The sequence below is a fragment of the Ursus americanus genome, chromosome 32, assembly GCF_024610735.1.
Source record: "Ursus americanus isolate L20-20 chromosome 32, mUrsAme1.1.p, whole genome shotgun sequence".
In the NCBI taxonomy this organism is placed as follows: domain Eukaryota; kingdom Metazoa; phylum Chordata; class Mammalia; order Carnivora; family Ursidae; genus Ursus; species Ursus americanus.
In genome coordinates this window covers 1,409,116-1,481,204 of record NC_142158.1, presented here as the reverse complement: position 1 = coordinate 1,481,204, position 72,089 = coordinate 1,409,116, and the positions used below count along the sequence as shown (strand labels likewise).

The following is a 72,089-nucleotide window of genomic DNA, read 5'->3' as shown; positions in this document are numbered from 1 at the left end:
ACTGGGATTGGCACTGGGACATGCAGAATCCGATGTATGCAGTAAATGCAAAGGTTGGCTACACCAGCACTGGCTTATCCCTGAATTTTTCCTAAGCAAAAGGACGCTTTCTCACGATGACTTCACGTGTCTTCAGGTGGACAGAGATGTGCACGTTGCCTCTTGGACGTAGGAGATGAAGGCAATAGCGAACTCTCACTATGGTTTCCCGAATGAATGACCTGCCTGGTGACAGTGAGACCCTCATGAGCACAGGAGAGGGTGCTGTGACCCTCGGCTGTGGCTGAGCTGACACTGAGAACCACATGTGTTTCCCTGGCTGACGTCTCTGGGGAGCAGACGCCCCACACTGTTAATGAGGCCGTCTCGCTGAGCGGTCCAGAGATGACAGTCCTCAGGGAGAATGAAGATCGAGGACAAAGCCAGAGGAGACCTCATCTGTCTCCTATGTGATGTCACATATTTCACAGAGGACAAAACCCTCCCTAGACCTCCCCAACCAGCTTGGTCTCATCTGTGAATGACCTGCATGTTTTACAAGACACTGAAGACTTTCTCACCACAATTCCTCCAAATATTTGCATAAAAAAATATAGAAGTAAGAGTCCATTCAGTTAGTTAATTTGAAATGTAAATATGTGGGTCCCCAGTCCCTTAACCTTTAGACTTTTGGTTTGCACTCAGGTCATGATCTCTGAGTTTTGGGATGGAGCCCAGCTTAGGGATAGAGCACCCTGAGAGCAGGGAGGCGGCTTCCCCTCTTTGTCTCCCACTGCGCGTCTCCCCACTCATGTTCTCTCTCTCTCTACAGTAAACAAACAAATCTTTAACAAGAAATAAATATTGTCAATATGTGAATATTTTTTTCACTTATTCTCATTCATAACCAATGTGTAAGATTTCGCAGAGCTAATTCTAAGTGACACAAGTCAGGAGAGAAAAACCAAAGACTGTGTGATCTGACGTAACTGCGGGATCCAGAAAAGTGAACCTGCAGATACAGAGAGTAGAATGGTGGTGACCAGGGGCTGGGAGGGGAGAAGCAGGAGATGTGGGCAAAGGGTACCAGCTGCCAGGTGCAACACGAGCAGGTCCTGAGAAGCTACCGTACAGCATGGTAGTTACAGTTCCTGTGACTGTATCACAGACTGGAAGTCACTGAGGGTAGATCTTAAACTTCTCACCACAAAGAAGAAAGGCTCATCGTGTGATGAGACGCAGGTGTTAGCCAACACCATCGTGGTAACAATTTTGTTGCATACACATGTTCACATCTCCTAGTCCTAAGATTTGCTCCATGTTACATGTCGGTTCTATCACAGTATAACTGGGGAAAAATAAATACAAGAGACATCATTCAATTTTTTATCCCACTTCATCGTCCTCTCCTAAGGTCAGATTATTCCTGCTACTTAATACAAAATCTCTCTCCAGGGGCGCCTGGGTGGTGCAGCTGTTTGAGAGTCAGACTCCTGGTTTGCACTCAGGCTCCGCTCTCAGGGTTCTGCATCTGGACCCTCGTGGAGCCTCGCTCTCTCCGCGGAGACTGCTGGAGTTTCTCTCTCCCTCCTTCTCTGCCCCTCCTGCTCTAAAATAAATAAATACATCTTTTTTGTTAATCTCTCCACAGAGTTAATGAAAGGGAGTGTTCTAGAATTATCCTATGTACAAGCACAGCCCACCCTTTCTGATGCAAATTGAAATCCAGAGAGTGAAGGAATGGCAACTCTAAACCTTGTACTTAGGCGTGTCTGTTATGACAGCAAAAGGAGTGTAGCTTGTTCCATTCAGCTCTTAGTGGGTAAGATTCTCCCAAGAACCGATACCCCAACACCTCCTGGTAAGTAGTTTTCCTTTGCCATGTGACCTGAAGGAAACAACTGTTACCCCACACACTTGGGTATGTTTGTACACATCTCAGAACACATTGGAAATAATCAGTTATACACCTGTCACTTCAAAGTAGTGCGAGCTGACGGAAACACATTTTCTTCTACTCTCCATCCTCACAAAAGGCTTAAGAGACTGACCTAGGAGAGATTGCACGTGAAGTCCATGTTTGTGCATGCGCATATCTGGGTGTGTGTGTGTGTGTGTGTGTGTGACAATATACTAATTTGAATGTTATTTCATCTATATGTCTCTAGAAGTCACCTGCCAAGGAAAGGTTCACAGGGATCGGTAACCTGTTCCTCCCTCCTCAGTGAGCCTGGACAGAGCAGAACTCTGGCAAAGAGTAACCATGAAATGCGCAGACAACGAGATACGTGAGGGTCTTACAGGGGTGGCTGTACGCCGATCACTGCCCTACTAGTGATGGCAGCGTGATGCGTGGGGTCTGTTTAGAAGGTACACCCCACACACTGCAGACATGCTACCAAATGACAGTTCTAAAGCCAGAGCAGGGCTATGAAGGAAGGGACACAGAATCTGAGGCTCCCCCAGCCTTCCCTGTGCTGACTGGTGCCAGACAAGTTCTGCCCCACATCTGAGAAACAAACCACTTCCCATTGCGGTGCGGGGTCTCCGAAGCTGTGTCTGATGGGCCTGGCACCTCCTGGATACTCAGGGGCTCTCAGCATTTTGTATCCTTTGTTAATTGGTAGTAAATCTTCTGTGGGTTAAGAATTGAGTTTCATGTGAGTCCGACTGACATTTTGGGTGTCTGCAATCACACATCCCCTGAGCTGAGGGTGTGCACCCCGCGTTCCTCAGAAAGGACAAGCACTGGAAGAATCCATGGATTCCTCTAGAGCATAACAGTCGTCCTGAGCTTCAGGTGCTAAACACAGATGGAGTCAAATAACGTAGCCAAGCCTTGGGTACAATCCCACAGCCATGCCACAGTTACTGGTGAAAATACAAAAGGAGACAGTGCAAACAGTATTGGTGACAATTACGCAACCCTGGACTCTGTTGTAGACAAAGCATGGGGAGTGTGGTGAGCAGGTTCCTAACGTTAGAAAACTACTACAGAACAATCCCGAACTTGTGTTTGGTCTGTCAAGTAATTTCTTTTTTATTTCAGCATGGATCCCAGAGATCTTTATTATCTGTAATTTATTCCCATGAGTAATAAACTTGCAAATGCCATCAAAGGTTCACTTAAAGGAAGTGAATCTGTTTGACCCCAGGGCGCTGTGTGACCTCAAGAGCAGAGTAGTTGCTCCCCCAGAACAACAGGCTGTGTAACTTTGTGAGACCCTGAGGGGTTTTACACCAAAGAGAGATCATTTGAGGAATTTTAAAGTGACCATTGGGTGTAAATCACGATGTGGCCGAAACTCAACAGAGAGTAGAGCGGCGCATAGTGAGTTCAGTAGATCAGGGATTCAAGCCTTGATTTCAGCTCAGCTCCTGTCTCCACGTCAGAACATGGAGACGCTCTGGGGTCTGTGCTCAGCCCAGAGTCTGCCCGTCCCTGCCCAGGGTCTCTGTCTCTCTGTCTCTCTCAAATAAATAAATAAATAAATAAATAAATAAATAAATAAATAAGTACAATCTCTAAAACAAAACAGAAATATGATGGAGAATGGAACTTTGTCACCATCGGGGATAAACAGTATCACAAAACTGCTTTTCCACTGGCACACATGCAGCATCACTGTCCTGTCAAGAGAAACCCCAGGGGTAGATTCCAGTGGGAATATTGTGATGCTGTTAGCGATCCAGAGAGACCCTGACCGTGTGCATACTCTCCCCCGGCTGTCGTTTCCAGCCTCCAAGCGCTGTCTCTGGACAAGGTCACTTGTCATGAGCACGACCAGCTCAGGGGGTGCAAGGCCCTGGTGGAGCTGGTCACTGTCGGGTAGGGAACAGCACCCTGGTTACGCGGACGTGTCCAGTCCCAGACATAGATACACTTACCTACACGGGCTACGAGTTGGGAAAACCTACCAGAAATCAGAACCATGTCCACGAAGATGGCATCGCAGAGCTCCAGCCTCCGTGGGAAAGTGCACTGTGTGCGACAATACAGGACACGACACCAGATCCATGCCCCAAACAAGTTTCTGTGCAGGCTGAGCCCGCGGTAAGATCGAAGGGCTGCCCGGTCAGATTCAGTTGTTCTGGGATGTTTGCGTTCATCTCTCCTAATTCAGATTGTGTGACAGCGCTTCAAACTGAGATGGCTATTTGTGAAGGTCAGACGCACGGAGATGTTTAATATTATATACATTGTATTTATTCTTCACATTTCCTCCTAGTGAATCCGACAAACTACAGAGAACATGGGATTTCCTGCAAATAAGAGGTCATTTCCCATTTTTTATAAGATGTCCCTGCATTCCAATTGTATGGGGCCTTTGGCAGGTTTAAGATACAAAAGCATTGATCAGTTGGTGCCTGGATCAAAGAAATTATTAAATGGTGTGAAGAGAAGATTCAAATACACTGTATCAGGATCGATGATGGCAGGATTTTCCTTGGGCTAAAGATATCTTTTTTCACACTTGCCCAATTACGTCTGTGAAAAAGCTGCGATACAGTGAACCTATACACCTTATAATAGAGCCATGACCACAGTGCAAGAAGAGGTGACATGCCTCCAACAGGTTGCCAGAAAATGCTAAAATGTTAATATTTCTTAGTGTTTTAGTGGTTCATATTCTTAGTTTCCCTATGCCTTTATGGTATGTTCCTCAATGTCTTCTTCCAAGTAGAAATGAAACCATGCTCCCATAAGGGGGACAAATCAGAGAAACCTGTGGAGCTTTTTCCAATGACAACGTGACACAGATGTTCTAGGCCCTGGAGCAGCATCCCTGGCAGCGGCAGGAATCCCGGAATTAGATTTTGAGCACTCACTAGGTAAAAACATCAGGTAAGGGAATTCCCTTGAGAGCTGTCAGAGGAAATTTTAGACGACATGGGGAGGACAAAATCAACTTTTTTTTTCTTAAAGATTTCTTTATTTATTCGGAGAGAGAAAGAGATAGAGCTAGTACAATCAGGGGCAGAGGCAGAAGCAGGCTCCCCACTGAGCAAGTTGCCTGTTGTGGGATTGATCCCAGGACCCGGGATCATGACTTGAGCAGGAGGCAGATACCCACCAATTAAGCCACCCAGACCACAAGGTCACAACCATCTTAAATACCCTGGCATTCAATGTCTTCCATCATAGGGTCTTTCCCTTCCAGTCATCGAGAGTCATGGCCCCTGAAAATCATGTTCTTCATTGCTCCTGTCACATCCTTGTTCCGCAGTGTATATATTACGGGGTTGACCATGGGGGTGACGATGGTGTAGAACAGAGAAACGAACTTGCCCTGATCCTGGGAGTGGTTATTGTTGGGCTGGAGGTAAGCGTAGATGGCCGTGCCATAGAACAGGGAGACCACCGTGATGTGGGACCCACACGTCCCAAACGCTTTCCTCTGCCCTGCAGATGACTTTATTCTTAAGACTGCCCTGACAATCCGACCATAGGAGAAGGTGATTAAGGCCACAGGGATGAAGAGAATGATCACACTGACAAAGAAGAGCTCAGACTCATTCGCAGTCGTGTCAACACAGGCAAGCTTGAGCAGTGGGGGGACCTCACAAAAGAAATGGTCTATTTTATTTCTCCCACAAAGTGGTACAATGAAGATGAGCACAGTCTGCAATAAGGAGTTGGCAAAACCAATGAACCACGATGCAGAAGCCATGAGGGCACAGAGACGGGGGTGCATGACCACTGTGTAGTGCAGGGGCCTGCAGATGGCTGCATAGCGGTCAAATGCCATGACCCCTAAGAGAATGCATTCTGAGGATCCCAACCCTAGAGCGACAAACAGCTGAACCACACAGCCGCCAAAGGAGATAGACTTGTCTGTTCCCCTGAGATGAACCAAGAGCTGGGGGACAGTGCTGGTCGTGTAGCACAGGTCCAGAAAGCTCAGGTTGGAGAGGAAAAAGTACATGGGAGTCTGAAGATGGGGGTCCAGGTGGGACAAGGCAATGATGGTGGTGTTTCCCAGCAGAGTGAACAGATAGAAGATCAGAAGAACCACGAAGAGGACGAGCTCCAGCTGAGGCCGGTCCGAGAAACCCAGCAGGATAAACCCAGTGAAAGAACTGCCATTTTTCTGTTCCATCCTCTGTTAGCACATGTTTCCTGTCAGAACTGAGCGTTTAGCAACTTTTAAAAGAAATTGTCAAAAAAATAAACAGTTGCTTGGGAGTCGATCTTTCATGTTTAAGACAGGTCTCTGGGTTTTATCTGTAACTATTTGAATAAATGATGTATTCAGTAAAATTGACATAGTTCCTCCCAATACAGTCCATGTTATCACAAAAATATGTCATTAATATTTGGTATAAGGAAAATGAAATAATTGCCCTTGTGTTGGCGTCAGTCATAGGTACAAACAGTCTTTCAGTCTGAGCTTAATAAGACTTAAATGACTATAAGTATGTACATAGGGGGTGAGGGAAAAACGGGGAGAGCCATCAGAAAGATTTCAAAAGGAGATGCAGACAGAGGGAAGGACGTTACTGTAAATATGTATCTCATGATCGTACGCACACTTCACAGGCAATAGAATATAATACAATATAATCTTGAAATGCATTCAGAATCAGGAATTGAAGACCAAGATTGTACTTACAACAAAAATTCAATTACATTCAAAATATCACTACTAGTTCTGCACAGAAACATTATAGCAGAATTGACTAATGTATTTAGGAAAGCTGCACCATCTTTTTTTTTCTGTATCATAGCAAAAAAAAAAATATATACTCAATCACAGAAAACAAAAAACATCACCACCCAAATACAGTGCTTACCTTTTCCCTAAAGACGCTTAAAATTACTGTACCGATTTAACAGGAACTCCAAAATTCCATTGGCCTGCATATCCGTGGAAATCAGATCCCAAAAGTCCAGTGGCCAAGACTTTCCTCTTCCTTCCACAGATTTCTGTTTCACACATGAGCAACCAGAGCACATGAAATCCCTGAAAGTCAGATGTAGTCACAGTACCATTCTAATCAGAATAAACATTTTAAAAGTTATCCAGTTGCGTAATCTATGTACACAGTATAATGCTTTCCATCACTCCGTATGATAAAACAAGTAGATAAATACATGGAGATATGGACAGATACATTCTCAGAGCAGAGCAGGGAAAGCACTAGCATGGAAACCTTGAAGTACGAAGGGAAAGGATAACGAAAAGGATATTTTCATATTATACGAGATCTCAGACATCCGTTGACCTTAGGCTCAGTATCCCCTTTCTGGAGCCGGTCAGAGTCATTCACACTAGGTCAAGCACGTGGCCAGCTCGCAGGCGAGTCTATGACCATTGTCACCCAGCTGCTTAGTACTGAAGAAGCACAGTTCTGTCCCAACCAAACGCACATCAGAGAATAACTGTTTCAGTTCTATCACGTTCAAATATTTACACAGTACATTTTAATTCTTCTAAGACTTTTTTAAAAAAGGTTTTATTGATCTTAGAGAGAGAGAGAGCGCGTGAGACAGAGCTAGAGAGAACATGAGTAGGGGGAGGGGTGCACACTCCCCAGGGACAGGAGCCTCAGGCCGGCTCCATCCCAGGCCGCGGCATCACTAGCTGAGCGGAAGGCAGATCCTTAACGGATGAGCCACCAAGCGCCTCTGCTCTAAGACTTTTGAAATCTGAATCAGAGAAGACCCACTGACGTGTGAAAGAAATGGATACAAAACGGGCATAAAATAAACGGTCACAAAATCTGAGGGGGACAAAAGTAAAATGTTAACTCGTCCAAGGAAAGCACCGATACACTAATGGACCATTGGAATAAACGGTGATCTATTTTAACATTACCCATCCCTAAGGACTAAGAAGGCACGTGAGAAGATAAAACCCTGGTGAGATGAACTTGTACAAATGATTTGTTGCTTTACAGGATTATACGTGAGTGTATGTGTGTGTGTATGTAAAAGAATGCTGAATGATTATCTATCTAACAGGGATAATAGGGAATATGATTTCTAGGTTGAAAATAAAATACCACGTAAAGGAGATGCCCACCAAAGCAGAAAGAAGAATGCGATTGTCTCTCTGTGTTATGATTGCTTCCAGTGCCTTCCTGGAGAGCACCCTGGGAGGGAACTAGAATACTCATGTCGTAGTCTCTCAGCTTACTTTTACTTTTTTTCTCATTACATCCAGGAAAACTATTATCCTTTAGTGACACTGCGTATGGGAAAGACCAGGCTGTGCATTGGCTTCTCCCATCGAGCCTCAAGAGCATGTTCTGTGACCTGGGTCACGTTGTTCCTTCCTCCTCCCACCCCGGGCATCCGTCCCTCTCCAACCTGTGTGCTCCGCCTCAGAGTGCAACCTTGTGAGACAAAGAATGTTTGCACCGAGGTTAATGAGAAATTCCATTTCATTTCACCTTACCAAATTTAAAGAATTGTGTGATTAAACTAAAACCATCATCTATATGTAGGTAGGTATCAAATGACTGACTGCAGTGAAGAGACATCGATTCCTCTTAGACAAACTAGGTAAATAATTCTGGCTGGAAATACTAAACACATCTATCCTAGTTAAGGAGCACAGAATGGTGTCCCTAGTAACTATCATGATAGGATATGGTACAGGAAAATCTAGTTACAAATCCACACATAAATTATTACTTTGTATTCAGAAAATAAATACTTGAAAAGAGCACACCTTATATACAGAGAGAGAAAAAATGTAAAAAAACAGTAAATAGATTCTACAAAACAAGAAATGGCATTCTATCTAATAATTACCGCCAAAAAAGATTGTAGGGGAAATGGCATCTCACAAGAACACAATTCTGCAATAATGATTAAGAGAATGGGCATCAAATGAAAGAGCTTAAATGTTCAGTAGCGGCACACGGAAGCTGATAGAGCCATTAACAGAGGTGTTCAGTGCTGACATATGACCCTAAAAGTTTAAGTGGAGGACTTCATCCGTCCGTAAAACTACCTGCTCACTATGCAGACTGCACATTTTAACGACCAAAGATCTCAAATTAATGTCTGTATTGAAAATCTTTCAAAATAGAACAGTCAAGGATATAATTGACATACAAACCCTGCCCTATCCAGCTCCTGAATGATCCTGAAAGAGTGTTGGCAGTGGTAGGAATGAGTCGCTATTGCTTTAATAATGTGACCGTGTCCTAGGTCTGAGCTGACCCAGATCTACCAGAACAGGCCCCGAGGACAATGCAGGAGGAGCTGATGAGGGGAATGCAGCTGTCACAACACAGGAAATGACAGGACTAATGAACATGGACAGTGCTTTCCAGCAGGTTCCACGGGAGAAGAGGATCAAGTAGGATTTCCCCTGCATGTGGTTTGTTCAGGGAATGCTCTCAGGATAAAGGGGGTGAGGGAACAAAACAGAGCCGAGAACGTTGCTAAGCAAGGATGTGGGCTCAGGTGGACTATGGCCCGAGCCTGATCCCCTAAGAAGCGGGACAGGACTCTCCCACACAAGCAGCCATCTGTGCTGGTGGAAACCCGCGTCCTCGCTGTCTGATACCGGAGCCGCTATCCACATGCCACCACGTGTGCATTTAAAACGTCCTCGCTGAGAAACTGAATTTTGTATATTATTTAATGCTAATTAATTTAAATGTAAATGGCTTCCTGTAGCTACTTACCCCGTATTGGACAGCCCAGCTCTGGAACATGAATTGCAGCAGATTTCATCCTGCCTGGGCATTGGCAGCCTTTGTCTACCCCAGGAGCCTGTCACTGGCTGTGAGCTGCCCCCACCCTGTTCCTGAGACCCCCTGGCACAGTGGCTCCCCTTCAGCTGACGGCGAATGTCTGAGAAGGGAATGGCTGTGAACCCTGCAGCCCGTATTCGTAACACATCGGGCAAGGATCGGAACAGCAGCCAGGGAAAGAGGGTCTGAGCAGGACACCAAGAGCATCACGCAAGAGTCCATTCCCGATCCTGTGCGAGGAGACAAGGATGGAGCCCAGTGTCCAAACAGAGAAGCACTGACACAATAGCCACAAATCAACTCCCCTGTAGTAATCTCCGATACAGCATTTTTTAAACTCCAGACATGCTTTAGATATTTTAGAAAATCTAAAGGGGGAAAATGACCAATTAGAAACTATTAATACTAGCAAAGAGTTGCATAGAGAACAAATATTGTCTAATTTCACAGACAATAAGGACCAAAGGGAAAGCAGGGAAGCATATACTCCAGTAATTGTACACATGTGCATACTCTCTAATTATGTTACTTAAGGCCATACTTTGTTACCACTATAGATGCATATTTCAAGTATTTTCCACATGTGCATACACAGGTCTAAGGAATGGACTAACGTACAATGAAATGTCAGGGAACCACTTGGGAGACTCTATAACGAATAATTAAATCAAGTTCTTATATTTGGTAAATTTCCAATAACTGTTTCTTTAGACAACGACCGTACATGCAAACCAATGCAGCTCTTCTGCTCCAAGAGCGATTGCAACTGAAAATAAAGTAAGTTACCAACCAGTTCCTAAAGCAGCACAGAGACCGAGTTCCATTTCACTCACCTTTGTTCATCTTCTCCGTGGGTTCTAGCTAGTTCCCTACGTCCTTTCCAAGTCACTGCCTACACACAGTACTGGGATTGGCACTGGGACATGCAGAATCCGATGTATGCGGTAAATGCAAAGGTCGGCTACACCAGCACTGGCTTATCCATAGATTTTTCCTAAACAAAAGGATGCTTTCTCACGATGATTTCACGTGTCTTCAGGTGGACAGAGATCTGCACGTTGCCTCTAGGACGTAGGAGATGAAGGCAATAGCGAACTCTCACTATGGTTTCCCGAATGTAATGACCTGCCTGGAGACAGTGAGACCCTCATGAGCACAGGAGAGGGTGTTGTGACACTCGGCTGTGGCTGGGCTGACACTGAGAACCACATGTGTTTCCCTGGCTGACGTCTCTGGGGAGCAGATGCCCCACACTGTTAATGAGGCCGTCTCACTAGCGGTCCAGAGGTGACAGTCCTCAGGGAGAATGAAGATCAGGGAAAATGCTGGAGGAGACCTCGTCTGTCTGTTTTATTATTTTATATATACGGGACGATAAGTAATTCCCTTGGTCTCATCTGTGAATGACCCACATGTTTTACAAAACACTTAAGACTTTTCATCACAATTCCCCAAAATCTTTACATATATAAGTACGAGTCCAATCAGTTACTTAAGTTTAAATGTAAATGTGTTTGGCGCCAGCGTGATTCCGTCTCTTCGGCTTCAGACTCCTGGTTTCAGCTAAGGTCATGATCTCAGGGAGTTGAAATGGAGCCCAATTTGGGCTTAGAGCTCCTGCCCAGGGCGAAGTCCTCTTCCCCTCTGTGTCTCCCTCTGCCCCTCCCCCATCATGCATACTCTTATTTATGTTTATTTTATTTTTATTCTTTATTATGTCAGTTAACCAAAATATAGCACATCATTAGTTTTTGATGTAGTGTTCAACGGTTCATTAGTTGCGTGAAACAGCCGTACTCACCACCACACATGCCCTCCTTGATACCCATCACCCTGCTACCCCATCACCCCACCCCCTCACTTCTGTAACCCTCAGTTTGTATTCCGAAGACCAGAGTCTCTCATGGTTTGTTCCCATCTCTGATTTCCTCCCATTCAGTTTTCTCTCCCTTCCTCTATGGTCTTCAGTGTTATTCCTTATGTTCCACATATGAGTGAAACCATATGATAATTGTCTTTCTCTGCTTGACTTATTCCACTTAGCATAATCCCCTCCAGGTCCATCCATGATGATGCAAATGGTAGGTGTTCATCCTTTCTGGTGGCTGAGTAATATTCCATTGTATATATGCACAACATCTTCTTTATCCATTCATCTGTTAAAGGACATATTGGCTCCTTCCACTGTTTGGCTACTGTGGACATTGCTGCTATGAACATAGGGGTTCATGTGCCCCTGCTTTTCACTACATCTGTATCATAGGGAGTAAATGCCTAGTAGTCCAATTGCTGGGTCATAAGATAACTTTTTCTTTAATGTCTTGAGGAAACTCCATACTGTTTTCCAGAGTGGCTGTACCAGCTTGCATTCCCACCAACAGCAGAAGAGGGTTCCCCTTTCTCCACATCCTCTCCAACATTTGTTGTTTCCTGTCTTGTTAATTTTTGCCATTCTAACTGGTAAAGGTGGTATTTCATTGTGGTTTTGATTTGTATTTCCCTGACGGCTAGTGATGTGCAACATGTTTTCATGTGTCTGTCGGCCATTTGCATGTCTTCTGTGGAGAAGTGTCTGTTCATGTGTCTGCCCATTTCTTGACTGGATTATTTGTTTTTGGGGTGTTGAGTTTGAGAAGCTCTTTATAGATGTTGCATACCAGCCCTCTTTGTGTAATGTCATTTGCAAACATCTTCTCGCATTCCATGGGTTGCCTCTTAGTTTGTTGACTGTTTCCGTTGCTGTACAGAAGCATTTTATCTTGATGAAGTCCCAAAAGTTCATTTTTGGTTTTGTTTCCCTTGCCTTTAGAGACGTGTCTTGCAAGAAGTTGATGTGGCCGATGTCAAAGAGGTTACTGCCTATGTTCTCCTCTAGGATTTGGATGGATTCCTGTCTCACATTGAGGTCTTTCATCCAGTTTGAGTTTATCCTTGTGGATGGTGTAAGAGAATGGTCCAGTTTCATTCTTCTACATGTGGCTGTCCAATTTTCCCAGCACCATTTACTGAAGAGACTGTCTTTTTTCCATTGGATATTCTTTCCTGAATTGTCAACCCTAGGGTTGAGGGTCCGTTTTGGGGTTCTCTTTTCTGTTCCATTGATCTATGCATCTGTTTTTGTGCCAATACCACGCTGTCTTGATGGTCACAGCTTTGTAATACAGCTTGAAGCCAGGCTACGTGATGCCCTTAGTTTTGGTTTTCTTTTTCAACACGCCGCCTGGTGATTCAGGGTCTTTTCTGGTTCCATGCACATTTTAGGATTGTTTGTTCCAGCTCTGTGAAAAATGTCAATGGTATTTTGATAGGGGTTGGATTGGAAGTGTAGATTGCTCTGGGCAACATAGACATTTTCACAATATTTGTTCTTCCAATTCCTGAGCACACAATGTTTTTCCATTTCTTTGCGTCTTACTCCATTTCTTTCATAAGTGTTCTGTGGTTTCTAGAGTATAGATCCTGGTGAGGTTTATCCCTAGCTATCTTATGGCTTTTTGGTTCTATGGTAAATGGAATTGATTCCCTAATTTTCTTTTTTCAGTTAGTCTATACACTATTGTTATTGTTAGTCTGCAGTCTATAGTCTTTGTTAGTCTATAGAAATACAACTGATTTCTGTGCATTGCTTTTGTATCCTGACACGTTGCTGAATTGCTGTACGGGTTCTAGTAATTTGGAGGTGGAGTTTTTTGGGTTTTCCACAGAGAGTATCATTTCATCTGTGAAGAGAAAGAGTTTGACGTCTTCCTTGCCAATTTGGAAGCCTTTTATTTCTTTTTGTTGTCTGATAGCTGAGGCTAGGTCTTCTAGTACTATGTTGAACAATAGTGGTGAGAGTGGGCATCCCTGTCATGCTCCTGACCTTAAGGGGAGAGCTCTCATTTCTTCCCCGTTGAGAGTGATATTCTCTGTGGTCTTTTCCTAGTGGCTTTTATGAAATTGAGGTATGTTCCCTCTATCCCTATACTTTGAAGAGTTTTAATCAGGAAAGGATGCTGCATTTTGTCAAATGCTTTTTCTGCATCAATTGAGAGGATCATAGGTTCTTGTCTTTTCTTTTGTTAATGTGCTCTATCACGTGGATTGATTTGCAAATGTTGAACATCCCTGGCATCCCAGGAATAAATCCCACCTGGTCAAGGTGAAAAATCCTTTTAATGAGCTGTTAGGTCCTATTGGCTAGGATCTTGTTGAGTATTTTGGCATCCATGTTCACAGGGATATTGGTCTGTAATTCTCCTTTTTGATGGGGTCTTTGTTTGGTTTTGGGATCAGGGTAATGCTGGCCTCTTGGAAAGACTTTAGGAATTTTCCCTCCATGTCTATTTTTTGAAACAGCTTCAGTAATAGGTATTCTGTCTTCTTCCAATGTTTGGTAGAATTCTCCTGGCAAGCCATCTGGCTCTGGACTCTTGTTTTGGGGTAAGTTTTAGATTACTGTTTCAATGTCCTTGCTGGTTATTGGTCTGTTCAGATTGTCTATTTCTTCCTGTTTCAGTCCTGGTAGTTTATAGGTTTCCAGGAATGCATCCATTTCTTCCAGATTGCTTAATTTGGTGGCATATAGTTGCTGGTAATAATTTCTAATAATTGTTTCTGTTTCCTTGGTATTAGTCGTAATCTCTACCCTTTCACTCATGATTTTATTAATCTGGGTCCTTTCTGTTTTCTTTCGGATGAGTCTGGCCAGAGGTTTATCGATCTTATTAATTCTTTCAAGGCACTAGCTTCTAGTTTCGTTGATATGTTCTACTGTTTTTCTGGTTTCTGTTTCCTTGATTTCAGCTCTAATCTTGATTATTTCTCTTCTCCTGCTTGGCTTAGGCTTTATTTGTTCTTCTTTCTCCAGGTCCTTTAGGTGTAAGGTTACTTGTGCTACTGGGATGTTTCTAATATTTTGAGAGAGGCTCGGATGGTTATGTACTTCCCTCCAAGGACCGTCTTTGCAGTATCCCATAGGTTTTGAACCGATGTGTTTTCATTTTCCTTAGTCTCCCTGAATTGTTCAAGCTATTCTTTAATGTTCTGGTTGACCCAATCATTCTTTAGCAGGATGCTCTTGAACTTCTGTGTGTTTGAGTTCCTTCCAAATTTCTTCTATGTTTGAGTTCCAGTTTCAAAGCATTGTGGTCTGAAAATACTCAGGGAATAATCTCAGTCTTTTGGTATTGGTTGAGACCTGATTTGTGACCCAGCATGTGTTCTATTCTGGAGAAGGTTCCATGTGCACTTGAGAAGAATGAGTATTCTGTTGTTATAGGATGGAATGTTCTGTATATATATACATGAAGTCCATCTAGTCCAATGTGTCACTCAAAGCTCTTGTTTCTTTGTTGATCTTCTGCTTTGATGATCTGTCCATTGCTGTGAGTGGAGTGTTGATGTCTCCTCCTATTAATACATTATTATAAATATGTTTTTTTATTTTGGTGATTAATCAGCTTATATAATTGGCTGCTCCCATGTTTGGGGCATAGATAATTGACAAATCAGGAAAGAATATCCAATGGAAAAAAGACTGTCTCTTCAGTAAATGGTGCTGGGAAAATTGGACAGCCACATGTAGAAGAATGAAACTGGACCATTCTCTTACACCATCCACAAGGATAAACTCAAACTGGATGAAAGACCTCAATGTGAGACAGGAATCCATCCAAATCCTAGAGGAGAACATAGGCAGTAACCTCTTTGACATCGGCCACATCAACTTCTTGCAAGACACGTCTCTAAAGGCAAGGGAAACAAAACCAAAAATGAACTTTTGGGACTTCATCAAGATAAAATGCTTCTGTACAGCAATGGAAACAGTCAACAAAACTAAGAGGCAACCCATAGAATGCGAGAAGATATTTGCGAATGACATTACACAAAGAGGGCTGGTATGCAACATCTATAAAAAGCTTCTCAAACTCAACACCCCAAAAACAAATAATCCAGTCAAGAAATGGGCAGACACATGAACAGACACTTCTCCACAGAAGACATGCAAATGGCCAACAGACACATGAAAACATGTTGCACATCACTAGCCGTCAGGGAAACACAAATCAAAACCACAATGAAATACCACATTTACCAGTTAGAATGGCAAAAATTAACAAGACAGGAAACAACAAATGTTGGAGAGGATGTGGAGAAAGGGGAACCCTCTTCTGCTGTTGGTGGGAATGCAAGCTGGTACAGCCACTCTGGAAAACAGTATGGAGTTTCCTCAAGACATTAAAGAAAAAGTTACCTTATGACCCAGCAATTGGACTACTAGGCATTTACTCCCTATGATACAGATGTAGTGAAAAGCAGGGGCACATGAACCCCTATGTTCATAGCAGCAATGTCCACAGTAGCCAAACTGTGGAAGGAGCCAATATGTCCTTTAACAGATGAATGGATAAAAAAGATGTTGTGCATATATACAATGGAATATTACTCAGCCACCAGAAAGGATGAACACCTACCATTTGCATCATCATGGATGGACCTGGAGGGGATTATGCTAAGTGGAATAAGTCAAGCAGAGAAAGACAATTATCATATGGTTTCACTCATATGTGGAACATAAGGAATAACACTGAAGACCATAGAGGAAGGGAGAGAAAACTGAATGGGAGGAAATCAGAGATGGGAACAAACCATGAGAGACTCTGGTCTTCGGAATACAAACTGAGGGTTACAGAAGTGAGGGGGTGGGGTGATGGGGTAGCAGGGTTTTGGGTATTAAGGAGAACACGTGTGGTGATGAGTACTGGGCGTTATATGCAACTAATGCATCGTTGAATGCTACATCAAGAACTAATGATGTGCTATCTGTTGGCTAACTGAACATAATAAAAAATAAAATAGAAAAACAATGAGAGTGTGCATGAGCGGGGGTGGAGTGGGGAGAGGCAGAGGGAGACACAGAAGAGAAGAGGACTCACTCCTGAGCAGGAGCTCTAAGCCGAAATTGGGCTCCATTCCTACTCCCTGAGATCATGACCTTAGCTGAAACCAGGAGTCTGAAGCCGAAGAGACTGAATCACGCTGGCACCAAACACATTTACATTTAAACTTAAGTAACTGATTGGACTCATACTTATATATGTTAATATTTTGGGGAATTGTGATGAAAAGTCTTAAGTGTTTTGTAAAACATGTAGGTCATTCACACATGAAACCAAGGGAATTATTTGTCCTCTAATATACATGAAAAAATAAAAGAGACAAGTGAAGTCTCCTCTAGGATTTTCCTTGATCTTCATTCTCCCTGAGGACTGTCACCTCTGGACCGCTCACGAGACGGCCTCATTAACAGTGTGGGGCGTCTGCTCCCCAGAGACGTCAGCCAAGGAAACACATGTGCTTCTCAGTGTCAGCCCAGCCACAGCCGAGTGTCACAACACCCTCTCCTGTGCTCATGAGGGTCTCACTGTCTCCAGGCAGGTCATTACATTCGGGAAACCATCGTGAGAGTTCGCTATTGCCTTCATCTCCTACGTCCTAGAGGCAACATGCACATCTCTGTCCACCTGAAGACACGTGAAGTCATCATGGGAAATCGACTTTTCGTTTAGGAAAAATCTATGGATAAGCCAGTGCTGGTGTAGCCGACCTTTGCATTTACCGCATACGTCGGATTCTGCATGTCCCAGTGCCAGTCCCAGTACTGTGTGTAGGCAGTGACTTGGAAAGGACGTAGGGAACTAGCTAGAACACGTGGAGAAGGTGAACAAAGGTGAGTGAAATGAAACTCGGTCTCTGTGTTGCTTCAGCAATTGGCAAGTTAATTTTCAGTTGCAATTGTTCTTGAAACAGAAGAGCTGTATTGATTTAAATGTATGGACCGTTGTCTAAAGGAACAGACCACGGAAATTCACCAAATATAAGAACTTAATTTAATTGTTCATTATAGACTCCCCCAAGTGGTTCCCAGACATTTCATTGTACGTTAGTCCATTCCTTAGACCTGTGTATGCACATGTGGAAAATAGTTTAAATACACATCTATAGTGGTAATAAAGTGCGGCCTAGAGTAACATAATTAGAGAGTATGCGTATGTGTACAATTACTGGAGTATATGCTTCCCTGCTTTCCCTTTGGTCCTTATTGTCTGTGAAATTAGACAATATTTGTTCTCTATGCAACTCATTGCCAGTATTAATAGTTTCTAATTGGTCATTTTCCCCCTTTAGATTTTCTAAGATATCTAAAATACGTGTGGAGTTTAAAAACTGCTGTATCGGAGATTACTACAGGGGAGTTGATTTGTGACTATTGTGTCGGTGCTTCTCTGTTTGGACACTGGGCTCCATCCTTGTCTCCTCGCACAGGATCGGGAATGGACTCCTGCACGATGCTCTTGGTGTCCTGCTCAGACCCTCTTTCCCTGGCTGCTGCTCCGGTCCTTGCCTGATGTGTTAGGAATACGGGCTGCAGGGTTCACAGCCATTCCCTTCTCAGAGATTGGCCGTCAGCTGAAGGGGAGCCACTGTGCCAGGGGGTCTCAGGAACAGGGTGGGGGCAGCTCACAGCCAGTGACAGGCTCATGGGGTAGACAAAGGCTGCCAATGCCCAGGCAGGACGAAATCTGCTGCAATTCATGCTCCAGAGCTGGGCTGTCCAATACGGGGGTAAGCAGCCCCGGGAAGCCATTTACATTTAAATTAATTAGCATTAAATAATATACAAAATTCAGTTTTTCAGCGAGGACGTTTTAAATGCACACGTGGTGGCATGTGGATAGCGGCTCCGGTATCAGACAGCGAGGACGCGGGTTTCCACCAGCACAGATGGCTGCTTGTGTGGGAGAGTCCTGTCCCGCTTCTTAGGGGATCAGGCTCGGGCCATAGTCCACCTGAGCCCACATCCTTGCTTAGCAACGTTCTTTGCTCTGTTTTGTTCTCTCACCCCCTTTATCCTGAGAGCATTCCCTGAACAAACCACATGGAGGGGAAATCCTACTTGATCCTCTTCTCCCGTGGAACCTGCTGGAAAGCACTGTCCATGTTCATTAGACCTGTCATTTCCCAAGTTGTGACAGCTGCATTCCCCTCATCAGCTCCTCCTGCATTGTCCTCGGGGGCTGTTCTGGTAGATCTGGGGTCAGCTCAGACCTAGGACACGGTCACATTATTAAAGCAATAGCGACTCATTCCTACCACTGCCAACACTCTTTCAGGATCATTCAGAAACTGGATAGGGCACGGTTTGTATGTCAATTATATCCTTGACTGTTATATAGTTGAAATATCTTCAACACAGACATTTTCTTGAGATCTTTGGTCGTTAAAATGTGCAGTCTGCATAGTGAGCAGGTAGTTTTACGGACGGATGAAGTCCTCCACTTAAACTTTTAGGGTCATATGTCAGCACTGAACACCTCTGTTAATGGCTCTATCAGCTTCCGTGTGCCGCTACTGAACATTTAAGCTCTTTCATTTGATGCCCATTCTCTTAATCATTATTGCAGAATTGTGTTCTTGTGAGATGCCATTTCCCCTACAATCTTTTTTGGCGGTAATTATTAGATAGAATGCCATTTCTTGTTTTGTAGAATCTATTTACTGTTTTTTTACATTTTTTCTCTCTCTGTATATAAGGTGTGCTCTTTTCAAGTATTTATTTTCTGAATACAAAGTAATAATTTATGTGTGGATTTGTAACTAGATTTTCCTGTACCATATCCTATCATGATAGTTACTAGGGACACCATTCTGTGCTCCTTAACTAGGATAGATGTGTTTAGTATTTCCAGCCAGAATTATTTACCTAGTTTGTCTAAGAGGAATCGATGTCTCTTCACTGCAGTCAGTCATTTGATAACTACCTACGCATAGATGATGGTTTTAGTTTAATCACACAATTCTTTAAATTTGGTAAGGTGAAATGAAATGGAATTTCTCATTAACCTCAGTGCAAACATTCTTTGTCTCACAAGGTTGCACTCTGAGGCGGGGCACACAGGTTGGAGAGGGACGGATGCCCGGGGTGGGAGGAGGAAGGGAACAACGTGACCCAGGTCACAGAACATGCCCTTGAGGCTCGATGGGAGAAGCCAATGCACAGCCTGGTCTTTCCCATACGCAGTGTCACTAAAGGATAATAGTTTTCCTGGATGTAATGAGAAAAAAAGTAAGAGTAAGCTGAGAGACTACGACATGAGTATTCTAGTTCCCTCCCAGGGTGCTCTCCAGGAAGGCACTGGAAGCAATCATAACACAGAGAGACAATCGCGTTCTTCTTTCTGCTTTGGTGGGCATCTCCTTTACGTGTTATTTTATTTTCAACCTAGAAATCATATTCCCTATTATCCCTGTTAGATAGATAATCATTCAGCATTCTTTTACACACACACACACACATACACTCACGTATAATCCTGTAAAACAACGAATCATTTGTACAAGTTCATCTCACCAGGGTTTTATCTTCTCACGTGCCTTCTTAGTCCTTAGGGATGGGTAATGTTAAAATAGATCACCGTTTATTCCAATGGTCCATTAGTGTATCGGTGCTTTCCTTGGACGAGTTAACATTTTACTTTTGTCCCCCTCAGATTTTGTGACCGTTTATTTTATGCCCGTTTTGTATCCATTTCTTTCACACGTCAGTGGGTCTTCTCTGATTCAGATTTCAAAAGTCTTAGAGCAGAGGAGCTTGGTGGCTCATCCGTTAAGGATCTGCCTTCCGCTCAGCTAGTGATGCCGCGGCCTGGGATGGAGCCGGCCTGAGGCTCCTGTCCCTGGGGAGTGTGCACCCCTCCCCCTACTCATGTTCTCTCTAGCTCTGTCTCACGCGCTCTCCCTCTCTCTAAGATCAATAAAACCTTTTTTAAAAAAGTCTTAGAAGAATTAAAATGTACTGTGTAAATATTTGAACGTGATAGAACTGAAACAGTCATTCTCTGATGTGCGTTTGGTTGGGACAGAACTGTGCTTCTTCAGTACTAAGCAGCTGGGTGACAATGGTCATAGACTCGCCTGCGAGCTGGCCACGTGCTTGACCTAGTGTGAATGACTCTGACCGGCTCCAGAAAGGGGATACTGAGCCTAAGGTCAACAGATGTCTGAGATCTCGTATAATATGAAAATATCCTTTTCGTTATCCTTTCCCTTAGTACTTCAAGGTTTCCATCCTAGTGCTTTCCCTGCTCTGCTCTGAGAATGTATCTGTCCATATCTCCATGTATTTATCTACTTAATTGTTTTATCATACGGAGTGATGGAAAGCATTATACTGTGTACATAGATTACGCAACTGGATAACTTTTAAAATGTTTATTCTGATTAGAATGGTACTGTGACTACATCTGACTTTTTCAGGAATTTCACCTGCTCTGGTTGCTCATGTGTGAAACAGAAATCTGTGGAAGGAAGAGGAAAGTCTTGGCCACTGGACTTTTGGGATCTGATTTCCACGGATATGCAGGCCAATGGAATTTTGGAGTTCCTGTTAAATCGGTACAGTAATTTTAAGCGTCTTTAGGGAAAAGGTAAGCACTGTATTTGGGTGGTGATGTTTTTTGTTTTCTGTGATTGAGTATATATCTTTTTTTGCTAAAAAAAAAGAAAAAAAAAGATGGTGCAGCTTTCCTAAATACATTAGTCAATTCTGCTATAATGTTTCTGTGCAGAACTAGTAGTGATATTTTGAATGTAATTGAATTTTTGTTGTAAGTACAATCTTGGCCTTCAATTCCTGATTCTGAATGCATTTCAAGATTATATTTTATTATATTCCATTGCCTGTGAAGTGTGCGTACGATCATTAGACACGTATTTACAGTAACGTCCTTCCCTCTGTCTGCATCTCCTTTTGAATTTTTTCTGATGGCTCTCCCCGTTTTTCCCTCACCCCCCATGTACATACTTATAGTCATTTAAGTCTTATTAAGCTCAGACTGAAAGACTGTTTGTACCTATGACTGATGCCAACACAAGGGCAATTATTTCATTTTCCTTATACCAAATATTAACGACATATTTTTGTGATAACATGGACTGTATTAGGAGGAACTATGTCAATTTTACTGAATACATCATTTATTCAAATAGTTACAGATAAAACCCAGAGACCTGTCTTAAACATGAAAGATCGAATCCCAGCCAACTGTTTATTTCTTTGACGATTTCTTTTAAAAGTTTCTAAATGCTCGGTCCTGACAGGAAACATGTGCTAACAGACGATGGAACAGAAAAATGGCAGTTCTTTCACTGGGTTTATCCTGCTGGGTTTCTCGGACCGGCCTCAGCTGGAGCTCGTCCTCTTCGTGGTTCTTCTGATCTTCTATCTGTTCACTCTGCTGGGAAACACCACCATCATTGCCTTGTCCCACCTGGACCCCCATCTTCAGACTCCCATGTACTTTTTCCTCTCCAACCTGAGCTTTCTGGACCTGTGCTACACAACCAGCACTGTCCCGCAGCTCCTAGTTCATCTCAGGGGAGCAGACAAGTCTATCTCGTTTGGTGGCTGCATAGTTCAGCTATTTGTCGCTCTAGGATTGGGAGGCACTGAATGCATTCTTTTAGGGGTCATGGCATTTGACCGCTATGCTGCCATCTGCAGGCCCCTGCACTACACAGTGGTCATGCACCCCCGTCTCTGTGCCCTCATGGCTTCCGCATCGTGGGTCATTGGTTTTGCCAACTCCTCATTGCAGACAGTGCTCACCTTCCTTGTACCACTTTGTGGGAGAAATAAAATAGACCATTTCTTTTGTGAGGTCCCCCCACTGCTCAAGCTTGCCTGTGTTGACACCACTGTGAATGAGTCTGTGCTCTTCTTTGTCGGTGTGATCGTTCTCCTCGTGCCTGTGGCCTTAATCATGGTCTCGTATGGTCGGATTGTCAGGGCAGTCTTAAGAATAAAGTCATCTGCAGGACAGAGGAAAGCATTTGGGACGTGTGGGTCCCACATCACGGTGGTCTCCCTGTTCTATGGCACGGCCATCTACGCTTACCTCCAGCCCAGCAACAACTACTCCCAGGGTCAGGGCAAGTTCGTTTCTCTGTTTTACACCATCGTCACCCCCATGGTCAACCCCGTCATATATACACTGCGGAACAAGGATGTGACGGGAGCAATGAAGAAGGTGTTTTGCAGGGGCCATGACTCCAGATGACTGGGCGGGGAAGATCCTATGATGGAAGACATTGAATGCCAGGGTACTTAAGATGATTGTGCCCTAGTGGTCTGGGTGTCTGCCTCCTGCTCAGGTCATGATCCCGGTTCCTGGGATCTATCCCACTACAGGCAACTTGCTCAGTGGGGAGCCTGCTTTGCCTCTGCCCCTGATTGTGCCAGCTCTGTCTCTTTCTCTCTCTGAATAAATAAAGAAATCTTTAAGAAAAAAAAAGTTGATTTTGTCCTCCCCGTGTCTTCTAAAATTTCCTCTGACAGCTCTCAAGGGAATTCCCTTACCTAATGTTTTTACACACTGGGTGCTCAAAATCTAAGTCCAGGGATTCCTGCCGCTGCCAGGGATGCTACTCCGGGGCCTAGAGCATCTGCGTCACATTGTCATTGGAAAAAGCTCCACAGGTTTTTCTGATTTGTCCCCCATATGGGAATATGGTTTCAATTCTACTTGGAAGAAGGCATCGAGGAACGTACCATAAAGGCATAGGGAAACTAAGAATATGAACCACTAAAACACTAAGAAATATTAACATTTTAGCATTTTCTGGCAACCTTTTGGAAGCATGTCACCTCTTCTTGCACTGTGATCATGGCTCTATTATAAGGTACACCTCTTATTCGCAGGAAATGCCATGTTCTCTGGAGCTTGCCGGATTCACTAGGAGGAAATGTGAAGAATAAATACAATGTATATAATATTAAACATCTCCGTGTGTCTGACCTTCACAAATAGCCATCTCAGTCTGAAGCGCTGTCACACAATCTGAATTAGGAGAGATGAACGCAAACATCCCAGAACAACTGAGTCTGACCGGCAGCCCTTCGATCTTACTGCGGGCTCAGCTTGCACAGAAACGTGTTTGGGGCATGGATCTGGTGTCGTGTCCTGTATTGTCGCACACAGTGCACTTTCCCACGGAGGCTGGAGCTCTGCGATGCCATCTTCATGGACATGGTTCCGGTTTCTGGTAGGTTTTCCCAACTCGTAGCCCGTGCAGGTAAGTGTATCTGTGTCTGGGACTGGACACGTCCGCGTAACCAGGGTGCTGTTCCCTACCCGACAGTGCCAGCTCCTCCAGGGCCTTGCACCCCCTGAGCCGGTCGTACTCATGACAAGTGACCTTGTCCAGAGACAGCGCTTGGAGGCTGGAAACAACAGCCGGGGGAGAGTATGCACATGGTCAGGGTCTCTCTGGATCGCTAACAGCATCACAATATTCCCACTGGAATCTACCCCTGGGGTTTGTCTTGACAGCACAGTGATGCTGCATGTGTGCCAGCGGAAAAGCGGTTTTGTGATACTGTTTATCCCCGATGGTGACAGATTTCCATTCCCCATCATATTTCTGTTTCTGTTTTAGAAATTGTATTTATTTATTTATTTATTTATTTATGAGAGAGAGAGCCTGGGCAGGGGAGGGACACAGGGGCTCAGAGAGGGACAGCCCGACTCTGGGCGGAGCACGGAGCCCAATGTGGGGCTTGATCTAGAGACACTGAAGTCATGAGCTGAGTTGAAATAAGAGTCAGACGCTTAACCTGCTGAGCCCCTAGGCTCTCTCCATTGTTTCAACCACATCCTGACCGTTATATCCAAATGGTTACTTTAAAATCCCTGAAATGATCTCTCCTTGGAGCAAAACCCCTCAGGGTCTCATGAAGTTACACAGCCTGTTGTTCTGGGGGAGCAACTACTCTGCTCTTGAGGTCACACAGCACCCTGGGGCGAAACAGATTCACTTCCTTTGAGTGAATGTTTGAATAGCATTTCCATGTTCTCAACTCCTGGAAATAAATTCCAGAGAACAAAGACCTCTGGGACCCATGCCCGGAAAAAAAAAAAAATTCATTTGACAGACCAAACACAAGTTCAGGATTGTTCTGTAGCAGTTTTCTAACATTAGGAATCTGCTCCCCACACTCTCCATGCTTTGTCTACAACAGAGTCCAGGGTTGTGTACTTGTCACCAATACTGTTTGCACTGTCTCCTTTTGTATTTTCACCAGTAACTGTGACATGGCTGTGGAATTGTACCCAAGGCTTGGCTACGTTATTTGACTCCATCTGTGTTTAGCACCTGAAGCTCAGGACGACTGTTATGCTCTAGAGGAATCCATGGATTCTTCCAGCGCTTGTCCTTTCTGAGGAACGCGGGGTGCACACCCTCAGCTCAGGGGATGCGTGATTGCAGACACCCAAAATGTCAGTCGGACTCACATGAAACTCAATTCTTAACCCACGGAAGATTTACTACCGATTAACTAAGGATACAAAATGCTGAGAGCCCTTGAGTATCCAGGAGGCCCCAGGCTCATCAGACACAGCTTCGGAGACCCTGCACTGCAATGGGAAGTGGTTTGTTTCTCAGATGTGGGGCAGAACTTGTCTGGCACCAGTCAGCACAGGGAAGGCTGGGGGAGCCTCAGATTCTGTGTCCCTTCCGTCACAGCCCTGCTCTGGCGTTAGGACTGTCATTTGGTAGCATGTCTGCAGTGTGTGGGGTGTAGCTTCTAAACAGACCCCACGCATCAGGCTGCCATCACTAGTAGGGCAGTGATCGGCGAACAGCCATCCCTGTAAGACCCTCACGTATCTCGTCGTCTGCGCATTTCACGGTTACTCTTTGCCAGAGTTCTGCTCTGTCCAGGCTCACTGAGGAGGGAGGAACAGGTTACAGATCCCTGTGAACCTTTCCTTGGCCGGTGACTTCTAGAGACATTTAGATGAAATAACATTCAAATTAGTATATTGTCACACACACACACACACACACACACACCCAGATATGCACATGCACAAACATGGGCTTCACGTGCAATCTCTCCTAGGTCAGTCTCTTAAGCCTTTTGTGAGGATGGAGAGTAGAAGAAAATGTGTTTCCGTCAGCTCGCACTACTTTGAAGTGACAGGTGTATAACTGATTATTTCCAATGTGTTCTGAGATGTGTACAAACATACCCAATTGTGTGGGGTAACAGTTGATTCCTTCAGGTCACATGGCAAAGGAGAACTACTTACCAGGAGGTGTTGAGGCATCTGTTCTTGGGAGACTCTTACCCACTAAGAGCTGAATGGAACAAGCTACACTCCTTTTGCTGTCATAACAGACACGCCTAAGTACAAGGTTTAGAGTTGCCATTCCTTCACTCTCTGGATTTCAATTTGCATCAGAAAGGGTGGGCTGTGCTTGTACATAGGATAATTCTAGAACACTCCCTTTCATTAACTCTGTGGAGAGATTAACAAAAAAGATGTATTTATTTATTTTAGAGCAGGAGGGGCAGAGAAGGAGGGAGAGAGAAACTTCAGCAGACTCCGCGGAGAGAGCGAGACTCCACGAGGGTCCAGATGCAGAACCCTGAGAGCGGAGCCTGAGCGCAAACCAGGAGTCTGACTCTCAAACAGCTGCACCACCCAGGCGCCCCTGGAGAGAGATTTTGTATTAAGTAGCAGGAATAATCTGACCTTAGGAGAGGACGATGAAGTGGGAACAAAAATTGAATGATATCTCTTGTATTTATTTTTCCCCAGTTATACTGTGATAGAACCGACATGTAACATGGAGCAAATCTTAGGACTAGGAGATGTGAACATGTGTATGCAACAAAATTGTTACCACGATGGTGTTGGCTAACACCTGCATCTCATCACACGATGAGCCTTTCTTCTTTGTGGGGAGAAGTTTAAGATCTACCCTCAGCGACTTCCAGTCTGTGATACAGTCACAGGAACTGTAACTACCATGCTGTACGTTAGCTTCTCAGGACCTGTTCGTGTTGCACCTGGCAGCTGGTACCCTTTGCCCACATCTCCCGCTTCTCCCCCCCTCAGCCCCTGGTCACCACCATTCTACTCTCTGTATCTGCAGGTTCAGCTCTTCTGGACCCGCAGTTACGTCAGATCACACAGTCTTTGTTTTTCTCTGACTTGTGTCACTTAGAATTAGCTCTGCGATATCTTACACATTGGTTATGAATGAGAATAAGTGAAAAAAATATTCACGTATTTACAATATTTATTTCTTGTTAAAGATTTGTTTGTTTATTGTAGAGAGAGAGAGAACATGACTGGGGAGAGGGGCAGTGGGAGACAAAGAGGGGAAGCCACCTCCCCGCTCGCAGGGTGCTCTATCCCTAAGCTGGGCTCCATCCCAACACTCAGAGATCATGACCTGAGTGCAAATCAAAAGTCTGAAGGTTAAGGGACTGGGGACCCACATATTTACATTTCAAATTAACTAACTGAATGGACTCTTACTTCTATATTTCTATGCAAATATTTGGGGGAATTGTGGTGAAAAAGTCTTCAGTGTCTTGTAAAACATGCAGGTCATTCACAGATGAGAACAAGCTGTTTAGGGGGGTCTAGGGAGGGATTTGTCCTCTGTGAAATATGTGACATCACATAGGAGACAGATGAGGTCTCCTCTGGCGTTGTCCTCGATCTTCATTCTCCCTGAGGACTGTCACCTCTAGACCGCTCAGCGAGACGGCCTCATTAACAGTGTGGGGCGTCTGCTCCCCAGAGACGTCAGCCAGGGAAACACATGTGGTTCTCAGTGTCAGCCCAGCCACAGCCGAGGGTCACAGCACCCTCTCCTGTGCTCATGAGGGTCTCACTGTCACCAGGCAGGTCATTACATTCGGGAAACCACAGTGAGAGTTTGCTATTGCCTTCATCTACCACGTCCTAGAGGCAACGTGCAGATCTCTGTCCACCTGAAGACCCGTGAAATCATCGTGACAAAGCGTCCTTTTGCTTAGAAAATCTTCAGGGATAAGCCAGTGCTGGTGTAGCCAAACTTTGCATTTACTGCATACATCGGATTCTGCATGTCCCAGTGCCAATCCCAGTACTGTGTGTAGGCAGTGACTTGGAAAGGACGTAGGGAACTAGCTAGAACCCAGAGAGAAGGTGAACAAAGGTGAGTGAAATGGAATTTGGTCTGTGTGTTGCTTTAGGAATTGGTAAGTTAGTTAATTTTCAGTTGTAATTTTTTTAAAACAGAAGAGCTTTATTGGGTTGATTATATGGTCCACTGTCTAAAGGAAGACTGTGGAAAGTGTCCAAGTATAAGATTTAAATTTACTTGTTCATTATAGACTCTACCAAGTCGTTCCCAGACATTTCATTGTACTGTAGTCTATTCCTTATACCTGTGTATGCACACGTGGAGAATACTTTAAATACACATCTATAGTGGTAATAAAGTATGGCCTTCAGTAGCACAATTAGAGAGTATGCATATGTGTACAATTACTGGAGTATATGCTACCCTGCTTTCACTTTGGTCCTTATTGTCTGTGAAATTAGACAATATTTGTTCTCTATGCATAAAACTCATTGTCAGTATTAATAGTTTCTAAATGGTCATTTTCCCCTTTTAGAGTTTCTAAAATATCTAAAACATGTCTGGAGGTTAAAAAATGCTGTATTGGAGATTACTACAGGGGAGTTGATTTGTGACTATTGTGTCAGTGCTTCTCTGTTTGGACACTGGGCTCCATCCTTGTCTCCTCGCACAGGATCGGGAATGGACTCTTGCGTGATGCTCTTGGTGTCCTGCTCAGACGCTCTTTCCCTGGCTGCTGTTCCGATCCTTGCCCGATGTGTTAGGAATACGGGCTGCAGGGTTCACAGCCATTCCCTTCTCAGAGATTGGCCCTCAGCTGAAGGGGAGCCACTGTGCCAGGGGGTCTCAGGAACAGGGTGGGGGTAGCTCACATCCAGTGACAGGCTCGTGGGGTAGACAAAGGCTGCCAATGCCCAGGCAGGACGAAATCTGCTGCAATTCATGCTCCAGAGCTGGGCTGTCCAATACGGGAGTAAGTAGCCACGGGAAGCCATTTACATTTAAATTAATCAAAATTAAATAAAATACAAAATTCAGTTTCTCAGCGAGGACGTTTTAAATGCGCAGGTGGTGACATGTGGATAGCGGCTCCGGTATCAGACAGCGAGGACGCGGGTTTCCACCAGCACAGATGGCTGCTTGTGTGGGAGAGTCCTGTCCCGCTTCTTAGGGGATCAGGCTCAGGCCATATTCCACCTGAGCCCACATCCTTGTTTAGCAACGTTCTCTGCTCTGTTTTGTTCCCTCACCCCCTTTATCCTGAGAGCATTCCCTGAACAAACCACATGCAGGGGAAATCCTGCTTGATCCTCTTCTCCCGTGGAACCTGCTGTAAAGCACTGTCCATGTTCATTAGACCTGTCATTTCCCGCGTTGTGACAGCTGCATTCCCCTCATCAGCTCCTCCTGCATTGTCCTCGGGGGCTGTTCTGGTAGATCTGGGGTCAGGTCAGACCTAGGACACGGTCACATTATTAAAGCAATAGCGACTCATTCCTACCACTGCCAACACTCTTTCAGGATCATTCAGGAACTGGATAGGGCAGGGTTTTATGTCAGTTATACCGGTGATTGTTATATAGTTGAAATATCCTCAATACAGACATTTTCTTGAGATCTTTGGTCTTTAAAATGTGTAGTTTGGCTAGTGAACATCTGGTTTTCTGGAAATATTTGCTCTTCCACTAAAACATTTAGACGTATATCAGCATTGAACACTTCTGTTAATGGCTCTATCAGCTTCCGTGTGCCGGTACTGAACATACAACCTCTTTCATTTGATGTCCGTTCTCTTAATTATTATTGTAGAATTGTATTTTTATGAGATGTCGTTTCCCTCTATATTGTTTTTTAGGTGGTAATTATTACATAGAACGCCATTGTTTTTGTTTTTTGGCATCTATTTATTTTTATTTTACCTAATAACACTTTTCCTTCTCAGTATATAACCTGTGTTTATTTAAGTATTTGTTGTTTTGTATGCATAGTAATAATTTTTGTGTTGTTTGTACTGGGTTTTCCTATAAGATATCCTATCATGATAGTTGTAGGGACAGCGTTCTGTGCTCCTTAGCTAGCATAGATGTGTTTACTATTTCCAGCCAGAATTATTTACATAGTTTGTCTAAGAGGAATCGATGTCTCTTACTGCTGTGTCATTGGATACCTACCTACGTATAGATGACGGTTCTTAGCCTATTTACACGAGTCTTTAAATGTGGTAAGAAGTGGATGAAATGAAACTTCTCATTTCACTTTAGTCTAAACATAGGCTTTCTCCGGGAAGATTGCGCTCTGTGGGGCACAGGGATTGGAGAGGGATGGGTGCTGAGTAGGGAGGAGGAAGGGAACAAAGGGACCCAGATCCGCAGAGCGCCTGTTGCAATCAGGAGAACGCATTATGCAGCCCGATCTTTCCCATACCCATTGTTACTAAAGTAGGATCATTTTCCTGGCTGTAATGTGGGAAAAAAAAGATGGTAGACTATGACCTGAGTATCGTAGTTCCCTCCCGGTGTGCTCTCCAGGAAGGCACTCGGAGCAGTTGTAACATGCAGAGACAGTCACATGTCACATTCTCTCCTAGTGGACATCGCCTTTGCCTGATATTTTATTTTTCCACTTAAAATCACATTCACTTTTATACCTGTCAGATAGAAGCCATTCAGCATTCTTTATGCTTATGTATACACACACACACACACACACACACACACACACACGCATACATTTATAATCCGTTAAAGCAGGAAATCATTTGTGCAGGGTCAGCTCACCAGAGTTTTGTCTTCTCTTACCTGCCCTCTTAGTCCTTATTGATAGGATAATGCTAAAATATATCATCATTTTTTCTAATGGTACATATGGTAGTGGTGTTTCCTTGGGTGCGTTAGCATTTCACTTGTCCTCCTTACTTTGGTGAGGAATTCCTTTATTAGACACCTTTAAAACACCAGCAATTTATTTTAGGTAATTCATCTGTACTTGTGCATGTGTGCGTGAGACTGAACCGTGGTTTGTTTTTATTCTCTCTTCTGAGCAGGAGTGAGTCTGGCAGATTCCCTGTTGTTGCACACTTACACTGTCTCAGATTCCTTTATACCTCATGCCATTAAGACGTTTTTCATGCATAGATTTTTTTTTGTGTGGATACCACTGAATACATCTCCATAGGAAACCCAAGGAAGTACAAAATAGTGTGAAATGCTCTATCCTCTACTCCGATCTCATAAATATTTATTTTATGCCAGTTTTGTACCCATTTCTTTCACACACCAGTGGGTCTACCCTGAAACCTGATTCAGTTTTTTCCTCTTAGAAGACCAAAACATGTACTGTATGCCTGACAATTTGAACATGCTAGAACTGAAATACTCGTTTTCTGATGCCTTTTTGGGGGGGTTGTAACTACACTTCTTCAGTTCTAAGCGTCTAGACGAATAGGGTCATCAGACTCCCTGAGAGCTGGCCACGTGCTTGGTTCAGCATCAGTAACTTCGCAAGAGAGCTTCCAGAGGGCAATGATTAAGCTAATGTTGACGGATATCTGAAATTATATAATACCAAAATATCTTTTCTGGGACTTTCTGTGTAGTACTTAAAGGTTTCCATTACAGGCTTTTACCTGTCATTGCTTTGAGTATCAATCTGTGTTTATCTGTATATATTCATCTATTTGACTATTTTATCATAGGTAGGGGTGTAAAGCATTGCATTTTGTACATAGATTACACAGTGTGGTAACTTTTTAAAATGTTTATTCTGATTAGAATATTGATGGTGAATAATCCTACTTTTTTCAGGAATTTTGTGTGTTCTGGTTAATAATTGTGAAACTGAAATCCGCAGAAGGAAGAGGAAAGTCATGGCCAGTGGATTTGAGAGCTCTGATTCCACCTGTATATGCAAGGCCAAGGAATTTCAGAGTTCCTGATAAATTGATATGGTAATTTTAAGCATCTTCAGGCAAACTTAAACACTGTAATTGAATGGTGGTGGTCTCGCGTTCTCTCTGATTGAGGTTTAGTTGTTTTGCTAGTATAAGGAAACAGAAAATCCAAATGCGTAGCTTCCATAAATATAATAACTTACAGAGGTAATTCTTTTTTTAAAAATTTTTTATTATGTTATGTTAGTCACCATAGAGTACATCATTAGTTTTTGATGCAATGTTCCATGATTCATTATTTGCGTACAACACCCAGTGCACCATGCAATACGTGCCCTCCTTACTACCCATCACCAGCCTATCCCATTCCCCCACCCCCTCCCCTCTGAAGCCCTCAGTTTGTTTCCCAGAGTCAATAGTCTCTCATGGTTCATCTCTTCCTCCCATTTCCCACCCCTCATTCTTCCCTTCCTTCTCCTAATGTTCTCCCTGCTATTCCTTATGTTCCACATGCAAGTGAAACCATATGATAATTGTCTTTCTCTGTTTGACTACTTCACTTAGCATAGTCCTCTCTAGTTCCATCATGTCCGTGCAAATGGTGGATATTCATCCTTTCCGATGGCTGAGTAATATTCCATTGTATATATGGACCACATCTTCTTTATCCATTCATCTGTTGAAGGGCATCTCGGCTGCTTCCACAATTTAGCTATTGTGGACAATGCTGCAGTGAACATTGGGGTGTATATGGCCCTTCTCTTCACTAAGATTACAGAGGTAATTCTGACACAATGTTCACATGCAGACCAAAAGACCTTTCATCCCTATGACTGACGCCAACACAAAGTTCATTATTTCACTTTTTTAATATTACATATTAAGGATTTACTTTTTCTGATAATGCAGAACTAAATCGGTATAAGGTATGTCAGTTTCAATCATTTATTGAAAGAGTTATTTTTAATATCCCATGGCCATGTCTATAACGTAATAGACTACCCCCACCAATTATTTTTTTAAAGATTTCTTTTAAAACTTGCTAAACGCTTGGTCCTGACAGGAAACATGTGCTAACAGAGGATGGAACAGAAAAATGGCAGTTCTTTCACTGGGTTTATCCTGCTGGGTTTCTCGGACCGGCCTCAGCTGGAGCTCGTCCTCTTCGTGGTTCTTCTGATCTTCTATCTGTTCACTCTGCTGGGAAACACCACCATCATTGCCTTGTCCCACCTGGACCCCCACCTTCAGACTCCCATGTACTTTTTCCTCTCCAACCTGAGCTTTCTGGACCTGTGCTACACGACCAGCACTGTCCCCCAGCTCCTGGTTCATCTCAGGGGAACAGACAAGTCTATCTCCTTTGGCGGCTGTGTGGCTCAGATGTTTGTTTCTCTAGGGTTGGGCTGCACAGAGTGCATTCTCTTAGGGGTCATGGCATTTGACCGCTATGCAGCCATCTGCAGGCCCCTGCACTACACAGTGGTCATGCACCCCCGTCTCTGTGCCCTCATGGCTTCTGCATCGTGGGTCATTGGTTTTGCCAACTCCTTCTTGCAGACTGTGCTCATCTTCCTTGTACCACGTTGTGGGAGAAATAAAATAGATCACTTCCTTTGCGAGGTCCCGCCACTGCTCAAGCTTGCCTGTGTTGACACGACTGCGAATGAGTCTGAGCTCTTCTTTCTCGGTGTGATCATTCTCCTCATCCCTGTGGCCTTAATCACAGTCTCCTATGGTCGGATTGTCAGGGCAGTCTTAAGAATAAAGTCATCTGCAGGGCAGAGGAAAGCGTTTGGGACATGTGGGTCCCACATCACTGTGGTCTCCCTGTTCTATGGCACGGCCATCTACGCTTACCTCCAGCCCAGCAACAACTACTCCCAGGATCAGGGCAAGTTCGTTTCTCTGTTCTACACCATCGTCACCCCCATGGTCAACCCCGTCATATATACACTGCGGAACAAGGATGTGACAGGAGCAATGAGGAAGGTGCTTTGCAGGGACCATGACTCCAGATGACTGGGAGGAAAGAACCTTTGATGGAAGACGTTGAAGACCAGAGTGATTAATGTTTGTCACCTGGGGCGCCTGGGTGGCACAGCGGTTAAGCGTCTGCCTTCGGCTCAGGGCGTGATCCCGGCATTGTGGGATCGAGCCCCACATCAGGCTCTTCCGCTATGAGCCTGCTTCTTCCTCTCCCACTCCCCCTGCTTGTGTTCCCTCTCTCGCTGGCTGTCTCTGTCTCTATCGAATAAATAAATAAATAAAATCTTTAAAAAAAAAAAAAAGATGTTTGTCACCTACCTAGGTCATCCAAAATTTCCCCTGATAAGTCTCAAGGGAATTTACTTACCTCATTTTTTTATGCAAGTGAATTCCCAAAATCTAAGTTCATGGATTCATGCAGCCTCCTGAAAGGCTGATTTTGTAATCGTAGCTCATATGCATATATATATATATTTTTTTTTAAGGATTTAGATCTAATTTGAGAGAGAGCATAACTAGGAGGAGGCTAGGCAGACGGAGAAAGAATGTCAAGCAGACTGTACCCTGAGTGCAGAGCCTGATGCCAGGATGGATCCCATGACCCTGAGATCACGACCTGAGCTGAAATCAGGACTCAGACGCTTGAGCAACTGCAGCAACCAGGCTTCCTGAGCATCTGCATCTTGTTTCAGTATTTTATTTTATTTTATTATTTTGTTAATAATTTTTATTTTGTTATATTAGTCACCATACAGTACATCTCCAGTTTTTGAGGCAATGTTCCATGATTTTTAGTATTTTAGAACGCTGCACAGGTTTTTCTTATTTCACTCTCATTTGGGAATACCGTTCCATTTCTAAGTGCAAAAAGACATTTATGCACGTAATATGATGGCACAGGGGGCGGGGACGGTGCCTTGCGGCCAGTCCACGGGGAGCGCCAGCGCTAACACACCAGGAAGCGCTCGCCTACTTCTGTGCTCAGTCGGAGAAGCGCCCGCGTGAGGTCTGCACGCTGGTCACGCAGCTTGTGAGCCAGTGCCGCATCCACAATGGCTTTAGGACATGATCACATCGACACAGCACAGAACTCAGTTCCCACTTAATATTCTGCGTGTTCTATCCACAGTCGTGCAGTAAAAGCTTCAAAGGGTAAAACATTTAGATCTTCTCTTGATACCATTTTATAAGTTCTGTGATCCAGGCATCAGCTGATTAATGCTTTGTAACTCACATCCCAAGAAAGGCCCAAACAATTTGGATGCAGGGACATAGGAAAATAAGAGAGATGACCTCTCTTTCCCAGGAAATCCCATGTTCCGTGGAGCTTACTCGGATTCACCGGGCGGAAAAAAAATAAAGAATTGTTTATTAACTACTAAACATCCCCATGTGTCTAAATTTTATAAATTACCATCTCATTCAAATTAACTGTCATACAGCTCTGAATTCTGCACGTGGCCCCTGCAGGTAAGTGTATCTGTGTCTGGGACTGGACACGTCTGCGTAACCAGGGTGCTGTTCCCTACCCGACAGTGACCAGCTCCACCAGGGCCTTGCACCCCCTGAGCCGGTCGTGCTCATGACAAGTGACCTTGTCCAGAGACAGCGCTTGGAGGCTGGAAATGACAGCCAGGGGGAGAGTATGCACACGGTCAGGGTCTCTCTGGATCGCTAACAGCATCACAATATTCCCACTGGAATCCACCCCTGGGGTTTGTCTTGACAGCACAGTGATGCTGCATGTGTGCCAGCGGAAAAGCGGTTTTGTGATACTGTTTATCCCTGATGGTGACAGATTTCCATTCTCCATCATATTCCTGTTTCTGTTTTAGAAATTGTATTTATTCATTTATTTATTTATTTATGAGAGAGAGAGCCTGGGCAGGGGAGGGACACAGGGGCTCAGAGAGGGACAGCCCGACTCTGGGCGGAGCACGGAGCCCAATGTGGGGCTTGATCTAGAGACACTGAAGTCATGAACTGAGTTGAAATAAGAGTCAGATGCTTAACCTGCTGAGCCCCTAGGCGCTCTCCATTGTTTCAACCACATCCTGACCGTTATATCCAAATGGTTACTTTAAAATCCCTGAAATGATCTCTCCTTGGTGGAAAACCCCTCAGGGTCTCATGAAGTTACACAGCCTGTTGTTCTGGGGGAGCAACTACTCTGCTCTTGAGGTCACACAGCGCCCTGGGGCGAAACAGATTCACTTCCTTTGAGTGAATGTTTGAATAGCATTTCCATGTTCACAACTCCTGGAAATAAATTCCAGAGAACAAAGACCTCTGGGATCCATGCACGGAAAAAAAAAAAAAAATTCATTTGACAGACCAAACACAAGTTCAGAATTGTTCTGTAGCAGTTTTCTAACGTTAGGAACCTGTTCCCCACACTCTCCATGCTTTGTCTACAACAGAGTCCAGGGTTGTGTAATTGTCACCAATATATTTGGACTGTCTCCTTCTGTATTTTCACCAATAACTGGCATGCCTGTGGGATTGTACCCAAGGCTTGGCTACGTTATTTGACTCCATCTGTGTTTAGCACCTGGAGCTCAGGACGACTGTTATGCTCTAGAGGAATCCATGGATTCTCCCAGCTCTTGTCCTTTCTGAGGAACGCGGGGTGCACACCCTCAGCTCAGGGGATGCGTGATTGCAGACACCCAAAATGTCAGTCGGACTCACATGAAACTCAATTCTTAACCCACAGAAGATTTACTACCGATTAACAAAGGATACAAAATGCTGAGAGCCCTTGAGTATCCAGGAGGCCCCAGGCCCATCAGACACAGCTTCGGAGACCCCGCACCGCAATGGGAAGTGGTTTGTTTCTCAGATGTGGGGCAGAACTTGTCTGGCACCAGTCAGCACAGGAAAGGCTGGGGGATCCTCAGATTCTGTGTCCCTTCCGTCACAGCCCTGCTCTGGCGTTAGGACTGTCATTTGGTAGCATGTCGGCAGTGTGTGGGGTGTAGCTTCTAAACAGACCCCACGCATCATGCTGCCATCACTAGTAGGGCAGTGATCGGCGTACAGCCACCCCTGTAAGACCCTCACGTATCTCGTTGTCTGCACATTTCACGGTTACTCTTTGCCAGAGTTCTGCTCTGTCCAGGCTCACTGAGGAGGGAGGAACAGGTTACCGATCCCTGTGAACCTTTCCTTGGCAGGTGACTTGTTTTCAGATGCTTGTTTTGTAATGCGGGTGAGGACTTCTTTCATCGTCGTGATATTGTAGCGTGTTTCAGACCTGGTCGTACAGACTCTGGGAACCACTGTGTATGGTGCGGTTTGCCGAGAAGGTGGGCTCCGTGTAAATGCAGAAATGAGAGGATAAATGACTGTTGCTCAGAGGGGTCAGGGGATGTGGTCCCTGACATGGCCTTAGGGATGGGACACTTGCTTTGGGGAGGGAGACCTTTTCTTCTCCCCCCCACCCCAGGATTCTTCTTGCTGTTTTGGAATTAAAGTGATAAGAGCAGAGGTAACACAAGAAAAAACCCGAAGCTTTATTACCTGCTGGTGGAGCCCTATAATGAAATTGAGACCCAAAGAAATGACCAAGGCGGGCAGTTTTTACGCCTTTCATACAGAGACAAGAAATGTGTGAGGAATTAACAGGATAAAGGAAACAGGCATCTGGGAGCTTTAGTTAGGAAGGAATTGTAATTGGAATTTGGGCTGAGGTAGTGGATCATAAAAAAGGCTTATTTCTACAGATTTCTCAACTCTCATGTCCGTACCTGGGTGATAAGGATGACTTTTACTTCTTAGTCCTTTTAATTCTAAGTCTTCTTAGTCCTTACTCCCCTGGAGGGGAGATCTGTTTCCTGCTTTCAGGGGAACAGAGGAGGATGTGATGTCCTTGCACCTGCTGTTTCCCAAGCAGCTTCCATTCAAAATAATCACTATGCCTTTGAGGCCCGTTTTGGGATCTGCTCTGAGTCTCTACACCTGATCCTACAACAATTTAGTTCTATTGGTTTACACTGTTGGGTGGATTTATGTTACCCATTCTGAACTGAAAGAAATCTATGAGGTCTTTAAGAAGTGTAAGTTCGTCTAAGTAGACAACCATTTCTGAGGACAGTTTTAGCTCTTTCGAGAGTGAAGTGGTTCAGTTGTTGGACCTGTGTCTTTAGTCTCAGTGAAGCGTCCTGGACATTTCTACTGATTGGATTATGTGGGATCCTCATGATTGATGGGAAGTCACGACCGCTGCCAAAGCCTTTCTCAGGAGCGTCCCTTCGATTCTTGGTAGCAGCTGACAGATGGTGCTGTCCGTGTATTTTTAGGGCCCCGTTTCAAGCATTTGGAAACATTGAAAGAGTTTGGCAAGATTCTTTTGGGAAAACATCTTTCTTAATAATTCTATGGAAACGAGAACTCTGTTTAATGTAGTCAAGGAAGTATTGTGGCTACAATGTGGTGATTTTAAGATGAAACCACCCTCTCTCTGACTCACTGCCTTTCTTGGAAAAACCATCCTTTACTACCCAAGGAATGTTTCTCCTTGATTTTCACCAGAACGTGCTACAGTCTGGCTTGCCTTTACATGGAGGTAGCATATATAGTAGTGTATTATCACACACACACAGATATGGGCATGCACAGATAGGTAGCATATATAGTAGTGTATTATCACACACACACAAATATGGGCATGCACAGATAAGGGTAGTCCGCCTGAATCTCCTGTCCATCTTGTGAGGATGGAGAGTAGAAGAAAATGTGTTTCCGTCAGCTCGCACTACTTTGAAGTGACAGGTTTATAACTGATTATTTCCAATGTGTTCTGAGATGTGTACAAACATACCCAAGTGTGTGTGGTAACAGTTGTTTCCTTCAGGTCACATGGCAAAGGAAAGCTACTTACCAGGAGGTGTTGGGGTATCGGTTCTTGGGAGAATCTTACCCACTAAGAGCTGAATGGAACAAGCTACACTCCTTTTGCTGTCATAACAGACACGCCTAAGTAAAAGGTTCAGAGTTGCCATTCCTTCACTCTCTGGATTTCAATTTGCATCAGAAAGGGTGGGCTGTGCTTGTACATAGGATAATTCTAGAACACTCCCTTTCATTAACTCTGTGGAGAGATTAACAACAAAGATGTATTTACTTATTTTAGAGCAGGAGGGGCAGAGAAGGAGGGAGAGAGAAACTCCAGCAGTCTCCCCGGAGAGAGCGAGGCTCCACGAGGGTCCAGATGCAGAACCCTGAGAGCGGAGCCTGAGCCCAAACCAGGAGTCTGACTCTCAAACAGCTGCACCACCCAGGCGCCCCTGGAGAGAGATTTTTGTATTAAGTAGCAGGAATAATCTGACCTTAGGAGAGGACGATGAAGTGGGAACAAAAATTGAATGATATCTCTTGTATTTATTTTTCCCCAGTTATACTGTGATAGAACCGACATGTAACATGGAGCAAATCTTAGGACTAGGAGATGTGAACATGTGTATGCAACAAAATTGTTACCACGATAGCGTTGGCTAACACCTGCATCTCATCACACGATGAGCCTTTCTTCTTTGTGGGGAGAAGTTTAAGATCTACCCTCAGCGACTTCCAGTCTGTGATACAGTCACAGGAACTGTAACTACCATGCTGTACGTTAGCTTCTCAGGACCTGCTGGTGTTGCACCTGGCAGCTGGTACCCTTTGCCCACATCTCCCGCTTCTCCCCCTCCAGCGCCTGGTCACCACCATTCTACTCTCTGTATCTGCAGGTTCAGCTCTTCTGGACCCGCAGTTACGTCAGATCACACAGTATATGTTTTTCTCTCCTGACTTGTGTCACTTAAAATTAGCTCTGCGATATCTTACACATTGGTTATGAATGAGAATAAGTGAAAAAAATATTCACGTATTTACAATATCTATTTCTTGTTAAATATTTGTTTGTTTATTGTAGAGAGAGAGAGAACATGAGTGGGGAGAGGGGCAGTGGGAGACAAAGAGGGGAAGCCGCCTCCCCGCTCGCAGGGTGCTCTATCCCTAAGCTGGGCTCCATCCCAACACTCAGAGATCATGACCTGAGTGCAAACCAAAATTCTGAAGGTTAAAATTATGAATGAAAAAGGAGAGGTCACAACCAACAACAATGAAATTGGAAGGATTATTAGAAATTTTTATCAACAGCTTTATGCCAATAAATTAAGCAATCTGGAAGAGATGGAGGCCTTCCTGGAAACCCATAAACTACCAATACTGAAACAGGAAGAAATTGATTTTTTAAACAGGCCAATTAATTATGAAGAGATTGAGTTAGTGATAAACAATATTCCAAAAAATAAAACTCCAGGCCCGGATGGTTTTCCTGGGGAATTCTACCAAACATTCAAAGAAGAAATAATATCTATTCTCCTGAAGCTATTTCAAAAAATAGAAACAGAAGGAAAGCTACCAAACTCATTCTATGAGGCCAATATTACCTTGATCCCCAAACCAGGCAAAGACCCCAACAAAAAGGGGAATTACAGACCGATTTCCCTAATGAATATGGACGCCAAAATCCTCAACAAGATCCTGGCAAATAGAATCCAACTGTACATTAAAAGGATTATCCATCATGACCAAGTGGGATTCATCCCTGGGATGCAGGGGTGGTTCAACATTCGCAAATCTATCAGTGTCTTAGATTTTATTCAGAAACAAAAATTCAGAAATCATATGATTCTCTCAGTAGATGCAGAAAAAGCATTTGACAAAATACAGCATCCTTTTCGGATTAAAACCCTTCAGAGTGTAGGGATAGAGGGTACATTTCTCAAGTTCATAAAAGCCATCTATGAAAAGCCTACAGCAAATATTATTCTCAACGGGGGAAAGCTGGAAGCCTTTCCCTAAAGATCAGGAACACGACAAGGATGCCCACTCTCGGCACTATTATTCAACATAGTACTAGAAGTCCTTGCAACAGCAATCAGGCAACAAAAAGGGATAAAAGATATCCAAATCGGCAAAGAAGAAGTCAAACTGTCTCTCTTCGCAGATGACATGATACTCTATATGGAAAACCCAAAAGAATCCACTCCCAAACTATTAGAAGTTATAGAGCAATTCAGTAATGTGGTGGGATACAAAATCAATGCTCAGAAATCAGTTGCATTTCTATACACGAATAATGAGACTGAAGAAAGAGAAATTAGGGAATCCATCCCACTTACAATTGCACCAAAAACCATACATTACCTTGGAATTAACTTAACCAGAGACGTAAAGGACCTATATTCTAGAAACTACAAATCACTCTTGAAAGACATTGAGGAAGACACAAAAAGATGGAAAAATATTCCATGCTCATGGATCGGAAGAATTAACATAGTTAAAATGTCCATGCTACCCAGAGCAATCTACACTTTCATTGCTATCCCGATCAAAATACCAATGACATTTTTCAAGGAACTGGAACAAATAGTCCTTAAATTTGTATGGAACCAGAAAAGGCCCTGAATCGCGAAGGAACTGTTGAAAAGGAAAAAAGTAGGGGACATCACAATGCCGGATTTCTAGCTGTACTACAAAGCTGTGATCACCAAGACAGAATGGTACTGGCAGAAAAACACACACATAGACCAATGGAACAGAATAGAGAGCCCAGAAATGGACCCTCGGCTCTTTGGGCAACTAATATTTGATAAAGCAGGAAAAAACATCCGGTGGGAAAAAGACAGTCTCTTCAATAAATGGTGCTGGGAAAATTGGACAGCTACATGCAAAAGAATGAAACTTGACCACTATCTCACACCATACACAAAAATAAACTCCAAATGGATGAAAGACCTCAATGTGAGACAGGAATCCATCAAAATTCTAGAGGAGAACATAGGCAACAACCTCTACAACATCGGCCAAAGCAACCTTTTTCATGACACATCCCCAAAGGCAAGAGAAACAAAAGATAAAATGAATTTATGGGACTTCATCAAGATTAAAAGTTTCTGCACAGCCAAGGAAACAGTCAGAAAAACTAAGAGGCAGCCCACGGAATGGGAGAATATATTTGCAAATGACACTACAGATAAAGGACTGGTATCCAAGATCTACAAAGAACTTCTCAAACTCAATACACGAGAAACAAATAAACAAATCAAAAAATGGGCAGAAGAAATGAACAGACACTTTTCCAATGAAGACATACAAATGGCTAACAGACACATGAAAAAATGTTCAAAATCATTAGCCATCAAGGAAATTCAAATCAAAACCACACTGAGATACCACCTTACGCCAGTTAGAATGGCAAAAATAGACAAGGCAAGAAACAACAATTGTTGGAGAGGATGTGGAGAAAGGGGATCCCTCCTACATTGTTGGTGGAAATGCAGGTTGGTGCAGCCACTCTGGAAGACAGTGTGGAGGTCCCATAAAAAGTTAAAAATTGAGCTACCCTATGATCCAGCCATTGCAGTACTGGGTATTTACCCGAAAGATACAGACGTAGTGAAGAGAAGGGCCATATGCACCCCAATGTTCATAGCAGCATTGTCCACAATAGCTAAATCATGGAAGGAGCTGAGATGCCCTTCAACAGATGACTGGGTTAAGAAGATGTGGTCCATATATACAATGGAATATTACTCAGCAATCAGAAAGAATGAGTTCTCACCATTTGCTGCAACATGGACGGCACTGGAGGAGATAATGCTAAGTGAAATAAGTCAAGCAGAGAAAGACAATTATCATATGATTTCTCTCATCTATGGAACATAAGAACTAGGAAGATCGGTAGGGGAAAAAAGGGATAAAGAAAGGAGGGTAACCAGAAGGGGGAGTGAAGCATGGGAGACTATGGACTCTGAGAAACAAACTGAGGGCTTCAGGGGGAGGGGGGTGGGGGAACAGTATAGGCTGGTGATGGGTGGTAAGGAGGGCACGTATTGCATGGTGCGCTGGGTGTTATACGCAACTAATGAATCATCAAACTTTACATCAGAAACCAGGGATGTACTGTATGGTGACTAACATAATGTAATAAAAAAACATTTAAAAAAAAGTCTGAAGGTTAAGGGACTGGGGATTTTACATTTCATATTACATTTCAAATTAACTAACTGAATGGACTCTTACTTCTATATTTCTATGCAAATATTTGGGGGAATTGTGGTGAGAAAGTCTTCAGTGTCTTGTAAAACATGCAGATCATTCACAGATGAGAACAAGCTGGTTAGGGAGGTCTAGGGAGGGTTTTGTCCTCTGTGAAATATGTGACAGCACATAGGAGACAGATGAGGTCTCCTCTGGCTTTGTCCTCGATCTTCATTCTCCCTGAGGACTGTCATCTCTGGACCGCTCAGCGAGACGGCCTCATTAACAGTGTGGGGCGTCTGCTCCCCAGAGACGTCAGCCAGGGAAACACATGTGGTTCTCAGTGTCAGCCCAGCCACAGCCGAGGGTCACAGCATCCTCTCCTGTGCTCATGAGGGTCTCACTGTCACCAGGCAGGTCATTACATTCGGGAAACCATAGTGAGAGTTTGCTATTGCCTTCATCTCCCACGTCCTAGAGGCAACGTGCACATCTCTGTCCACCTGAAGACACGTGAAATCATCGTGAGAAAGCGTCCTTTTGCTTAGAAAATCTTCAGGGATAAGCCAGTGCTGGTGTAGCCAACCTTTGCATTTACTGCATACAACTGATTCTGCATGTCCCAGTGCCAATCCCAGTACTGTGTGTAGGCAGTGACTTGGAAAGGACGTAGGGAACTAGCTAGAACCCACAGAGAGATGAACAAAGGTGAGTGAAATGGAACTCGGTCTCTGTGTTGCTTTAGGAATTGGTAACTTAGTTAATTTTCAGTTGCGATTGTTCTTAAAACAAAAGTGCTTTATTGGGTTGATTGTATGGTCCACTGTCTAAAGGAAGACTGTGGAAAGTGTCCAAGTATAAGAATTAAGTTTAGTTGTTCATTGTAGACTCTACCAAGTCGTTCCCAGACATTTCATTGTACTGTAGTCCATTCCTTAGACCTGTGTATCCACACGTGGAGAATACTTTAAATACGCATCTATAGTGGTAATAAACTACGGCCTTCGTAACATAATTAGAGAGTATGCGTATGTGTACAATTACTGGAGTATATGCTTCCCTGCTTTCCCTTTGGTCCTTATTGTCTGTGAAATTAGACAATATTTGTTCTCTATGCAAAAAACTCATTGTCAGTATTAATAGTTTCTAAATGGTCATTTTCCCCCTTTAGATTTTCTAAGATATCTAAAATACGTGTGGAGTTTAAAATGCTGTATCGGAGATTACTACAGGGGAGTTGATTTGTGACTATTGTGTCGGTGCTTCTCTGTTTGGACACTGGGCTCCATCCTTGTCTCCTCGCACAGGATCGGGAATGGACTCCTGCGTGATGCTCTTGGTGTCCTGCTCAGACCCTCTTTCCCTGGCTGCTGCTCCGGTCCTTGCCCGATGTGTTACGAATACGGGCTGCAGGGTTCACAGCCATTCCCTTCTCAGAGATTGGCCCTCAGCTGAAGGGGAGCCACTGTGCCAGGGGGTCTCAGGAACAGGGTGGGGGCAGCTCACAGCCAGTGACAGGCTCGTGGGGTAGACAAAGGCTGCCAATGCCCAGGCAGGACGAAATCTGCTGCAATTCATGCTCCAGAGCTGGGCTGTCCAAACCGGGAGTAAGTAGCTACAGGAAGCCATTTATATTTAAATTAATTAGCATTAAATAAAATACAAAATTCAGTTTCTCAGCGAGGACGTTTAAAATGCGCAGGTGGTGACATGTGGATGGCGACTACGGTATCAGACAGCGAGGACGCGGGGTTTCCACCAGCACAGATGGCTGCTTGTGTGGGAGAGTCCTGTCCCGCTTCTTAGGGGATCAGGCTCGGGCCATAGTCCACCTGAGCCCACATCCTTGCTTAGCAACGTTCTCGGCTCTGTTTTATTCCCTCACCCCCTTTATCCTGAGAGCATTCCCTGAACAAACCACATGCAGGGGAAATCCTACTTGATCTCCTTCTCCCGTGGAACCTGCTGGAAAGCACTGTCCATGTTCATTAGACCTGTCATTTCCCGTGTTGTCACAGCTGCATTCCCCTCATCAGCTCCTCCTGCATTGTCCTCGGGGGCTGTTCTGGTAGATCTGGGTCAGCTCAGACCTAGGACACGGTCACATTATTAAAGCAATAGCGACTCATTCCTACCACTGCCAACACTCTTTCAGGATCATTCAGGAACTGGGTAGGGCAGGGTTTGTATGTGAATTATATCCATGACTGTTATATAGTTGAAATATCTTCAATACAGACATTTTCTTGAGATCTTTGGTCTTTAAAATGTGTAGTTTGCCTACTGAACATCTGGTTTTCTGGAAATATCTGCTCTTCCACTTAAACTTTTAGATGTATATCAGCATTGAACACTTCTGTTAACGGCTCTATCAGCTTCCGTGTGCCGCTACTGAACATACAACCTCTTTCATTTGATGCCTGTTCTCTTAATTATTATTGTAGAATTGTATTTTTATGAGATCATTTCCTACTATATTGTTTTTTAGTTGGTAATTTTTACATAGAATGACATTGTTTTTGTTTTTTGGCATCTATATATTTTTATTTTTATTTTACCTAATAACACTTTTCCTTCTCAGTATATAACTTGTGCTTATTTAAGTATTTGTTGTTTTGTATGCATAGTAATAATTTTTGTGTTGTTTGTACTGGGTTTTCCTATAAGATATCCTATGATGATAGTTACTAGGGACAGCGTTCTGTGCTCCTTATCTAGCATAGATGTGTTTACTATTTCCAGCCAGATTTATTTACATAGTTTGTCTAAGAGGAATCGATGTCTCTTACTGCTGTGTCATTGGATACCTACCTACGTATAGATGACGGTTCTTAGCCTATTTACATGAGTCTTTAAATGTGGTAAGAAGTGGATGAAATGAAACTTCTCATTTCACTTTAGTCTAAACATAGGCTTTCTCCGGGAAGATTGCGCTCTGTGGGGCACAGGGATTGGAGAGGGATGGGTGCTGAGTAGGGAGGAGGAAGGGAACAAAGGGACCCAGATCCGCAGAGCGTCTGTTGCAATCAGGAGAACGCATTATGCAGCCCGATCTTTCCCATACCCATTGTTACTAAAGTAGGATCATTTTCCTGGATGTAACATGGAAAAAAAAGATGGTAGACTATGACCTGAGTATCGTAGTTCCCTCCCGGTGTGCTCTCCAGGAAGGCACTCGGAGCAGTTGTAACATGCAGAGACAGTCACATTATTTGGGAGAGGAAGAAGCAGGCTCCCAGCAGAGGAGCCCGATGTGGGGCTTGATCCCAGAACGCCAGGATCACGCCCTGAGCCCAAGGCAGATGCTTAACCGCTGTGCCACCCAGGTGCCCCTGTTTTTATTCTGTCTTCTGAGCAGGAGTGAGTCTCTGGCAGATTCCCTGTTGTTGCACATTTACACTGTCTCAGATTCCTTTATACCTAATGTCATTAAGACGTTTTTCGTGCACAGATTGTTTTTTGTGGATACCACTGAATACATCTCCATAGGAAACCCAAGGAAGTACAAAATAGTGTGAAATGCTCTATCCTCTAATCTGATCTCATAAATATTTATTTTATGCCTGTTTTGTACCCATTTCTTTCACACACCAGTGGGTCTACCCAGAAACCTGATTCAGTTTTTTCGTCTTAGAAGACCAAAACATGTACTGTATGCCTGACAATTTGAACATGCTAGAACTGAAATACTCGTTTTCTGATGCCTTTTTGGGGGGGTTGTAACTACACTTCTTCAGTTCTAAGCGTCTGGACGAATAGGGTCATCAGACTCCCTGAGAGTTGGCCACGTGCTTGGTTCAGCATCAGTAACTTCACAAGAGAGCTTCCAGAAGGTAATAATTAACCTAATGTTGATGGATATCTGAAATTATAAAATACCAAAATATCTTTTCTGGGACTTTCTGTGTAGTACTTAAAGGTTTCCATTACAGGCTTTTACCTGTCATTGCTTTGAGTATCAATCTGTGTTTATCTGTATATATTCATCTATTTGACTATTTTATCATAGGTAGGGGTGTAAAGCATTGCACTTTGTACACAGATTACACAGTGTGGTAACTTTTTTAAATGTTTATTCTGATTAGAATATTGATGGTGAATAATTCTACTTTTTTCAGGAATTCTCTGTGTTCTGGTTGATAATGTGTGGAACAGAAATCTGCAGAAGGAAGAGGAAAGTCATGGCCGGTGGATTTGAGAGCTCTGATTCCACCTGACTATGCAAGGCCAAGGAATTTCAGAGTTCCTGATAAATTGATATGGTAATTTTAGGCATCTTCAGGAGAACTTAAACACTGTAATTGAATGGTGGTGGTCTCACATTCTCTCTGATTGAGATTTAGTTGTTTTACTAGTATAAGGAAACACAAAATCCAAATTCGTAGCTTCCATAAATATAATATCTTACAGAGGTAATTCTGACACAATGTTCACATGCAGACCAAAAGACCTTTCATCCAATGACTGACGCCAACACAAAGTTCATTATTTCGCTTTTCCTATATTACATATTAAGGATTTACTTTTTCTGATAATGCAGAACTAAATTGGTATAAGGTATGTCAGTTTCAATCATTTATTGAAAGAGTTATTTTTAATATCCCATGGCCATGTCTATAACGTGATAGAATACCCCCGCCAATTATTTTTTTAAAGATTTCTTTTAAAAGTTGCTAAACGCTTGGTCCTGACAGGAAACATGTGCTAACAGAGGATGGAACAGAAAAATGGCAGTTCTTTCACTGGGTTTATCCTGCTGGGTTTCTCGGACCGGCCTCAGCTGGAGCTCGTCCTCTTCGTGGTTCTTCTGATCTTCTATCTGTTCACTCTGCTGGGAAACACCACCATCATTGCCTTGTCCCACCTGGACCCCCATCTTCAGACTCCCATGTACTTTTTCCTCTCCAACCTGAGCTTTCTGGACCTGTGCTACACGACCAGCATTGTCCCGCAGCTCCTGGTTCATCTCAGGGGAACAGACAAGTCTATCTCCTTTGGCGGCTGTGTGGCTCAGCTCTTCATTTCTCTAGGGTTGGGCTGCACAGAGTGCATTCTCTTAGGGGTCATGGCATTTGACCGCTATGCTGCCATCTGCAGGCCCCTGCACTACACAGTGGTCATGCACCCCCGACTCTGTGCCCTCATGGCTTCTGCATCGTGGGTCATTGGTTTTGCCAACTCCTTATTGCAGACTGTGCTCACCTTCCTTGTACCACTTTGTGGGAGAAATAAAATAGATCACTTCCTTTGCGAGGTCCCCCCACTGCTCAAGCTTGCCTGTGTTGACACCACTGCGAATGAGTCTGAGCTCTTCTTCGTCGGTGTGTTCATTCTCCTCATCCCTGTGGCCTTAATCACAGTCTCCTATGGTCGGATTGTCAGGGCAGTCTTAAGAATAAAGTCATCTGCAGGGCAGAGGAAAGCGTTTGGGACATGTGGGTCCCACATCACGGTGGTCTCCCTGTTCTATGGCACGGCCATCTACGCTTACCTCCAGCCCAGCAACAACTACTCCCAGGATCAGGGCAAGTTCGTTTCTCTGTTCTACACCATCGTCACCCCCATGGTCAACCCCGTCATATATACAATGCGGAACAAGGATGTGATGGGAGCAATGAAGAAGGTGCTTTGCAGGGGCCATGACTCCAGATGACTGGGAGGAAAGACCCTTTGATGGAAGACGTTGAAGACCAGAGTGATTAATGTGTTTGTCACCTACCTGGGTCATCCAAAATTTCCCCTGATAAGTCTCAAGGGAATTTACTTACCTCATTCTTTTATGCAAGTGAATTCCCAAAATCTAAGTTCATGGATTCATGCAGCCTCCGGAGAGGCTGATTTTGTAATCTTAGCTCATATGCATATATATATATTTTTTTTTAAGGATTTATGATCTAATTTGAGAGAGAGCATAACTAGGAGGAGGCTAGGCAGAGGGAGAAAGAATGTCAAGCAGACTGTACCCTGAGTGCAGAGCCTGATGCCAGGATGGATCCCACGACCCTGAGATCACGACCTGAGCTGAAATCAGGACTCGGACGCTTGAGCAACTGCAGCAACCAGGCTTCCTGAGCATCTGCATCTTGTTTCAGTATTTTATTTTATTTTATTATTTTGTTAATAATTTTTATTTTGTTATATTAGTCACCATACAGTACATCTCCAGTTTTTGAGGCAATGTTTCATGATTTTTAGTATTTTAGAACGCTGCACAGGTTTTTCTTATTTCACTCTCATTTGGGAATACCGTTCCATTTCTAAGTGCAAAAAGACATTTATGCACGTAATATGACGGCACAGGCAAAATAAGCTTACGAACCACTAACGCACTGTAAGAAATACGAACATTTTCGCATTTTGTACCAATTGCTGAAGAATGTCACTTATTCTTGCATTTTGATCATGGCTCTACACTTATTCTTGCGTTTTGATCATGGCTCTACACTTATTCTTGCGTTCTGATCATGGCTCTATTGCAAGGTCCATAGGTTGACTGTAGCGCTGCTTTTTCACAGAATTAGGTGGGCGTCTACGGGAAAACGAATTGTTAGGTCAGAGAAAACCTTGCTAACATCGACGCCGGTAAAGCCACTCAGATGCCAGGTGCAGTGTGATGTCCCGTGTGTCGGTGGTCGGAGGCAGCCTATCCGCAGCGTTCGCGTCACATGGGGGCGGGGACGGGGCCTTGCGGCCAGTCCACGGGGAGCGCCAGCGCTAACACACCAGGCAGCGCTCGCCCACTTCTGTGCTCAGTCGGAGAAGCGCCCGCGTGAGGTCTGCACGCTGGTCACGCAGCTTGTGAGCCAGTGCCGCATCCACAATGGCTTTGGGACATGATCACATCGACACAGCACAGAACTCAGTTCCCACTTAATATTCTGCGTGTTCTATCCACAGTCGTGCAGTAAAAGTTACAAAGGGTAAAACATTTAGATCTTCTCTTGATACCATTTTATAAGTTCTTTGATCCAGGCATCAGCTGATTAATGCTTTGTAACTCACATCCGAAGAAAGGCCCCAAACAATTTGGATGCAGGGACATAGGAAAATAAGAGAGATGACCTCTCTTTCCCAGGAAATCCCATGTTCCGTGGAGCTTACTCGGATTCACCGGGCGGAAAAAAAATAAAGAATTGTTTATTAACTACTAAACATCCCCATGTGTCTATTTTTTTTTATTAATAATGATTTTTTATTATATTATGTTAGTCACCATACAGTACATCCCCGGTTTTCGATGTAAGGCTCGATGATTCATTAGTTGTGTATAACACCCAGTGCACCATGCAATACGTGCCCTCCTTACTACCCATCACCGGTCTATCCCATTCCCCCACCCCCCTCCCCTCTGTAGCCCTCAGTTTGTTTCTCATAGTCCATAGTCTCTCATGTTTCATTCCCCCTTCTGATTACCCCCCCTTTCTTTATCCCTTTCTTCCCCTACTGATCATTCTAGATCTTATGTTCCATAGATGAGAGAAATCATATGATAGTTGTCTTTCTCTGCTTGACTTATTTCACTAAGCATTATCTCCTCCAGTGCCGTCCATGTTGTAGCAAATGTTGAGAACTCATTCTTTCTGATTGCTGAGTAATATTCCATTGTATATATGGACCACAACTTCTTAATCCAGTCATCTGTTGCAGGGCATCTCGGCTCCTTCCACGATTTAGCTATTGTGGACATTGCTGCTATGAACATTGGGGTGCATATGGCCCTTCTCTTCACTACGTCTGTATCTTTGGGGTAAATACCCAGTAGTGCAATGGCTGGATCATAGGGTAGCTCAATTTTTAACTTTTTAAGGGACCTCCACACGGTTTTCCAGAGTGGCTGTACCAACTTGCATTCCCACCAACAATGTAGGAGGGATCCCCTTTCTCCACATCCTCTCCAACAATTGTTGTTTCTTGCCTTGTCTATTTTTGCCATTCTAACTGGCGTAAGGTGGTATCTCAGTGTGGTTTTGATTTGAATTTCCCTGATGGCTAATGATTTTGAACATTTTTTCATGTGTCTGTTAGCCATTTGTATGTCTTCATTGGAAAAGTGTCTGTTCATATCTTCTGCCCATTTTTTGATTTCTTTATTTGTTTCTCGTGTATTGAGTTTAAGAAGTTCTTTGTAGATCTTGGATACCAGTCCTTTATCTGTAGTGTCATTTGCAAATATATTCTCCCATTCCGTGGGCTGCCTCTTAGTTTTTCTGACTGTTTCCTTGGATGTGCAGAAACTTTTAATCTTGATGAAGTCCCATAAATTCATTTTATCTTTTGTTTCTCTTGCCTTTGGGGATAAACATCCCCATGTGTCTAAATTTTATAAATTACCATCTCATTCAAATTAACTGTCATACAGCTCTGAATTCTGCACGAAGCCCATGCAGGTAAGTGTATCTGTGTCTGGGACTGGACACATCCACGTAACCAGGGTGCTGTTCCCTATTCCGACAGTGCCAGCTCCTCCAGGGCCTTGCACCCCCTGAGCTGGTCGTGCTCATGACAAGTGACCTTGTCCAGAGACAGCGCTTGGAGGCTGGAAACGACAGCCGGGGGAGAGTATGCACACGGTCAGGGTCTCTCTGGATCGCTAACAGCATCACAATATTCCCACTGGAATCCACCCCTGGGGTTTGTCTTGACAGCACAGTGATGCTGCATGTGTGCCAGCGGAAAAGCGGTTTTGTGATACTGTTTATCCCCGATGGTGACAGATTTCCATTCCCCATCATATTCCTGTTTCTGTTTTAGAAATTGTATTTATTCATTTATTTATTTATTTATGAGAGAGAGAGCCTGGGCAGGGGAGGGACACAGGGGCTCAGAGAGGGACAGCCCGACTCTGGGCGGAGCACAGAGCCCAATGTGGGGCTTGATCTAGAGACACTGAAGTCATGAGCTGAGTTGAAATAAGAGTCAGATGCTTAACCTACTGAGCCCCTAGGCGCTCTCCATTGTTTCAACCACATCCTGACCGTTATATCCAAATGGTTACTTTAAAATCCCTGAAATGATCTCTCCTTGGAGCAAAACCCCTCAGGGTCTCATGAAGTTACACAGCCTGTTGTTCTGGGGGAGCAACTACTCTGCTCTTGAGGTCACACAGCGCCCTGGGGCGAAACAGATTCACTTCCTTTGAGTGAATGTTTGAATAGCATTTCCATGTTCACAACTCCTGGAAATAAATTCCAGAGAACACAGACCTCTGGGATCCATGCCCAAAATAAAAAAAAATTCATTTGACCAAACACAAGTTCAGAATTGTTCCATATAATTTTTCTAACATTAGTAACCGGCTCCCCACACTCTCCATGCTTTGTCTACAACAGAGTCCAGGCTGTGTAATTGTCACCAATATATTTGGACTGTCTCCTTCTGAATTTTCACCAATAACTGGCATGCCTGTGGGATTGTACCCAAGGCTTGGCTACGTTATTTGACTCCATCTGTGTTTTGCACCTGGAGCTCAGGACGACTGTTATGCTCTAGAGGAATCCATGGATTCTTCCAGTGCTTGTCCTTTCTGAGGAACGCGGGGTGCACGCCCTCACCTCAGGGGATGCGTGATTGCAGACACCCAAAATGTCAGTCGGACGCACATGAAACTCAATTCTTAACCCACGGAAGATTTACTACCGATTAACAAAGGATTCAAAATGCTGAGAGCCCTTGAGTATCCAGGAGGCCCCAGGTCCATCAGACACAGGTTTGTAGACCCTTCACCGCAATGGGAAGTGGTTTGTTTCTCAGATGTGGGGCAGAACTTGTCTGGCACCAGTCAGCACAGGGAAGGCTGGGGGAGCCTCAGATTCTGTGTCCCTTCCGTCACAGCCCTGCTCTGGCGTTAGGACTGTCATTTGGTAGCATGTCTGCAGTGTGTGGGGTGTAGCTTCTAAACAGACCCCACGCATCACGCTGCCATCACTAGTAGGGCAGTGATCGGCGTACAGCCACCCCTGTAAGACCCTCACGTATCTCGTGGTCTGCGCATTTCACGGTTACTCTTTGCCAGAGTTCTGCTCTGTCCAGGCTCACTGAGGAGGGAGGAACAGGTTACCGATCCCTGTGAACCTTTCCTTGGCAGGTGACTTCTAGAGACATATAGATGAAATAACATGCAAATTAGTATATTGTCACACACACACACACACACACACCCAGATATGCACATGCACAAACATGGGCTTCACGTGCTATCTCTCCTAGGTCAGTCTCTTAACCCTTTTGTGAGGATGGAGAGTAGAGAAAATGTGTTTCCGTCAGCTCGCACTACTTTGAAGTGACAGGCTTATAACTGATTATTTCCAATGTGTTCTGAGATGTGTACAAACATACCCAAGTGTGTGGGGTAACAGTTGATTCCTTTAGGTCACATGGCAAAGGAGAACTACTTACCAGGAGGTGTTGAGGCATCAGTTCTTGGGAGAATCTTACCCACTAAGAGCTGAATGGAACAAGCTACACTCCTTTTGCTGTCATAACAGACACGCCTAAGTAAAAGGTTTAGAGTTGCCATTCCTTCACTCTCTGGATTTCAATTTGCATCAGAAAGGGTGGTCTTGTTTTTACATAGGATAATTCTAGAAAAGTCTCATTTAGTAACTTTGTAGAGGGATTTTTTTAAAAGTTACTCTTATTTTTTAAGATGGCATTTATTTGAGAGAGAGAGTGCATGAGCGCAGAGCGGAGCGGCAGAGGGAGATGGCGAAGCCGACTCCCCGCCGAGCGGGAAGCCTGATGTGGGGCCCCCACCTGGACCCTGAGATCATGACCTGAGCCAAAGGCGGATGTTTAACTGCCTGAGCCCCCCAGTGACAGGGAGGGCAGAGAAGGAGTTAGGCAGAGGCCTAAGCAGAGTCTGCACTGAGTGTGGAGCCCAACTCAGGGCTTGATCGCAGAAACCTGAGAGCACAGCCTGAGCCCAAAGCAGGAGTCTACATTCAACCAGCCGGGCCCCCCAGGTGCCCCTGGAGAAGATTTTTGTATTAAGTAGCAGGAAAAATCTGACCTTAGGAGAGGACTAAGAAGTGGGATGACAAAATTGAATGATATCGCTTGTATTTATTTTTCCCCAGATACACTGTGATAGAACCGACATGTAACATGGAGCAAATGTTAGAAGTAGGAAATGTGAACATCTATATGTAACAAGGATTTTTATCCCATTCACTATAACATATAAACCAATAAAACATTTAGGAATAAATTGATCCAAGGAGGCAAAAGATCTGTACACTTCAAACTACAAGATATTCATGAAAGAAATAGGAGAAGAATTAAGATATCTAGTGTTCATGAATTGGAAGAATTAAAACTGCTAAAATGTCCACACTACTCAAAACCATTATAGATTCAGTGAAATCCCTGTCAATATTTGAGTGGCCTTTTTCACAGAGAAAAAAATCCTAAAGTCTGTATGGAGCCACAGCACTCCCAAATGGCCAAAGCCACCACGACATCAGAAGAAGAAAGCAGGACGCATCCCACTTCCTGATTCCAACCATATCATAAAGCTCTAGTGAGGGGCCCCTGGGGGCTGTGTCAGGTAAGCATCTGCCTTCTGCTCGGGTCATAATCCCAGGGTCCTGGATCAAGCCCCACATCAGGATCCGTGCTCAGCACAGAGCCTGCTTCTCCTTCTCTCTCTCCCTCTGACCCTTCCCCCTCTTGCTCATGTGTGCGCACTCTCTCTCTCTCTCTATCTCAAATACATAAAAAAAATCTTTTAAAAAAATGCAGCTCTAGTGATCAAGACAGTACGGTAGAGGCTGAAGAGACAGACACAGACAACGGAGGAAGTGGATGAAGAACCCAGACAGAAACCCACCCCCACACAACTAACATTTGCCCAGAGAGCCAAGAATATTCATGGGGAAACATAGTCTCCTTAATAAATGCTCCTGAAAAAATGGATAAGTACATGCAGAGAAAGGAAATTGGAACACTATACTATACACCTCAAAAATTAACTTGAACTGGATTGAGGTGTAAACCTAAGACCTGAATTATAAAACTCCTGGAAGACAACACAGAGGGAAAGATTCATGACATCGGATATGTTGACATTTACCAAATGAGGGTGGTCTGGCATCATCCTATCTACAAACTAGCCACTCTTTGTGATCCACTTTCAACCCAGAGCCTGAAGATGACACCAAAGCACTCGCAGCAACAGCAAAACACTCATAAGTGAAACTACGTCACTCCAAAAAGCTCGCGCACAGCAAGAGAACATGAATGAAGAGCAACAGAATGAAAAGCCAACCTACAGAATGGGAGAAAGTACCTACACAACTTCTACCTAATAAGGGAATGATATCCAAAATATCTAAGGGTGGGAAGGTAAACTGATAGCCTCTACGGGAAGCAGTGCGGAGGTTCCTCAAAAAATTATCAACGGAACTGCTGTTGTATCCAGCAACCAACTTGTAGGTACACATCCGAAGGAAATGAAATCGGGATGTCACAGAGATATATGCCCTCCCAGGGGCACCTGGGTGGCCCAGTTGGTTGAATGTAGACTCCTGGGTTGGGCTCAGGCTCCGCTCTCAGGGTTCTGCATCTGGACCCTCGTGGAGCCTCGCTCTCTCCGCGGAGTCAGCTGGAGTTTCTCTCTCCCTCCTTCTCTGCCCTCCTGCTCTAAAATAAATAAATACATCTTTTTTGTTAATCTCTCCACAGAGTTAATGAAAGGGAGTGTTCTAGAATTATCCTATGTACAAGCACAGCCCACCCTTTCTGATGCAAATTGAAATCCAGAGAGTGAAGGAATGGCAACTCTAAACCTTGTACTTAGGCGTGTCTATTATGACAGCAAAAGGAGTGTAGCTTGTTCCATTCAGCTCTTAGTGGGTAAGAGTCTCCCAAGAACCGATACCCCAACACCTCCTGCTAAGTAGCTTTCCTTTGCCATGTGACCTGAAGGAATCAACTGTTACCCCACACACTTGGGTATGTTTGTACACATCTCAGAACACATTGGAAATAATCAGTTATACACCTGTCACTTCAAAGTAGTGCAAGCTGACGGAAACACATTTTCTTCTACTCTCCATCCTCACAAAAGGCTTAAGAGACTGACCTAAGAGAGATAGCACGTGAAGCCCATGTTTGTGCATGTGCATATCTGGGCGTGTGTGTGTGTGTGACAATATACTAATTTGCATGTTACTTCAATGTAAATGTCTCTAGAAGTCACCTGCCAAGGAAAGGTTCACAGGGATCGGTAACCTGTTCCTCCCTCCTCAGTGAGCCTGGACAGAGCAGAACTCTGGCAAAGAGTAACTGTGAAATGCGCAGACCACGAGATACGTGAGGGTCTTACAGGGGGGCTGTACGCCGATCACTGCCCTACTAATGATGGCAGCGTGATGCGTGGGGTCTGTTTAGAAGCTACACCCCACACACTGCAGACATGCTACCAAATGACAGTCCTAACGCCAGAGCAGGGCTGTGACGGAAGGGACACAGAATCTGAGGATCCCCCAGCCTTCCCTGTGCTGACTGGTGCCAGACAAGTTCTGCCCCACATCTGAGAAACAAACCACTTCCCATTGCGGTGAAGGGTCTACAAACCTGTGTCTGATGGACCTGGGGCCTCCTGGATACTCAAGGGCTCTCAGCATTTTGAATCCTTTGTTAATAGGTAGTAAATCTTCCGTGGGTTAAGAATTGTGTTTCATCAAACTGAGGGCCTCAGAGGGGAGGGGGGTGGGGGAATCGGATGGACTGGTAATGGGTAGTAAGGAGGGCACGTATTCCATGGTGCACTGGGTGTTATACGCAACTAATGAATTATCAAACTTTACACCGGAAACCGGGGATGTACTGTATGGTGACTAACATAATATAATTAAAAAAACGTAAAAAAAAAAAAAAGGAATTGAGTTACATGTGAGTCCGACTGACATTTTGGGTGTCTGCAATCACGCATCCCCTGAGCTGAGGGTGTGCACCCCACGTTCCTCAGAAAGGACAAGAGCTGGGAGAATCCATGGATTCCTCTAGAGCATAACAGTCGTCCTGAGCTCCAGGTGCTAAACACAGATGGAGTCAAATAACGTAGCCAAGCCTTGGGTACAATCCCACAGCCATGCCACAGTTACTGGTGAAAATACAAAAGGAGACAGTGCAAACAGTATTGGTGACAATTACACAGCCCTGGACTCTGTTGTAGACAAAGCATGGGGAGTGTGGGGAGCAGATTCCTAACGTTAGAAAACTGCTACAGAACAATTCTGAACTTGTGTTTGGTCTGTCAAGTAATTTCTTTTTTGTTTTAGCGTGGATGCCAGAGACCTTGTTCTCTATAATTTATTCCCATGAGTCGTAAACATGCAAATGCCATTCAAACATTCACTTCAAGAAAATAAATGTTTGACCCCAGGGCTCTGTGTGTTCTTAAGAGCAGAGTAGCTGCTCCCCCAGAACAACAGGCTGTGTAACTTCGTGAGACCCTGAGGGGTTTTACACCAAAGAGAGATCATTTGAGGAATTTTAAAGTGACCATTGGGTGTAAATCACGATGTCGTTGAAACTCAACAGAGAGTAGAGCAGCGCATAGTGAGTTCAGTAGATCAGGGATTCAAGCCTTGATTTCAGCTCAGCTCCTGTCTCCACGCCAGAACATGGAGACGCTCTCGGGTTTGTGCTCATCCCAGAGTCTGCCCGTCCCTGCCCAGGGTCTCTGTCTCTCTCTCTCTCTCTCTCTCTCTCTCTCAAATAAATAAATAAATAAATAAATAAATAAACAAACACAACCTTTAAAACAGAAACAGGAATATGATGGAGAATGGAAATCTGTCACCATCGGGGATAAACAGTATCACAAAACCGCTTTTCCGCTGGCACACATGCAGCATCACTGTGCGGTCAAGACAAACCCCAGGGGTGGATTCCAGTGGGAATATTGTGATGCTGTTAGCGATCCAGAGAGACCCTGACCGTGTGCATACTCTCCCCCGGCTGTCGTTTCCAGCCTCCAAGCGCTGTCTCTGGACAAGGTCACTTGTCATGAGCACGACCAGCTCAGGGGGTGCAAGGCCCTGGTGGAGCTGGTCACTGTCGGGTAGGGAACAGCACCCTGGTTACGCGGACGTGTCCAGTCCCAGACATAGATACACTTACCTACACGGGCTACGAGTTGGGAAAACCTACCAGAAATCAGAACCATGTGCATGAAGATGGCATCGCAGAGCTCCAGCCTCTGTGGGAAAGTGCACTGTGTGCGACAATACAGGACACGACACCAGATCCATGCCCCAAACACGTTTCTGTGCAGGCTGAGCCCGCGGTAAGATCGAAGGGCTGCCGGTCAGACTCAGTTGTTCTGGGATGTTTGCGTTCATCTCTCCTAATTCAGATTGTGTGACAGCGCTTCAGACTGAGATGGCTATTTGTGAAGTTTACACACACGGAGATGTTTGATAAGTAATATACGTTTTATTTATTCCTTACATTTCCTCCTGGTGATTCTAAGTAAGCTCCACAGAACGTGGCATTTCTTGTGAAACAGAGGCCATTTCCTGTATTTTCATAGTATGTTACTGCATTGAAATACACGCGGCTTTGGGCAGATGTCAGATATAAAAGCGTTGATCAGTTGATGCCTGGATCAAAGAACTTGTAAAACAGCATGAAGAGAGGATCTAAATGTATTTTACCCTTTGAAACTTCTGCTGCATTATTGTAGGTAAAACAGGTCACATACAAAATAGGCCTTGTGTCATGTACTGTTCACATACGATGCTGTCCTCTAGAGTCATAACAACTAACAGGGGGGCTCACAGACTTAAGGAAAACAGCGCGCAGCCTCACATCGGTGCTTCCCTGGCTCTGCGCAGAATCACACGTCAGCACCACCTGCTGCGTCACAGCTGACGCTCCCACGTCACTGGCACTAACACGTCACGCCCTCAATGTCTGTGACACGAAGGTTACAGAAAACCACTGTCACACTGGTGTCGTCGTACTAGGGCCTGACATCTGAACGGATTTATCAGCATTGATGTTAATAGGCTTTTCTCTGAGCTAAAAGTTTGTTTTTCCCGCAGTTGCCCACCTACTTCCATGAAAACGCTGTGATACAGTCCAGCCACGGACCTCCTAAGAGAGCCACGGTCACGATGCAAGAAGAAGGGATATGCCTCCAACAGTTTGCTAGAAAAATGCTAAACTGTTACTATTTCTTACAGTGTTTGAGTCATTTGTATTCTTATTTTCCCTATGACTTTACAGTATGTGCGTGTCTTCTTGCACAAAGGAATGGACTAGTGTCCCAAATAGGGGGAAATATGCAAAACCTGTGGAGCTTTTCACAATAACATGATGCAGATGCTCTAGGATCACTAGTGAGCATCTCTGGAAGCTGCATGAGTCCATGGACTTAGATTTTGAGCACCCACTTGCATTAAAGCATCAGGTAAGGGAATTCCCTTGATAGATGTCAGAGGAAATTCTAGATGACACAGGGAGGACACAATCGTCTTAGAAGCTCTGGCAGTGAAAGTCTCCCATCAAAGGGGAAGTCATGGCCCAGTCATCTGGAGTCATGGCCCCTGCAAAGCACCTTCTTCATTGCTCCCGTCACATCCTTGTTCCGCAGTGTATATATGATGGGGTTGACCATGGGGGTGACGATGGTGTAGAACAGAGAAACAAACTTGCTCTGATCCTGGGAGTGGTTATTGATGGGCTGGAGGTAAGCGTAGATGGCCGTGCCATAGAACAGGGAGACCACCGTGATGTGGGACCCACATGTCCCAAACGCTTTCCTCTGCCCTGCAGATGACTTTATTCTTAAGACTGCCCTGACAATCCGACCATAGGAGACCGTGATTAAGGCCACAGGGATGAAGAGAATGATCACACTGACAAAGAAGATCTCAGACTCATTCACAGTGGTGTCAACACAGGCAAGCTTGAGCAGTGGGGGGACCTCACAAAAGAAGTGATCAATTTTATTTCTCCCACAAAGTGGTACAAGGAAGATGAGCACTGTCTGCAATAAGGAGTTGGCAAAACCAATGAACCACGATGCAGAAGCCATGAGGGCACAGAGACGGGGGTGCATGACCACTGTGTAGTGCAGGGGCCTGCAGATGGCAGCATAGCGGTCAAATGCCATGACCCCTAAGAGAATGCACTCTGTGCAGCCCAACCCTAGAGAAATGAAGAGCTGAGCCACACAGCCGCCAAAGGAGATAGACTTGTCTGCTCCCCTGAGATGAACCAGGAGCTGCGGGACAGTGCTGGTCGTGTAGCACAGGTCCAGAAAGCTCAGGTTGGAGAGGAAAAAGTACATGGGAGTCTGAAGATGGGGGTCTAGGTGGGACAAGGCAATGATGGTGGTGTTTCCCAGCAGAGTGAACAGATAGAAGATCAGAAGAACCACGAAGAGGACGAGCTCCAGCTGAGGCCGGTCCGAGAAACCCAGCAGGATAAACCCAGTGAAAGAACTGCCATTTTTCTGTTCCATCCTCTGTTAGCACATGTTTCCTGTCAGGACCAAGCGTTTAGCAACTTTTAAAAGAAATCGTCAAAAAAATAAACAGTTGGCGGGGTGCAGGGAGGTGGATCTTTCATGTTAAAGACAGGGCTGTGGGTTTTATCAGTAACTTTTTGAAAAAATGATATACTCTTTAAAATTGACTTAGCTCCTCCCAGTACAGTTCCATGTTATCACAAAAAGTATGTCATTAATATTTGGTATAAGAAAAATGAAATAATGGCCCTTGTGTTGGCATCAGTCATAGATACAAAAGGTCTTTCAGTCTGAGCTTAATAAGACTTAAATGACTATAAGTATGTACATAGGGGATGAGGAAAAAGAGAGAGAGCCATCAGAAAGAGTCAAAAGGAGATGCAGACAGAGGGAAGGACGTTACTGTAAATACGTGTCTCATGACCGTACGCACACTTCACAGGCAATAGAATATAATACAATATAATCTTGAAATGCATTCAGAATCAGGAATTGAAGACCAAGATTGTACTTACAATAAAAATTCGATTACATTCAAAATATCACTACTAGTTCTACGCAGAAACATTATAGCAGAATTGACTCTTTAATTTATTTATGAAACGTCCACCGTTTTTGTTTTTGTTTTTCTGTATGGGAGCAAAACTATATACTCAATCACAGAGAACCAAAAACATCACCCCAAAACAGTGCTTACCTTTTCCCTAAAGATGCTTAAAATTACTGTACCGATTTAACAGGAACTCCAAAATCCATTGGCCTGCACATCCGTTGAAATCAGATCCCTAAAATCCAGTGGCCAAGACTTTCCTCTTCCCTCTGCAGATTTCTGTTTCACACATGAGCAACCAGAGCACGTGAAATTCCTGAAAAAGGCAGGAGTAGTCACAATAACATTCTAATCAGAATAAACATTTTAAAAGTTATCCAGTTGCATAATCGATGTACACAGTATAATGCTTTCCATCACTCCCTATAATAAAATAATTAAATAGGTAAATACATGGAGATATAGACAGATACATTCTCAGAGCAAAGAAGGTCAAAGCACTAGGATGGAAACCTTGAAGTACTAAGGGAAAGGATAACGAAAAGGATATTTTCATATTATACAAGATCTCAGACATCCATTGACATTAGGCTCAGTATCCCCTTTCTGGAGCTGGTCAGAGTCATTCACACTAGATCAAGGACGTGGCCAGCTCTCAGGTGAGTCTGACGACCATTGTCACCCAGCTCCTTAGTACTGAAGAAGCACAGTTCTGTCCCAACCAAACAGATATCAGAGAATGACTATTTCAGTTCTATCATGTTCAAATAGTTAGGCATACAGTACATTTTTAATTCTTATAAGAAATTTAAAATCTGAATCAGAGTAGACCTACTGATATGTGAAAGAAATTGGTACAAAACTGGCCTAAAATAAATGTTTGTAAAATCTGAATAGAGGATGTAGAGTTGACACTATTTTATATGTCCTCTAATTTCCTGAAAGTTGTGATCAGTATTATCCAGAAGAAAAAAATTATGCACAAATATTTCCTGATAGAAGTAATTATAAAGGTTATTTGAAAGAGTCCAAATGTGCAACAAAAGAGAATATCCCCTGACTCGCATCTGCTCAGAAGAGCAAACAAAACAAACCACGGTTCAGTCTCACGCACACACACACAGATACAGATAGTTTTTGGAAATAAATCGCTGGCAACTTTTTAAATGTGCCTTGTGAAGGATGCACTCACCAAAGTGAAATAGGACAAAAGTGAAATGCTAACTCGTCCAAGGAAAGCACCAATATAAGAATGCGTCATCAGAAGAAGAATATATTTTAACATTGTTCTATCCATAAAGCCTAAGAAGACACGTGAGACAAGAGAAAACTCTGGCAAGATGAACTTGTACAAATGATTTGCTGCTTTACAAGATTGTGTGTGTGTGTGTGTGTGTGTGTATTTTAAAGAATGCTGAATAACTGCCTATCTAACACGTATAATAATGACTATGATTTGAGGTTGAAAAATAAAATATGAGGCAATGGACATACCCAGTAAAACAGAAAAAAAGAATGTGACTGTCTCTCTGTGTTACAATTGCTTCCAGTGCCTTCCTGGAGAGCACCCTGGGAGGGAACTAGAATACTCATGTCGTAGTCTCTCAGCTTACTTTTACTTTTTTTCTCATTACATCCAGGAAAACTATTATCCTTTAGCGACACTGCGTATGGGAAAGACCAGGCTGTGCATTGGCTTCTCCCATCGAGCCTCAAGAGCATGTTCTGTGACCTGGGTCACGTTGTTCCTTCCTCCTCCCATCCCGGGCATCCGTCCCTCTGCAACCTGTGTGCCCCGCCTCAGAGCACATGTTCCAAGAGAAAGAAATATGTTTAGACTAAGGCTAATAAGAAATTTAATTTCATTTCCTTCTCACCACATTTAAAGAATTGTGTAATTAGACTAACCATCATCTTTGTGTAGGTAGGTATCAAAGTACTGATTGGAGTAAGAGAGATGAATTCGTCTAAGACAAACTAGGTAAATAATTCTGGCCAGAAAGAAAAACACAGCCATGCTAGGTAAGGGGCACAGAATGGTGTCCCTAGTAACTATCATGATATGATATAGAAAAATCCAGTTACAAATCCACACATAAATTATTACTTTGCATATAAAAAATAAATACTTGACAAAAGCACGTGTTACGTAGAGAGAGAGAGAGAGAAATGTTATAAGGTAGAATAACAGTAAATAGATTCTACAAAACAAAAAATGGCATTCTATGTAATAATTACCATCAAAAAAAGAGGGGCGCCTGGGAGGCGCAGTCGTTAAGTGGCTGCCTTCGGCTCAGGGCGTGATCCCAGAGTCCTGGGATCGAGCCCCACATCAGGCTTCTCCGCTGGGAGCCTGCTTCTTCCTCTCCCACTCCCCCTGCTTGTGTTCCCTCTCTCTCTGCCTGTCTCTCTCTCTCTGTTAAATAAATAAATAAAATCTTTTTTAAAAAAAAGAATATAATGGGAAATGATATCTCACAAGAACACAATTTTATGATAATAATTAAGAAAACAGTCATTAAATGAAAGAGGTTAAATGTTCAGTACCGGCGCGCGGAAGCTGTAGAGCGATTACCTAAGTGTTCACAGCTGACATACACGTCTGCCGATTCCAGCCGAAGGACACGTATTTCCGTAAACCAGACGCTCACAATGACAAATACACACTGCGAAGACCACAGATCTCAAGGGAACGTCTGTACTGAAGATATTTCCAGTACGTAACAGTCACGGGTCTGACTGACGTGCACGCCCTGCCCTGCACAGGCCTGGGTGAGTCCTGCATCAGCCCTGCAGCCTCAGGGCTACGACTGAGTCGCTGTCGTTTCAGTGACGCATCCGGCTCCAAGGTCCAAGCCAACCTCAGATCAGAACACGCCCCTCAGTAGGAAGTGCAGCAGATTTCGTCCTGCCTGGGCATTGGCAGCCTTTGTCTACCCCACGAGCCTGTCACTGGCTGTGAGCTGCCCCCACCGTGTTCCTGAGACCCCCTGGCACAGTGGCTCCCCTTCAGCTGAGGGCCAATCTCTGAGAAGGGAATGGCTGTGAACCCTGCAGCCCGTATTCCTAACACATCGGGCAAGGACCGGAGCAGCAGCCAGGGAAAGAGGGTCTGAGCAGGACACCAAGAGCATCATGCAGGAGTCCATTCCCGATCCTGTGCGAGGAGACAAGGATGGAGCCCAGTGTCCCTTACACCTCACCTCAGTGCAATCACACACACACACACACACACACACACACCTTGTCATTTGCCTAATTCATCCATTAACTAAACATTCAGGTTTCTTCCTGCCTTTTTTCTTCAGATTGTTATTTGTACTCATTTGAATAATCATCATTTCTTATTAAAAGTAATGTCAAAACAGAGAAGCGCTGACACAATATTCACAACATGGAACTCCCCTGTTATATTTACAAGCATTTTTAAAACTCCATGATATTTTATGTTTTTGATATTTTGATAACTCCTAAGGGAGAAAATGACCATTTAGAAACTGTTAATACTGACAATGAGTTTTATGCATAGAGAACAAATATTGTCTAATTTCACAGACAATAAGGACCAAAGGGAAAGCAGGGAAGCATATACTCCAGTAATTGTACACATACGCATACTCTCTAATTATGTTACAAAGGCCGTACTTTATTACCACTATAGATGCGTATTTAAAGTATTCTCCACGTGTGCATACACAGGTATAAGGAATAGACTACAGTACAATGAAATGTCTGGGAACGATTGGGGGAGTCTATAATGAACAATGAAATTTAGTTCTTATATTTGGTGAATTTCCATGGTCTGTTCCTTTAGACAATGGACCATACATACAAACCAATACAACTTTTCTGTTTCAAGAACAATTGCAACTGAAAATTAACTTGCCAATTGCTGAAGTAACACAGAGATCGAGTTCCATTTCACTCACCTTTGTTCACCTTCTCCGCGGGTTCTAGCTAGTTCCCTACGTCCTTTCCAAGTCACTGCCTACACACAGTACTGGGACTGGCACTGGGACATGCAGAATCCGACGTATGCGGTAAATGCAAAGGTCGGCTACACCAGCACTGGCTTATCCATAGATTTTTCCTAAACCAAAGGACGCTTTCTCACGATGACTTCACGTGTCTTCAGGTGGACAGAGATGTGCACGTTGCCTCTAGGACGTAGGAGATGAAGGCAATAGCAAACTCTCACGATGGTTTCCCGAATGTAATGACCTGCCTGGCGACAGTGAGACCCTCATGAGCACAGGAGAGGGTGCTGTGACCCTCAGCTGTGGCTGGGCTGACACTGAAAACCAGATGTGTTTCCCTGGCTGACGTCTCTGGGGAGCAGACGCCCCACACTGTTAATGAGGCCGTCTCGCTGAGCGGTCCAGAGATGACAGTCCTCAGGGAGAATGAAGATCGAGGACAAAGCCAGAGGAGACCTCATCTGTCTCTTTTATTACTTCATATATTTAACAGAGGACAAATAACTCCCTAGATCTCCCCAGCTACCTTTGTCTCATCTGTCAATGACGTACATATTTTATAAAACATTTAAGAGCTTTTCGTCACAATTGCCCAAATATTACATATAAATATATAAGTAACAGTCCATTCAGTTACTTAATTTTTAATGTAAATATGTAAAAAAATTCTTAATTTCATTCATAACCAACGTATATATGAGAATCACAGAGCTGTTAGGCACATTCTTATCTTTACCATGAATATAAAGGAGGGCAACCAAATTCTACAAAGATTCTAATGTGGCAAAAGAAAAAAAAAACCTCAAATCCTCTAAAACACTCTTCAGCTTATATCCACAGGTTTTAATGATGTACTCAAACAAATTTAAAAATTATCTGTGTTTTCGGTGCTTGGGTGGCTCAGTCAGTTAAGCGTCTACCTTCGGCTCAGGTCATGATCTCAGGGTCCTAGAACTGAGCCTCAAATCAGGCTCCCTGTTCAGTGGGGAGTCTGCTTCTCCTTCTGCCTCTGCCCCTCCCCCTTCTCATGTTTGCTCTCTATCTTTAAAATAAATAAATAAAATATTTAAAAAACATTATCTGTGTTTTTAATAAAACATACATGGTTTATTTAAATTCAACTAGTCTTTGCATTTAAGTTCCAAATGATTTTGAGTTTATCAGAATAATTAAAATAATCACTACAGAAAAATAGAAGGAAGTTGGTGGGTGATTTGTGGTTATTTCTCATAGGTCTGTAAGTTTCAATTCCATTTATCATGTTTAGCCAAAAGAGATAAACTACTTCCCACTAAAAATGTTCCTAGAGTTGAATTTGCTCAGTTATTCCCAGTAGTTAGATTCCCTCTTGGGAGTTAGAGGGAGAACTGGCGACACTATAGTCCAGGTGACCTTTGAAGAGGGAGGGAATCACAGTCCTGCTATTAACGCTTTGCATCCCAGGCCTCACTCACCGGCAGCCTTACTCGCTCAAATGCTTCGGTAACGGTGTGGCATTAACTACTGCTGCTGACCCGCGCTCACATCCTAGATGCGTCTATCCAGGGCACCGCTCAGGCACCCGCCCCAGGAAGCGCACACGAGAACGGTCAACAGCAGCGTGGCTTGTATTCGTGGAAACTGGAAACAAACCAACTGCTTGTTAACAGTAAACTAGGTAAATCGTGTCCTGTTTTTGTAAAAAGAGTACTCTACAACACTATGAATAAAACTGTAGCTACACAGGGACGCCTGGGCGGCTCCCTGGGGGAAGCGTCTGACTCTTGATCTCAGGGTCACGAGTTCAAGCTCTGTGCTGGGCTCCACGCTGGGCTCCATGCTGGGTGTGCAGCCTCATCAAAAGCAACTTCAGCTGCAAAATAGAAACAGTGCTTTTCACACAAAGTGCTGAGCAAATGACGGACGTTACGAAGTAACCCTTCCCTCTACGTAAAGCTAAAAAACGCAAGACGAACTATTCTTTATGAGTTCAAATATGGGCGTAAGACTACAGTTACAGTAAAAAATTATAGTAAAAACTAAAACGATATCAAAAGGCTGATTACAACAAAGTCAAGATCGAAATAGACAAAAGGTGTGCAGCTGAGTAGAGTCCGAGGTTCCATCCGGGTTCTAGTTAAAAGCGTCAATATCATGACCCTTCACCTTTCCATGATTCTTTAAATTGAACGTATTTTTATATGACAATGTTGTGCCAAGTATACCTATGACAATAAGAAAGCAGGAAACAAAGAGGCTATAAAAAATAATATAAATGATGAAGAGTAGTTTTTAAAAGGATGAAAGTGGCTGATAAAATCACATTTGGAAAAGCTGACTTTAGACAAAAAAGACACACTACCGAGGATTTGTAAGGAATCACACAGGTGGACTGCAATGAATACCTGTCGAAACGGGATTTTACAGAAAAGCAACGTAACTGAAAGGGAAGGCGCCAGTCTGCTTCTCCAGCAGGAGCCTGGACACCATCCTCTCTGCAAAGCGCGAATTGTGAGCACAGTCTTTCATCTCAAAGATCCAAACTGCCACCAGCTCAGTCCATTCTCCCCCAGGCTACTTCTGCTCTCTGAATTGTTCCCAGCTCTCTGATCCCCTTCCTCACTCCTTGTCCTCCATCCGAGGGAAGCAGTGGGAAGAGCCCAGCCTTCCCAGTAAGTGAGATTCCACCAGCCCTGCCCTGCTGCCCTGCGTTGGGATCCGTGGTTAGCCCTGGATAAACAGGTGAAGAGCCCACGTGGGGAACGTGAAAAGGAAAAGCCTCCAAAAAAGGGAGAGACAGAGAAGACAAATCTAGAAGGACAAAGAACAGAAGCTGAAAGAGACGGGACATACAGATAGAGATTCCAGTTACACAGAGAGCAGAGAACACTTCCTAAAAGTGAAAACAGGAGGAAAATGACAGAGAAACAATAAATTGATGGGAACAGAATTCTCAAGGTACAAAACTCTCAGAAAGGACTGAAGTCATTACGAGCGAGGTAAAACACAGGGCCGGACTGCAGAGCACCACCATGTTTGATTATTCCATACGGAGGAGTAGTTCGCTTCTAGAAGGAACTTTCACACACACGCTCATCTTACACAAAAGGTGGGACATCTTCCCCAGGTTCACCTGCATTTCTACCCAGAGTCACCGGTAACAAACGTGCTCGCCCCTGTTCAACACACCACACAGCCCCTCACCCTCCTCTGCACAAGGCGTGACCCTGACGCTTTCATGGAAACCTTCTCCCAGTCTGGAGCTGGACACTCCATTGCTCCTGTGGGTTCTGGAAGGATGTTCCCAAACTACTTCATCTTGATGGGAAGTTTCTAGAACCTGAACCAGCTAGTTGCAGTGATTGTGATGAGGATATAACTGAGAGCCCCAGAAGCCCAGAGGTGTGGAAAGACGCCAGAGATCACTGGCTACATTTCCCTCGTCCTCTCCCTCCCACTCCCAAACACACAAGCATGTACAGGCGCACTAAACACGTGCATTACGAAGCTTCCAGTATTTGGTTTATTATGTCTTGTTTGAATAATTGACCACTGAACAAATCCCTGCTCAGGCTGCTGAATATACAAGGAAACCTAAAACAGTTTGAGCCAATTTCTACTTTCCTACATTAAAATTCTTTTAACTATGGCCATTGGGGAACCAACCCTATAATTCTTATGAAATTAAATTCTCAACATAATTAACACCTTGACATTTTAAGTTATAAAGATCAAGCTTATAATCACAGTGAGGAAATTTGAATGCTCAGAAAGCTGCCTAAAACCTTAAGAGCACTTGATCGCTGCCCTTTGGTAACCTTTACCCTCCACCTGGTAAGAGTAGGGCCTTATTAAAAGCAATTGAAAAACATTCCAAAGTCCCATGGAAAGAACGTAATTTTGGGGTCTGTATGTCTAGGTCCACATTTTGGCCCCATCACTTAAAACTGTGGCATTTCAAGAAGAGGATTTAACTTCCCTGTTCCAGAGTGTGCCCACCCTACATTAACAATCATGTGGACTCTCGGTGCTGTGGGAAATAAGATAGAGAATGTGAGAATGCCCAATAAATGGGAAAGCACTGAGTAAATGCAAAGAACCACTAGCAGTTCTGGCTAACGTCACACGTTTTCTGCAGTTCATTTTCCCACTCACCTGTGTCGAGCCAGGCTACCGGCCACTCTCTGCTTGAAGTGGCCTTCGTGCAGCTTTCATCGAACTATTCAGCCTGGACATTCTCACATGTCAGTGACCATTACTATTCTGACTCTGCTAAATTCAAAGTCCTTTACCTTCAATTCTCTTTTTACCCATCTCCCCTTTAAAAATGGTGGTTCTTCAACTGAACCACCAAAGAGATCATTGTCAAAGGCCATCAAGCTCTGAGTCCTCTCTCCAAGTAGACCCCTATACTGTCCATTGCCAATCCTGACATACTTACATGATATTTATATGTCTCCCCACCGAAAGTGGTTGTATTTGTTTCCTGAGGCTGCCATAAAAAGTACCACACACTGGGGTCTTAAAACAAGACACTTATTCTCTCACGCTTTTGGGGGCCAGTCCAAAATCAGGTGTCATCCAGGACACCCTCTCCCTGAAGGTTCTAAAGGAGAATGTGTTCTATGTCTTTCTCTTAGCCTCTGGTGTTGCCAGCAATCCTTGGCATGTTTGTTTGTTTGTTTGTTTGTTTGTTTGTTTGTTTGTTTGTTTGTTTTTAGAGAGGGAGACAGAGAGGAGGAACAGTGGGAGAGGGAGAGAATCTTAAGATCCAAGCCCAGTGCAGAGCCTATGCCGGGCTCGATCTCACAACCCTGAGATCATGACCTGAGCTGAAATCAAGCCCTGGATGCCTGACTGGCTGAGCCATGTGCCCCGGTCCTTGGCATTCTTTGGCTTATAGATTCATCATGTTTCCAATCTTTGTCTCTGTGGTCACCTGGTGTTCTCATTGTATCTACCTGTGTCTCTGCTTTCCCTTCTTATAAGGACAGTGAACATTCTGGATTAAAGCCCACCTTCATCACGTATGACTTCATTTAAATTTGATTAAATGTGCAAAGACCCTATTTTCAGATAAAGTCACATTCTTATGCACCAGGTGTTGGGACATGGACATATCTTTGGGGGGGGGGCATGATTCAACGCAAAACAGAAGCTTTTCCTCTTGGCTTCTCCACTTCTAAGAAAGGCATCAACTGACCTCTCAGTCACCAAGACTGGCATGTTAATGATACTGTGGATATCCTGATAATTCCCCTATGGTCACTCATCATATGTTGCCCTATCTCAGGCTGCCCTCAAGCTCTATATCCTGATCCAGGTTTAAACCCAGAATTCATGATGTAAGATACAGTTTTCCCCATGTAATAGCTGTGTCATATCGGGAAAAGCCCCTACCTTCTCTGTACTGATTCTTTGTCCAGAAATTGAGGGGATTTACAGAAAAACCTCCTAAAATTCTTTCCAACTTGGAAAGTTGTAACTTCTATTTTAATGTTTTTATTTGAGAATAGTTGACACACAATGGTACATTAGTTTTAGACGTACGACATAGTGATTCAATTTATCTACACGTTATGCTGTGCTCACCACAAGTGCAGCTGCCATCTGTCACCATACAACGTTATTACAATATCACCGATCATATTCCCCACTCTATGCCTTTTATTACCTTTACTTATTCGTTCCACGACTGGAAGCCTGTACCTCCCACTCGCCTTCACCCATTTTGCTCGCCCTCCCAACCCCTTTCACCCTGGAAACCATCAGTTTGTTCTCTGTGTTTATACGTGTGATTCTGCTTTAGTTTGTTTATTTATTTGTTTTGTTTTTGAGATTCCACATATAAGTGAGGTCATATGGTATTTGTCTTTCTCAGTCTGATTTATTTCACTTAGCATAATACCCTCTACATCCATCTATGTTGTTGCAAATGGCACAATACCATCATTTTTATGGCTGAGTAATGACATATACATAATATACACATCTTCCTTATCCATTGTCTATCAATGGACACGTAGGTTTCTTCTGGATCTTAGCTATTATAAATAATGCTACGATAAACATGGAGTACATACATCTTTTCAAATTAGTGTTTTTGTTTTCTTTGGGTAAATACACAGCAGTATAATTATTGGAGCGTATGGTATTTCTATTTTTAACTTTTTGAGGAACTTCTATATTGTTTTCCACAGTGGCTTCACCACTTTGTGTTCCCACCAACAGTGCACAAGTCTCAAAAAAAAAAAAGTTGTAACTTCTCCTAACTGTATTTATTAATTCTTCACCTCCCAGGTTGAATTAATTATGTAACCAATGCCTTTAAAAAACAAAAGAGATTGCCAAAAATCAAACAAAAGAAAGTCTCATTAAAATAAAAGGAACAGACAGGGCACCTTGGTGTCTCAGTCAGTTAAGCATCTGCCTTCAGCTGAGGTCATGATCCTGGGGTCCTGGGATCGAGCCCCACATGCATCGATCTCCCTGCTCAGCAGGGCACCTGCCTCTCCCTCTACCCCCTGCTTGTGCTCTCTCTCTCTCTCCCTCTCTCAAATAAATAAAATCTTTAAAAAATAAATAAAAAATAAAAGGAACAAACAAATCTGAGCCAAATGTTTCTCCACGTGGTACATTGGACTGGAATTGCTGAACCTACATAAAGACAGCAGGGATTTGAAAAAAAAAAAAAACTGGGGGGGGGGTACCTGGTTGGCTCAGCTGGTAGAGCATCCAATTCCTGATCTCAGGGTTATGACTTCAAGCCCCACATTGGACAGGGAGATTACTTAAAACAAACAAATAAAAACTGAATAATTACTGGACAAATTCAACCCAGGGAGAAGTTCTGGGTCTTACTGGAAGAAGGAAAGAGAGGTAGGAAGTCGATGCCTTTATCTTCCCAGATCCTCTGTCACTGCTCTGCACATAATGGATATCCAACACATTTTTCTTTGAGTGGTTAATTAATTTATTAGATAATAAAAATCAAAAATTGATAGCCATTTATCCCAGAAGAAGAGAGAAGGTATTTTGAATATGAATGAAGAAATGGAGGATTTCATCAGGGACAAAATAAGTGTTTATATACACGAAATAAAATTGTTTTGTTAATTGGAATAGATTTTTTTAATATAAAAAATGAAGTAACAATAAGGAGGCATACAGCTAGGAAACATATCTAAAAGTTTAGTTGATATCTAATTAAATGCCTTGTGGGGGCGCCTGGGTGGCTCAGTCGATTAAGCATCTGCCTTCGGCTCAGGTCATGATCCCAGGGTCCTGGGTTCGAGCCCCACATCAGGCTTCCTCCTCTGCGGGGAGCCAGCTTCTCCCTCTCTCTCTGCCCCTCCCCTCTCTCTTCCCCTTCATCTCCCCTTCCCCCTCCCCCTCCCCCTGCTGGTGTGTGCTCTCTCTCTTTCTCTCAAATAAATAAATAAAATCTTAAAAAAATAAAATTGCTCTAAAGCTGCTCTAAAGTGGAATTATTCAGTCTATCGATTTGAATTATTCCAAAGTGTTTGT

At 43.9% G+C, this 72,089-nt stretch overlaps 5 protein-coding genes across 5 annotated transcripts; 3 read left to right on the top strand and 2 right to left on the bottom strand.

The window, feature by feature from the left end:
• Positions 1-5,141: 5,141 nt before the first annotated feature.
• Positions 5,142-6,101, bottom strand: LOC123796455 (olfactory receptor 2B8-like). Its single transcript, XM_045803936.2, has one exon. The coding sequence runs from the start codon at positions 6,078-6,080 to the stop codon at positions 5,142-5,144; it is 939 nt and encodes a 312-aa protein (XP_045659892.2). The 5' UTR covers positions 6,081-6,101.
• Positions 6,102-21,833: 15,732 nt separating this feature from the next.
• Positions 21,834-22,793, top strand: LOC148107288 (olfactory receptor 2B8-like). The gene has a single exon (XM_087858021.1). The coding sequence runs from the start codon at positions 21,855-21,857 to the stop codon at positions 22,791-22,793; it is 939 nt and encodes a 312-aa protein (XP_087714147.1). The 5' UTR covers positions 21,834-21,854.
• A 9,821-nt stretch (positions 22,794-32,614) lies between these two features.
• Positions 32,615-33,574, top strand: LOC123794423 (olfactory receptor 2B8-like). The gene has a single exon (XM_045800604.2). It carries the CDS (start codon positions 32,636-32,638, stop codon positions 33,572-33,574), a length of 939 nt encoding a protein of 312 aa, XP_045656560.2. The 5' UTR covers positions 32,615-32,635.
• A 13,693-nt stretch (positions 33,575-47,267) lies between these two features.
• Positions 47,268-48,227, top strand: LOC123794424 (olfactory receptor 2B8-like). The gene has a single exon (XM_045800605.2). It carries the CDS (start codon positions 47,289-47,291, stop codon positions 48,225-48,227), a length of 939 nt encoding a protein of 312 aa, XP_045656561.2. The 5' UTR covers positions 47,268-47,288.
• Positions 48,228-59,111: 10,884 nt separating this feature from the next.
• On the bottom strand, positions 59,112-60,071 carry LOC148107287 (olfactory receptor 2B8-like). Its single transcript, XM_087858025.1, has one exon. It carries the CDS (start codon positions 60,048-60,050, stop codon positions 59,112-59,114), a length of 939 nt encoding a protein of 312 aa, XP_087714151.1. The 5' UTR covers positions 60,051-60,071.
• Positions 60,072-72,089: the final 12,018 nt, after the last annotated feature.

Coding starts and splice junctions, on each gene's coding strand:
- LOC123794424 (XM_045800605.2), top strand. CDS start 47,289: ATGGAACAGAAAAATGGCAGTTCTTTCACTGGGTTTATCCTGCTGGGT.
- LOC148107288 (XM_087858021.1), top strand. CDS start 21,855: ATGGAACAGAAAAATGGCAGTTCTTTCACTGGGTTTATCCTGCTGGGT.
- LOC123796455 (XM_045803936.2), bottom strand. CDS start 6,080: ATGGAACAGAAAAATGGCAGTTCTTTCACTGGGTTTATCCTGCTGGGT.
- LOC123794423 (XM_045800604.2), top strand. CDS start 32,636: ATGGAACAGAAAAATGGCAGTTCTTTCACTGGGTTTATCCTGCTGGGT.
- LOC148107287 (XM_087858025.1), bottom strand. CDS start 60,050: ATGGAACAGAAAAATGGCAGTTCTTTCACTGGGTTTATCCTGCTGGGT.